At 42.8% G+C, this 67,005-nt stretch overlaps 2 protein-coding genes and 1 long non-coding RNA gene across 3 annotated transcripts; all 3 read left to right on the plus strand.

The window, feature by feature from the left end:
• Positions 1-27,568: 27,568 nt before the first annotated feature.
• Positions 27,569-48,486, plus strand: LOC311096307 (uncharacterized protein; the record flags this gene model as incomplete). Its single annotated transcript, XM_084135373.1, has 8 exons — positions 27,569-27,608; positions 28,906-29,097; positions 29,681-29,836; positions 46,459-46,650; positions 47,328-47,537; positions 47,729-47,826; positions 47,975-48,025; positions 48,268-48,486. Exons 1-8 carry the CDS (start codon positions 27,599-27,601, stop codon positions 48,484-48,486), a joined length of 1,128 nt encoding a protein of 375 aa, XP_083991499.1. The 5' UTR covers positions 27,569-27,598.
• Positions 30,271-36,041, plus strand: LOC311096258 (serine/threonine-protein kinase pim-2-like; the record flags this gene model as incomplete). Its single annotated transcript, XM_084135325.1, has 8 exons — positions 30,271-30,451; positions 31,408-31,473; positions 34,168-34,262; positions 34,410-34,460; positions 34,702-35,080; positions 35,179-35,358; positions 35,494-35,681; positions 35,853-36,041. 7 exons carry the CDS (start codon positions 30,271-30,273, stop codon positions 35,631-35,633), a joined length of 1,092 nt encoding a protein of 363 aa, XP_083991451.1. The 3' UTR covers positions 35,634-35,681; positions 35,853-36,041.
• Positions 48,487-49,008: 522 nt separating the features above from the next.
• On the plus strand, positions 49,009-54,600 carry LOC311096370. Its single transcript, XR_014609016.1, has 3 exons — positions 49,009-51,898; positions 52,465-52,529; positions 52,743-54,600. It is a non-coding gene; the product is annotated as an uncharacterized lncRNA (long non-coding RNA).
• Positions 54,601-67,005: the final 12,405 nt, after the last annotated feature.

Raw genomic sequence — 67,005 nt, forward strand, 5'->3', positions numbered from 1 at the left:
TCAGGCTCCTTCCCCGCCAGAGAGGTGACATTCCATGTCCCTAGAGCTAGATTCCGCGTCCAGGGATCGGGTTGTCTAGGCCCCCGCCTTCGACTGCCGCCCGATCCACTTAGCACCGGCCCCTTACGGTCCCTCCTGCAGGTGGTGGGTCCACGGGAGGGTGGCCCCACGTCACTCCTTCGGGCTGAGCCCGGCCGGACCCCATGGGGGGAGGCCCGACCACCAGGCGCTCGCATACGAGCCCCAACCCCGGGCCTGGCTCCAGGGTGGGGCCCCGGCTGCGCCATACCGGGCGACGTCACGGTCCTCCTTTTTTTGGGCATCATAAGGGGTTTTGAACCGCTCTTAGTCTGACCCGTCGCCTAGGACCTGTTTGCCTTGGGAGACCCTACCAGGGGCATATAGCCCCAGACAACATAGCTCCTAGGTTCATTCGGGTACTCAAACCCCTCCACCACGGTAAGGCGGCAGTTCAAGGGGGGCAAATTCCAAATCCTAAATCCCTAAATGCCCAATCCTAAATCCTAAATGACCAAATGCCCAATCCTAAATACAAAATGCCCTATCCTAAATACCAAATGCCCAATCCTAAATACCAAATGCCCAATCCTAAATACCAAATTCATTTTCTACTTAGACTTTTAGTTTTCGACTTAGACTTTTAGTTTCAAATTTAGACTTTTAGTTTTCGTTTAAGACTTTTAGTTTTAGACTTTTAGTTTTAAATCTGACCCAATAATCCCTCCATAGACTGACAGTCCCTCCGAGTCGGAATAAACCAATACCCCGGAGTAGCCTATGACTAGTTACGCCAACAGTTCCCTGAACTGACTGAGACATGTTGTTGAGAGAAGTGACGAGCACGAGCAGCTGATACTGCGCATGCGTGTAGGCTACTACTAAACACAAGAACTTTTTTTACAAAAAAGAACTGAGAACTGAATCTGAATAGCCTACAATCAAAAGAGACTCACGCAATTGACACTTTTCATACGCTCTGATTTCGTGGCAAGCCCTGATTTCTTGGCAAGAGGAAGGACATTATGTTGTCGGAGGATACACAAAGAGTCTTTGGTGATTCACTACTTCCACATTTTCTCTCACATTCTCATGTTTTATTTTATATTATATTTTACATAATTTATTTTAACTTAATATATTTTTATTGTTTAATAAAGACATATTAAACCTTTTTTTTTTTTTTTTTTTTTTTGACAACAATAAATTGTTCCATAAAGAGATTGCTTGTTTGGGAATATTCAGACACACATAATATTTACACATATACCACAGTTAGAAAATGAAACATTTAAGAATTTATATATATATATATATATACAAATAAAATACAAAAATTAACAAATGACACTTAAATGTAGGTTTTTCTTCTTCTTTTTCTTCAGTTTTAGTAGATAAAGACCAACTATTAAAATTAACTTACCATATTTTTCTTCATTTCCATAGGTAAATATCGGTTCTCTTACGAGAGGTTCTCTCGTATTGCGTAAGCTGTGCTTACGCAGCGGGAAAAGCCTTCTTTTCTCGAGATACTGAAACCAAAAATTATCCTTAATTTCATATATTGTCAACGCAGTGCAGCTGCAGGCAGCTGAGCTAGAGCGGCATACTGCGCGCTCATTGGCTGCCGCGCGGCAACTGCTTAAGCCTACCAGTGAGCCTGGCGTGACGTCACGCCCAATGAGGGCGCGCGCGACCTCGCGCGTCACAGCCCGCCAGAATGGGCGGCGTCAGAGCGTATATAAGGAAGGCTCGTAGGCTATATTCTCTGATTTCTGTCTTTTCAGCGAAGCACTCGCATCGCTGATCTCTGAGAGGAAACCGTCGCCGTGGCCTTCTTGGATCAAGCTAACGAGCCAGCTTAGGACAGCCTGAGGAAGCCGGACGATCTCTTCGCCGCCTTCAGCCTGCCGTGCCAGCTCAGCTATCCGGCGATACATATCCTTCATTGATAAGCTCTTTTTGTGTGTGTTTGCCTTTTCTCCGCAGCACTCTAAAAGAGCACGAGGCGTTGTTGCAAATGCCTCGCACCACGTGCGGCTCATGCCGCTCGCCGCTCAGCGACAGAGACCGCCATCTCCTCTGCGCTCTCTGCCTGGGACGGGACCATGCAGCCGTCGCGTTTTCCTCGGGCGGCTGCGAATTCTGCGAAGAGCTGCAGATGTCGACCCTGCGGGCTCGACTCGCCCTCTTCACAGACACCGCTCCTGCCGTTGCTGGGCCGCGTAAGAAGAAACGCCGCTCACAACGCCCACCGGAGCCTGAGACACGAGCCAAGGCCTCGCCGGAGCCTCTCCCGCGAGCCTCGCTCTCTCCCTCTCCGCCCCCGCTCCCCGACGCGCAGCCGACGGCTCTCGCCCTCGATGCCGTCGACACAGCGGATGAAGCGGATGACAACGATCGACTGGACACGTGCTCTTTGATGGCGTCGGACAGCGAGGTGTGGTCCGGCTCCGCCCGATCCGCCTCCTCCACCAGAGCTTCCAGCAGGGCTCCCGCCGGGGTGGAGGCCGAGCTTCTCCGCCTCCTCACTATGGCAGTCGAGCGCCTGGGCCTCGAGTGGTCACCGCCAGAGGTACCCCCGCCTAACAGGCTCGATGGATGCTTCCTGACCTCCGGTCGCCAGGCCCCAGCGTCCAGACCAGCGCCGTTTCTGCCTGAGCTTCACGACGAGCTTGCTAAATCGTGGAACGCTCCAGTTTCGGCCAGACTCCGTTCTCCAGCCTCTTCGACTCTCTCCCGCGTGGACGGAGCCACGGAGAAGGGGTATGACCGGATTCCACCGGTCGAACAGGCGGTTGCAGCGCATCTTTGCCCCCCATCCAAGAGATGGCGCTCAAAGACTGCCCTCCCGTCTAAAGCCTGCAGGACTACTTCGGCGTTCGCCAGCCGCGCCTTCTCCGCCGCTGGGCAAGCCGCCTCAGCCCTGCACACAATGGCGGTCCTTCAAGTTCTCCAAGCGGACCTCCTCCGCCAGCTCGACGAGGGAGAACTGGACAGATCGGCCTTAACCGACCTGCGCAGTGCGACGGACCTTTCCCTTCGCACGACGAAGACAGCGGCCCAAGCTATCGGACGATCCATGGCTTCGATGACCGTCATTGAGCGCCACCTTTGGTTAACGCTAGCCGACATGGGGGAACAAGAGCGGTCCGTCTTCCTGAACGCCCCGCTCTCGTCTACTGGTCTCTTCGGCCCTGCAGTGAGTGGCCTCGTGGACCGTTTTTCTGAGGTACAGAAAGCGTCACAGGCCATGAACCTCTTCCTGCCCCGCCGCTCGAGCTCCGCTGCAGGCCGCTCTAACCAGCCTCCTGCACGCAGCTCCGCACAACGGCCATCTCGACCCCCAGCCTCCCAGCAGCGCCAGCGCGGCCGCCCTAGGTCCCGCTCCACCAGCCAGCACAAGCCGCCGCCCCTGCGTGGGCCTCGGCCTAAGGTAACGCTGAAGCCCGAGCCTGCAAAGTCCTCCTAGCATCCGCCGGGAGGAAAAGACGGTCGAGTCCCGCTGCGGCCGGACCACCGTCAAAGCTAAAATGTATCCCTCTGCCAGTCCCCTTATCAAAGGCTACTGCAGTAGTGCCCACAGCAGCCAACGAGCCAGTTTTTCAACTCTCTCGCCTGCACACAAACGCCGTTTTTACGGCGACCCAGATAAATCGAATAAAGAGTGTAATATCTGGTCAGTCGGCTCACGCCGTCAGTGTTATGAGTGTAGTAAGCTTGCCCACTTCCCAGTGCTCATCACTACACACAAGCACAAATCCCCCTGTGTACCCCACAGAGTGCACTCACATAAAGCGCGCTACGGCCGCTCGAGTGATAACTGTAGGTCACGTGCCCACACTTCAGCGCTCACACCTACACAGTGCTCGCTCTGTCTCACACGTTTGGGGACCAGAACATTCTGCCACTGGCCGCGTGTTAATAAAGAGCCCTGTGCCCGCTACACAGCACGCACACTCTCATGTAAACACGCACGAGCCAGCCACCGGCTGTGTGTTAATAAAGAGCCCTGTGCCCGCTACACAGCGTGCACACTCTCATGTAAACACGTACGAGTCAGCCACCGGCTGTGTGATAATAAAGAGCTCTGTGCCCGCTTTACAGCACGCGCACTCTCCGATAAACATGCGCGAGCCCGCCCCGCTTCCGCGCCGCGAGCCGTCACACACAACGCTCTCTCACAGCGCCGTTCAGCCGGCTGCCGCCATCAGCGAACCCCCGTTCCCCCTCACTGCCACTGCGCGACTCGCGCTTACACCGCCACAGATCCCCCGTCCCGCGCTGTGCGGCGGGCGAGACTCAGAGGCGATTCGACCCCTAGCTATGAGTGCGAATGCATGGAAAGCTATTCAGGGAGTGTCGAAGTGGGTACTGAACACAGTGATAAAGGGCTATTCGCTTCAATTCGCTCGCCGCCCTCCGCGCTATCGCGCTCGGGCCGAGACTATAGTGAGAGCGGATGCAGCGCATCTGCTTCACACAGAAATAGCGAATTTGCTGCACAAAGGGGCGATAGAACGGGTTCTCCCTCCGGGTTCCGAGGCAGGCGTATACAGCCGCTATTTCCTCGTACCCAAGAAGGGCGGAGCACTCAGACCTATATTGGATCTGAGATATTTGAACAAAACGCTTATGAAACGGCCGTTCAAAATGCTCACAACCAGTCAAATCCTCGCGCAGATTCGCCCGGGGGACTGGTTCATATCTCTCGACCTGAAAGACGCGTACTTTCAGATTCAGATTATACCCCGTCACAGGCCATTCTTGAGATTCGCCTTCGACGGCCAGGTATATCAGTACACCGTCCTGCCGTTCGGCCTATCCCTGGCACCCCGAACATTTACGAAGTGCATGGATGCGGCTCTCGCACCCCTGAGATCGAGGGGAATGCGAATCCTGAACTATCTGGACGATTGGCTCATTATAGCGCACTCAGCGGAGGAACTAGTTTCCCACAGAGAAGCGCTTCTCGGTCACCTGCAAAGCTTGGGTCTTTCCGTGAACTGGGACAAGAGCTCTTTAGCCCCCAGCCAGTCTATCACTTTTCTGGGTATAGATCTGGACTCGGCGGCGATGACGGCCAGACTGTCCGCACAGCGCGCGCGCTGTGTTCGACACCTCGCCGCCTCCTTTCAGGAGGGAAAAGTTTTTCCATTGAAAACTTTTCAGAGGATGCTGGGCCACATGGCATCAGCAGCAGCTGTCCTGCAGTTGGGTTTACTCCGAATGCGTCCGCTTCAACGCTGGCAAAAAACGGAAATGCCCCGCAAAGCATGGATTTCAGGCCGTGCTCCAATCAGAGTGACTCAGCGCTGTGTTACAGCCCTGCAGCCCTGGCTGGCGGCCGAATGGTATCAGCGGGGAGTGTCGATGGGAACCATCGCACACCGCAAAGTGATCTCGACAGACGCGTCCAACATGGGTTGGGGAGCGACTCACGAAGGCAGTCCGATTTGCGGCCCGTGGTCGAATACGGAGAAAGACCTTCACATAAACTGTCTAGAGATGCTGGCGGTCGAGAAAGCGCTGAAGCACTTTCTACCGCTTCTACGGGGACACCATGTGCTAGTTCGCTCGGACAACATGTCAGTGGTGTCGTACGTGAACCGCCAGGGCGGAATCAAATCCAGAACCCTGTGCGCGCTCGCAGAGCGCCTCCTATCCTGGGCTCAAGGCCCGTTGCGCTCCCTAAGGGCAGCTCATGTACCCGGTCGTTTGAACGACGGCCCGGACAGACTGTCCAGGGACAACGTTCCCCCAGGGGAATGGTCTCTACACCGCCAGACGATACAGACGCTTTGGCGTCGTTTCGGCGAAGCGAAGATCGACCTTTTCGCCACGAGCGAGAACGCTCAGTGCCAGAGGTTTTTCTCGAAACAGGAGGACGCGCTGGCCCAGACCTGGCCCACCGCTCCGCTGTACGCGTTCCCACCGATCTCGATGCTACCTCAAGTGCTAGCGAGGATCAGGGAGGCGAACTGCGCAGTGCTCCTCATAGCCCCGCGCTGGGTAAACCAACCATGGTTCCCCGAGCTAATGAGACTGGCAGACACAGCCCCATGGCCGATTCCGGTGAGGAGAGATCTCCTCTCTCAAGCCCGAGGCTCGATTCTGCATCCCCATCCAGAGCACTGGTCTCTGCATGCGTGGATAATCAACGATTACTCGTTGGCCTGCCAGAAGGGGTAATTAACACGATCACGCAGTCCAGAGCCCCCTCGACGAGGCGGCTCTATGCGTCTAAATGGTCAGTGTTTAACAAGTGGTGTGTGAATATGGGTTCTAATGCTCGGACCTGTGGAGTTCCACAGGTATTGAAATTTCTCCAAGAGATGTTGGACGCGGGCAGGTCCCCCTCCACGCTCAAGGTTTATGTCGCGGCCATAGCAGCGTTCGCTGAGTCGGCGCGCGGTCGTGCACTGGGCAGAAATGAACTCATTACCCGCTTTCTACGCGGGGCCAGGAGAATGAACCCTCCGCGGCCCCCGTCGGTTCCTATTTGGGACCTGTCTCTGGTCCTGGAGTCCTTAAAAGCGCATCCCTTTGAGCCTTTGGACTCTGTGGAGTTGAAATACTTAACGCTTAAGACCGTTTTTCTGCTAGCTCTGGCTTCAGTTAAACGTGTGGGAGATTTACATGCGCTGTCCATCAGCGCGTCGTGCCTCGAGTTTGGACCTAACGACTCGTTAGCCATTCTCAAACCGAAGCACGGCTATGTCCCCAAAGTGTTAGGCACTCCCTTCAGGACTCAGGTCGTTACCCTATCGGCCCTGCCGTCCTCCAGCAGTGAGGAAGGGGTTAACCGCCTTTGCCCGGTCAGGGCGTTAAGGTGTTATGTGACGCGCTCTGCAGCCTTCAGGTTCTCAGAGCAGCTTTTCGTTTCGTTTGGCGGGCGCACCAAGGGTCGCGCCGCTTCGAAACAGACACTATCCAGATGGATAGTAGACGCGATTGCAGCAGCTTATGCGTCCAAAGACCTGCAATGTCCGTTAGGCATACGGGCTCATTCCACCAGAGGCATGGCCTCATCGTGGGCATGGTCCAGTGGGATTTCCATTGACGACATTTGTAGGGCGGCGGGCTGGGCGTCCCCCTCCACATTTGTTAGGTTTTATAACCTGGAAGTTCCCGCTATGCAGGCTAAACTTCTGTCAGTCTAGTCGTGTTTCATGTCCTGCCCAAGGGTCAGGCTGTATTACCGATTAGCTTGTCTGTTGAGCTGCACGCTCAGGGTATCAGTTACATGAACCGGTAGTGCCGTTCTGTGTTTTTTCCCTATGTGTGCTTATGAACATGCGCTGGCCCGCACCGCTGGCCACCTGTTTTGATCACCTCTATGTTTTTTCTATGAGTCATATGTGATTGTTAGGCTCGCACGGCGTGGACAAAGGGTTCCCGCTGCGTAAGCACAGCTTACTCAATACGAGAGAACCTCTCGTAAGAGAACGATACTTGGTTACTCACGTAACCTCGGTTCTCTCTAGAGAGGGAACGAGTATTGCGTTCCCTGACCGTGCTGAGCCTATCGCTCGTGTCGCTTCAGTCGACAGAAAACAGAGAATATAGCCTACGAGCCTTCCTTATATACGCTCTGACGCCGCCCATTCTGGCGGGCTGTGACGCGCGAGGTCGCGCGCGCCCTCATTGGGCGTGACGTCACGCCAGGCTCACTGGTAGGCTTAAGCAGTTGCCGCGCGGCAGCCAATGAGCGCGCAGTATGCCGCTCTAGCTCAGCTGCCTGCAGCTGCACTGCGTTGACAATATATGAAATTAAGGATAATTTTTGGTTTCAGTATCTCGAGAAAAGAAGGCTTTTCCCGCTGCGTAAGCACAGCTTACGCAATACTCGTTCCCTCTCTAGAGAGAACCGAGGTTACGTGAGTAACCAAGTATCGTTTTCAGACATTTCTGAGTGTCAGTATAATATATTTGTTTGTTTGTTTGTTTGTTTTATGAACATTTAATGCATTATAGATTTATGAACTTCAAGGTTGAACCAATCAAATCAAGGTTGAACCACTGTCACATGGACTATTTTGCACTGGGGTTACTCTCTATGGCTCTGGGTTGGTCCAGAGCCGTAGATCGTAACCCCAGTGACGGGTAGGTTTAGGGGCGGGGTTGGGGTAGGTCATCACATGTGGTCCGGATAACCATATAGTAATTGTATTTAATTGCCAAAATATTTTAGTTTGTCTTGTATTTTTTTATTATATCAGATAACATTATAATCTGTCATATGGTCCTGTTACAGTGTGTCACACCCATGTTGTCACATTTCACTTTCATTCTTTCGGGGGAAATAAAGAAAAAAGTATACACTGTATTTATGGAACAAAACAAACATAATTGTACTAGACATGTGTGAAATTAATGTGGGGAATTAATGTAGGTTGTGCCCCGCTCTCCCACTACTTCTAAAATGTTTCATTTTCTAATGATGGTATGTGTACATATTATGTGTCTGAATATTCCCAAACACTATGACAATTATAGAAGTTCATTATTGTCACATTTAAAATAAATAAATAAATATAAAATGTATTATGTAAAATATAGTATTACTAACATATTATGAAGATGCAGAAGATCACTTCCTTTCTTTTAAGAGTTCTTTTGAACAATTAGTGCTGTTGTGTGAAGGACTGAAGGCAAACCAAATCTCAGACTAAATCACACCAAATACAGAACTTACAGCTTGCAGGAGTAAAACCAACTTGTCACATTCACAATGTTCTAATATTCTGTGTGAAATAGCATAAATTCATATAAACATGTTGTTTTTTTTCAAAATGTCTGCATCTATTTGCACTGCTGTTACGCCTGTCTGTTTAACCCTGCTGGCTCTGCTACACAGTGCAGACGTTAGTTGGGCAACAGGTGTACCTATTCAATCCCTAATTAACTCACCATAGGTGTTAGTATAAAGACCTGTGACTTGGAGTGAGAGCTCTCTCACAATCTTTCTTTTGTATCTTTGCTTTCCCATATTTATTTTTAGTGCCAGATATTGTTTTAGTAACCACACGCGTGTGTTTTTCCCCTAGATGTCGGTTTCTTTTGATTGTTTAATACTTGTTTTGCTTGGTTTGTAAATAAAAGCATTTGTTGTTTGCCTCTTTTATGTTGCGGTATATGAGCCAGCCGTAACAACTGCACTAACGCTCATTTGTTTTATTTGCAGATGAACAATGTGGTATTCTTTATAGAAAAAATTATTTGACTATTTCAAGTGACATAAATGAGAAATTATACAAACCGGAAACAAAAAAGCCAAATGTAAAACTCGCATTTCTTTCTGATTTAGGCAACGTCATAGACATGATCAACACATTTGACAGACCAGGAAATACCTACGCTGGAGCTGGAACATATGCAGACGCTTTTAAAAACCAACCAGGAAAGAGGATTCCCAAGGTTGGATTCTATTCAGAAACTGGAGTTGGACGAGCTGTATACGGTGTATTTGAAGTCGAAACCAAAGGGCCCAGCACTTCGACTAGTGCTAAAGCCAGTGAGGATGAAGTCGGAGCAATGGCTCGGGCAGAATTAGGCAGCGTATCGGCTAAAGCCGGTCCACTTGGTGTGAAACTGGGACTTGGAGTCGATACGGGAGCATCTGTTGGTGATAATGGGGTGGAGGCCAAATTTCATGGGAACTGGATTCTCAATTGGTTCAAAAAACAGTGTATCTGTTCTGGGTTCAGAAGCGTCTTTGTCTTGTGCAGTCATGAAGATATGAATTAACTTTTAATATTTTGAACATCTGCATAATTATATACAGAACCACAAAAACAGAAACCTGAAAAAATAAAACGTAAAAAAAGCAGAATAGTGTTGATGATGAGCTATAAATCCACAGTATTAAACTTTAACAATATGGAAACATAAAATGTTTTTTTTTTTTACATTTTAAAATTCTACAACTGTTGAGACTTTTGTTTTCATTTCTGAATAAATGTTTGTATGTGGTTATGCAGGTATGATACTGCTTTTCTCTGTACTGTCATTGTCATGTGTAGAACTGTTATAACGTGTCCACAGAACTTTCTAGAGACATCAATGTTTCCATTTATGCAAAACTGAAAAATAAAAACTTTTGAAGCGTTCTTTTGTGTAAATATTCTAGCAAATGTTTTTGTCTTTCCATGATATTGCTCAAGATGGTGAACTGTGATTTTGTTTCAATCAATTAATTATTTCATCATTATGGCAAAAGATATAAAGAGGTAAAAAAGTTCAATAACCCTTGATAAGTGATTCTTCTGTGGTATGAACCATGAACTAATAGCCTAAATGGGGCAGACATTAGTAAAAAAAAAGCACAAATAAACTAACACATCAATTATATAAGAATAAGTCTGTCTCAAGGAAATGTTTTGGGGTTCTTATAGAGAAAAATTTAATTCAAATAGATGAATATAGAAAATTGAAGATGGAGACTGTAGTCTAGTTGCTCAGTGTATTGCTTATGACCAAGTAAAGGTCACATTGCTTACTTATTTTTTTAGGTTTATTATTTGAAGATATATTTTATATTTAGAATTTATATCACACCAGATATTTACAATAGATAGTTTTAAATGTTACATTTAAAATGTTTAGATTTACATTTACATTTAAATGTTCCACTAATGGCTGACAAGTGCCTCAAAAACATTCAAAACCTTGTAAATAATAGTAGTACTAGTAATATTAATAATAATAGCGGCCTTTGCACTTTCAATGTTTGGGCCCAAATGATATAGCAGCAAAAAAACTGATTTCATCAAACTGAACTTCAGTCATTCCAAAATAAAAGTCACAGAAGAGCAGCGTCGACTCTCTGCGTCATTTGAAAAGAAACAGTTAATCAAAAAATGAATATGGTGTCATCATTTCTTAACGTCATGTTGCCCCAAGCCATATGCTGGTAGTTTATATGAATATTAAACATAGAAAACAGTCTTTCTGAAATCTCAACTATTTCTGTATTAATAATCTTTTACATTGTAATCCTTTTAATTTTAATATTTGGCATGTTTGTGTGTTGCTGTACGTGCGTCCCTGTGTGTTTAATAAGCAGAGTTTACGCGCGTTGTGGACCCGCCTATAGGCGCACATTACTAACGTGCTAATTAAATAACCAAAAAAATATATTGCGCCATTGACTTTAGACCAGGCTTCAGTTGGTCAATGGCTCAGTCTATTTCTGTTGCCTCAAAATAGCAACGCGCCAACACACCTCGTTTTCAGACCAGCAGCCCATGGGCGCAAATGCATTTGCTATTTAAACAACAGCAGGACGTGAAAATGATAACTGCATCGGGCTGAAACTAGCAAAAAACACTTGTGCCGCACTTGCCGCTGCATTGTGCCGGGTGTAAGATAGGGCCCATAATCTTTATCAAGACATGACCAAAACACTCTCTCTGTCTCCTCCTTCTGGTGCTGTTGCCGATTTATTTCTTACTCATCTTAAATAACAGCATTTCTTTTTTTCATTTAAATTTTTCAACATGAAAATCTAAATCCAACTTTCCAAGTTTCAATTAAAGCCTGTAGACTTTTAAAGGACTTGGGTCGTTTTTTGCAGGGAAAATCAAAAGCATGTGACGTTTATGCCCAAGAGCATCTCTTCTGTTCAATGACACATGAAACCAACAAATGCTTATACAATGTTCAGGATAAAAGAGCCGTTCTGTACTGTAATGTCAATGTGTCATGCAAAGAAAGCCAGAAAGTCTATATAGGCTCAACTTTATAATCAGACGATCATAACAGTGTAATTTTAATGAGCTTATCTGTCGACATGATGCCGGTGAATCTCAAATCTGCTGTAAACACACACATCACTATGATCAGATGCTTTCTGAACTGATGCTTTCTCATTTCTGTGTGTTATACATATTTGGGTCAATGACGTGACGCCTAAATTTTCTGTCCGATTGCATTTTTTCAGGCAAAAATATTTGTAGTAGTACCTCTCCCATGTATGTACTCACTTTAACTTTTCAAAAACCTTTACTTATTTGTTATTTTTTTTGTTATTTAAAGTGTCAAAACATCATGTGGTGCGACCGTCCGACCATAACTTCTGTTTTGAAAACATCTTTGAAATTACTCTGAATTTATTCAAATTTATATTCTGCACTATTTGGCATGATTTCCAAAATGTTTTGTAATCCTTTAAAAAAATTCAAAGCATTTGCATTTATATTTCCATCATAATATACAAACAAACTTTGTCCGATGATGTCCATTTTATGAAATATCATGTGGTGCGACCATCAAGGAACTACCATTTTGGGACTTATATGTTGAAAACTATTCAAACACAGGAAGTTACATCATAAACCAATTTACCAAGGACCCATGGAAGCAGCAAGCAGGTTTGTAATTCTCTCAAATTGGAAAAAAAATAAACCTTTGTAATGGTTGGTATGTAGTTGCCAAATTTGGATGTCATGTGGTATTAAAGTTATTTCTACAAATATATATTTTTATTATAAATTTCATAGTGAGTTTTTTGGCAAGCTAGCTTGTTTTGTTTAGGTGGCCAATTCTGTGCCTGTAAATGATGGCTGAATTTGAAAATATTATGTGGTGCGACCAAATATCATGTGGTGCGACCACTGCAGACTGTTTTCAATGATAGATATATGTCCTAGATTGGCAGTTTTATGCTTTTATATTCAATTGACCGTTTATATAAAAAAAGTACTTTTACTTTAGTATAATTTGGAATAGATTTTTATGCAATTTTGGATTTTTTTTATATATTTCAGACAGTTTATGTTTACTCTGTACAATATGAGAAAAATGGGGGGAAAAAATTAGAGCATGTAATTTCAGTTTAGTAATACTGCATTTATTTGTAGTGTATTTATTATTGCCTATTTATTTATTTAAAACTATTTTAATCTATTTTACCAGATGCCACTGCCAAGCGAAAAAATTCTGACCCTGCAGCAAGAGCAGAGTACCTTGATAGGAGAAGAGTGAAATATTATTACAGTTTAAAATATCTGTTTTCTATGTGAATATATAGTAAACTGTAATTTATTCCTGTGATCAAAGCTGAATTTTCAGCATCATTACTCCAGTCTTCAGTGTCACATGATCCTTCAGAAATCATTCTAATATGTAACCCTAGTAGTGGAGCGGCTAAGTGCTTATGTTTGGCAGAATCGTTCAGTTTATGATACAAGCGTGAAAATTGGCATGAGCAATCTCCATGGGTCACTTGACAAGAAATTGTCCGAGCCACTTGAAATTTCAAGATGGCGGCCATTTTTCAAGATGGCCGACACCTTAGTGGAGCAGTTAAGTGATATAGTGGTTTATTTGGTGATACAAGCATGAAAATTGGCATGAGCAGTCTCTGTGGGTCACTTGACAATAAGCCACCTACAGCTACTTGAAATTTCAAGATGGCGGCCATTTTTCAAGATGGCCACCACCTTAGTGGAGCAATTAGGCTTAAGAAATCATTTAGTTGGTGATAAGCATGAAAATTGCCATGAGCTGTCTCAAAGGGTCATTTGACAAGAAACCGCCCACAGCCACTTGAAATTTCAAGATTACCACCACCTAAATGGAGCAGTTAAGCGGTATAATTGTTTAGTTAGTAACATAAGCATGCAAATTGGTATGAGCAGTTAGCCTGACTACGTCAGACTTCCTACTTCCGCTCAATTTCATTTCGCTTCTGTAGTCAGTCTGAGATAGCAGCTTATCTTTCAGTTTTCCATCGGCCTTCGGACGGCCGGGCCAATTAACGAACAGAGGGCGGGCTGAGAGCCGTGACGTAGGCGCTGATTGTACCGTGGATGCGTAGATTTACTTCACATAATCTGCAAAAGTCGTTCACAGCCATGTTCACTACGGTATTTCGCTCGATGGTTTTGTTTTCGCATCATACATGTGTTTACAGTGGAAGTTAGATGCGGCTGAGCATGCGCATAACACACGCCATAACCAAACGTCATGTGATTGGCTTACGGGTAACCAATGATTTTAAACTTCAGACAAGCGCCCCCCAGCGAGAGAGAAAACACTTCTCTATTATGCCATTCCAGACTCTGTCTACGAAGCAAAGTGAAGTAGCAGAGTTTGGTATTACCAGGCTAATGAGCAGTCTCTAAGGCAGTAATCTCAAACTCAATTCCTGGAGGGCCACAGCTCTGCACAGTTTAGCTCCAACCAGCTCCATCCAGCTCCAACCAGCTCCAACTCACACCTGCAAGGAAGTTTCTAGTAATCCTGAAGACCTTGATTAGCTGGATCAGGTGTGTTTGATTAGGGTTGGAACAAAACTGTGCAGAGCTGTGGCCCTCCAGGAATTGAGTTTGAGATCACTGCTCTAAGGGTTGCTTGACAAGAAAACGCCTCGGTTACGACTGTAACCTCGGTTCCCTGAAGAGGGAACGAGCGTTGCGTCGAGAATGACGCTATGGGGAACGCTTTGCGTGATGACGTCTTGAAGCACATGTAAAATCAGTCCAATGGTGTAGCGGGACGTCAGAGGCGGGTGACGTCACGTACCAGGAAGCTATAAAAGCCGGCCCGAAACAGAAAACGAAAGCTTCGTAAAAGTCTGAAGTCGAGCTGACAGGCATGAAGGAGATATGGCAAGGCGACGCAACGCTCGTTCCCTCTTCAGGGAACCGAGGTTACAGTCGTAACCGAGGCGTTCCCTTTCAAGGGAACTCCCGTTGCGTCGAGAATGACGCTATGGGGAACGTCTATACCAACGCCTCCATAGCTACGAATGTCTGTCCTGTGTGTAATCTAATAGAGCAGCACTAGGATGACAAAACATGAGACCCTGGAGCAGAGTCTAGATCCAAAGAGTAAAACCTGACGAAAGTGTGCGGTGAGGACCAGCCTGCCGCATCACAGACATCCTGTAGTGAAACTCCTGAAATAAGGGCCTTAGAGGCCGCCATACTCCTTGTAGAGTGCGACCGGACAGCCAAAGGAGAAGGCTGCCCAGCCGCCTCATAAGCAAGTGAGATAGCCTCGACCACCCACTTGCTCATTCTTTGCTTAGACACCGGCCCTCCCTTGTTAGGGGAGCCAAAGCAAACAAACAACTGATCACTTCTGCGCCACAGGGCAGCTCTGTGGACGTAGGCGTCTAACGCCCGAACTGGGCAAAGCAAATTATTAGCCTCCTGGTCCGCATTCTGGAAGGGAGGAGGACAGAAGGCCTGCAGAATAATAGGTCTGGCCACATTAGTGGGGACCTTGGGGACATAACCCGGTCTGGGATGGAGAAAAGCTTTCACCATACCCGGAGCAAACTCTAAGCAGGACGGAGCAACCGACAATGCTTGAATATCCCCAATTCTCTTAAGAGAAGAAATGGCAAGAAGGAAAATAGCTTTCAAAGTCAGAAACTTTTCCGAAACCTCCTCAATGGGCTCAAAGGGGGCCAGGGACAGGCCTTGTAGAGCAATGGACAAGTCCCATGGCGGCACCCTAGAGCGGACTGCAGGCCTCAGCCTCCAAGTGCCACGAAGGAAACGAGATACCAGAGGGTCCTTCCCCACAGACATTCCACCCAAAGGAATGTGGTAAGCACCTATGGCCGCCACATAGACCTTTAAAGTGGACGGGGTCAGACCTGCAGTGAACCGGTCCTGCAGGAACTCCAGCACTGTACCAATTGGGCAGTGGACTGGGTCCAACCGACGGTCACTACACCAAGAAGTGAATACTCTCCACTTCAGGGCATAAAGTTTCCTCGTGGAGGGAGCTCTGGACTGTAGAATGGTCTCAACAACCTCAGTTGAGAGACCTGACTCTATGAGCTGGGCCCCCTCAGAGGCCAAGCCCACAGGTTCCACAGTTCTGGGCGGGGGTGAAATATTGAGCCCCCTGCCTGGGACAGAAGGTCTCTCCTGACGGGTAACTCCAGAGGATGCCCGTCGAGGAGGGAGACCAGATCGGGAAACCATACTCTGCCCGGCCAACGCGGGGCTATTAGAAGCAGGCAAACCCGGTCCCTGCGAACTCTCTCCAGAACTCCCGGGAGCAGAGCAACTGGGGGAAAGGCGTACAGACGTAGCCTCGGCCACGTCTGAACCATAGCATCCAGTCCCAGAGGAGCTGGATGCGTGAGGGAGAACCAAAGTGGACAGTGAGACGTCTCTCGAGACGCAAACAAATCCACTTGTGCTTGGCCGTACTCCCTCCATATCAGCTCCACCACCTCGGGGTGGAGCCTCCATTCCCCGGGCCTCGGCCCCTGCCTCGACAGAGTGTCTGCTCCTATATTCTGAACCCCGGGGATGTAGGCTGCTCTGAGTGACAGCAATTTCCCCTGGGACCACAAGAGGATATGGCGTGCCAGATTTGATAATGGGCGCGAGCGCAAACCCCCTTGGTGGTTGATGTAGGCGACTACCGACGTGTTGTCCGTATGCACTAACACATGGTGTCCCCTGAGGTCTGTGACAAAGCTCCTCAGAGCCCGGAAGACAGCTAACATCTCTAGGCGATTGATATGCCAGGAACGATGATGGTCTTCCCACAGACCTTGAGCTGAGCGACCCTCCAGGATCGCTCCCCAACCCGTGAGGGAAGCATCCGTCGTTAGCAGTCTGCGACGACAAGGAGCTCCCAACACTGGGCCCTGGGACAGGAACCAAGGTTTCTTCCACATAACCAAGGCACGTAGGCATCGCCGCGTGACCTTGATTGTGCGAAATGGGTTGCCCCTCGGGGAAAACCCCCTGGTCCTGAGCCACCACTGCAGGGGCCTCATGTGCAGCAGTCCAAAAGGTATCACGTTGGAAGCTGCTGCCATGAGACCCAACAGTCTCTGGAACTGTTTGACAGTGAGTAGCTGGCCTTTACACTTTTCACAGCTGCAAGGATGGACTCTATACGTGGCGGTGACAGGCGCGCCTGCATCGACACTGAGTCCCAAACCACGCCTAGGAAAGTGGTTCTCTGGAGTGGAGAAAGCACACTCTTCTTGGCGTTCAGCCGTAACCCCAGCTCTTTCATGTGGGCGAGAACAACATCTCGATGTTGAACCGCCAACTGATGCGACTGAGCTAAAATCAACCAATCGTCGATGTAGTTCATGATGCGAATCCCCTGAAGGCGCAGAGGCGCCAGAGCTGCATCCATACATTTCGTGAAAGTGCGGGGTGATAAAGCTAGGCCGAATGGAAGAACACGATATTGGTATGCTTTGCCCCCGAAAGCAAACCTCAGGAACTTCCAATGACACGGACGGATGGAAATATGGAAATATGCGTCCTTGAGATCTATCGTGACAAACCAGTCCTCGGACCTGATCTGTGGCACGATCTGTCTCAATGTCAACATTTTGAACTTGAGCTGCATGACTGACTCGTTCAGAACTCGAAGATCCAAAATGGGACGCAATCCCCCGTCCTTTTTTGGAACTATGAAGTACCGGCTGTAAAACCCGGTTTCCCTGTCGGAGGGAGGTACATATTCTATGGCCCCTTTCTCTAACAGAGTGTTTACTTCCTGTTCCATAACCAGAACCTGCTCCGGGCCCACCACTGTGGGTAGGACCCCCATAAACCGAGGTGGGCGTTTCTTGAATTGTATCTGATACCCTTTTCCTACGGTCTGCAGGACCCAACGAGAAACATTTGACAGTAGCTTCCACGCTGTCAAAGATTCTACTAGAGGTACCAGCCTCTCGAGACTGGTTTCTGGATTTTGTTGTTGTTGAGCAGTCAATTCGACGCCCTGTAACGGCGCACCGGCAGGGAGCGACCGAACAGACTGCTCTAACACCCTCCTCGGAGGGGGCGGGCATCCCGAGGCCACTACGTTTCCGGGTGGTCCTTGAGATATGTGCTCGCCGGAGACCGCTGCGCCCTGTAACACCGATGGCGGCAGGGTTGGCAGAACGGTCCCCTGAGGGTACCGAAGAGAGACGGGCACCGTAAAAAGAGGTGTTAACCGCTCTGCTTCGGGGGGGACTACCCTCATTAATCCTGAGCCCTCGGACGTCAGGATTTCTTCCCAGCAGCCTTCTTGGCGGTAATAACGGTCCGCAGATCCGTTCTACCCCTCGAAGACTGCTGGGTTTGAGCGCGCCCTCCGTGTCCCCGAGATTTTTGTGGGGGAGCACGGGAGGACACGCTCTGCTTCTGAGTGGCACGATGCTCAGCACCCTTTTTAGAGGAGTGAGGCTGCTCCCGCTCAGCAGCCTCATAGAAAGAACGGCGGGGAAGAAGCTTTTGAAGAGCAGATGCTTGTTTAGCGGCTTCTTGTGATTTTGCAACCGCAATATTTACTGCATCCCCAAATAACCCGGCAGTGGAAACCGGAGCGTCTAACAGAACATGCTTTTCTTTGTCCTTAATATCGCTCAGGTTGAGCCACAGATGCCTCTCAGTAGCCACCAGGGCTGCCATAGACCGCCCGATAGATTTAGCGGTCTCCTTGGTGGCTCTGAGAGAAACATCCGTGGCTCTGCGCAGTTCAGCCACAGTGTCGGGACCGATTCCCCCGCCCTCCTCTAAATCCCCCAATAATTCTGCCTGATAGGCTTGTAAAATAGACATCGTATGCAGACACGCTGCAGCTTGACCAGCGGCTGCATACGACTTATTAATCAGGGAAGATGTCAACTTTACTGGCTTTGAGGGAAGTGTAGGAGCCTTCAGGGAAGATGCCGTTGCTGGAGAGAGATAGCCCGCGAGCGTCTCTTCCACCTTCGGCATCTCCCCATAACCATGCTCTTTATATTGTGAAATAGTGGAATATAGAGAGGTGTGTGGTGTGTAAACTCTGTAAGAGACTGGTCTCCCCCACGATCTCGACACCTCGGTGTGGAGATCGGGGAAAAACGGCAGGCTCCTACGCTGGGGCTGAGCACGAGATGGCAGGAAGCGTTCGTCGAGTTTGCTTTTTGAACGAACGTCCTGCCTATCCTCTGGCCACTCAATAGACAATCTGTCAACTGCTCTCGTGATCACATCGAGCAGTTCTTCAAAAGCATGAGACTGAGGTGGCGAATCCTCAGACTCAGCATCAATACTTACAACATCCAACTCCTCAGAGCTGGATAGTTGCAGTATTGGTGCCTCTATCGGGGGGGAAGAAACCGCAGCGCGTGCTTCCACACCCTGATGAGAGGCACTGGATCTGTCAGTAAGAGGCTGAGATAAGGCAGAGCCCGTCTCAACATCCACTGACAGATCCATTTGCGAACCCCAGGTCTGAGATCGCCGCCGAGCCTCAGCCGCGGCGGGACCCGAGCCCTGGGGAACGTGGTCGGGATTGAACCGAGCCAACCGGGATCGGAGCGTCCGCAATGGAAGCGCACAGCAATGCACACAGTCACCACCCTCGAGTGCTGACTGGGCATGCTCCTCTCCCAAACAAACAACACAAAGAGTGTGTGTGTCACCTCCCGTTAAATAACGCGGGCAGGGATGGACACACACTCGATACTGCTGCTTGCTCGCCATATCTGAATAAATATATATATATATAGACAGACAACACCAAATAACAAGGACAGATTTCAACACAGAGCGCGACTGAAGACTCAGAAAGCTTTCGTTTTCTGTTTCGGGCCGGCTTTTATAGCTTCCTGGTACGTGACGTCACCCGCCTCTGACGTCCCGCTACACCATTGGACTGATTTTACATGTGCTTCAAGACGTCATCACGCAAAGCGTTCCCCATAGCGTCATTCTCGACGCAACGGGAGTTCCCTTGAAAGGGAACACTCTCAGCCACTTGAAGAGAAGACAAGATGGATCCCTATACATGAGGTGGTTTCAGCTATAGGACCAGAGAAAACACGTGGTATCCTCTTCTTCCATGCCTTCAGTGGTTGTGACATTGTGTCCATGGCAAATCAAAGAAGTCTGCCTGGAAAACATGGGACATGTGTGATGGATAGATGCACTTTTATGATGGATAGATGCACTTTTATGATGGATAGATGCACTTTTATGATGGATAGATGCACTTTTATGATGGATAAATGCACTTTTATGATGGATAAATGGACTTTTATGATGGATAGACACTTTTATGATGGATAGATGCACTTTTATGATGGATAGATGCACTTTTATGATGGATAGAGGCACTTTGATGAAAAAAATACCCATTGACTGTCATTATAAAGCTTGGAAGAGCCAGGACACTTTTTAATATAACTCTGATTGTATTCTTCTGAAAGAAGAAAGTCATATACACCTAGGATGACGTCAGGGTGAGTAAATCATGGGCTAATTTTCATTTTTGGGTGAACTATCCCTAGGACCATAGACATAAAATACAAATAGGACTACCAAATTGCCTATCACAGTTTTTGGCAAGTAAATCACATGATGTGAACAGATTGACCCTGTTCATATTTCTGGGTTTCTCAGAAGTGGAAGGCATCATAGTTGGGTTACCTTCTATAGCAGTGAATGAAAGACTACATTTAATATATGTTTTGTGTTCCAATTTGCTCAAATAGCAAAAGAAAAACGCCACAACAGCGTTTTCACAACTTTCAAAAAGAGTAAAAAAATAGATAATGGCAGTCGGAAGAGAGAAAGTTGTCAACTTTGTCACAGCTGCGCTATTAGAAACACCCTCACAGCAGCGTTAACTAGTTTTTGTGTAATATAATACAAATATAGTGTTATATGCGTAATTATCTTTTATTATGATGGTATGTGGCAACATGTACGTTAAAATCGCATCTTCTGCACTAAACAATGATATTGCAATATTCTAGACTCTTACATGTATCTAATGCCACACTTACACTACAGAAGACTGTAAAAAAAAAATATTTTTGTATTTTCAAATTACAAATTACTTGTATTTTAATTAAATACTTTTTTCACAGCAGTATTTTGTATTTTATTTAAATACATTTGATGAGTAAGTATTTGTTATTTGTAATTAAATACTTTTTGATGTATTTGTGCCCATCTCTGGTTAAAGGTTGTCAGAAGAACTGCTCCTGTGCAAAGAGGGCAATTCCATGCTACATAGGATGCCGTTGCCAGGGGTTGGCAACCAAATGTAGTAGGACACAGCATGCTGAAACACTAGAGAGCAGCGACAGCAGCAGTGACTCCGAAAACAGCTAAGCAAATTGTATAAACATTATTACAGAAATTAGTTATCACCTGAATTGTAATCTGATTGTCTGTTTCATTAATCTTTTTTTTTTTTTTTTTTTTGGTACAAATTGATACTTAATGTAACAGTTTTAATCAGTAAATACTTTTAAACCTACTCCACACATGACTCCTGTGTGTTTTAGTCTTTCAACATTTAGTTGTCAGTACCTTTGTCTCACACTCCAAACACCTGGATTGAACAGTAACCAGCCTAACCCAAAATCCTCAAATCCTGTTTTTAATTTCGATAGAATAAATAAAGCTATACCCCACTTCTGAAAGAATATTAGAAATGCTAGACATTGCAATACAAATAATAGATATTGCATAAATATGCAAACGATATACTGTACATACAGAAACAGAGCAGTATACAATTAACATCAGTTAATGGCAAACTTCTTTCTTGGATCTTGTTTGAATTGACAGGCTATTATAGGCTTGAAATTGAATTCCCTCTAAATGTGTTATGGGCCATGAGGACTGTCTGGTTAGTGAAAATGATCAAAATATGATTTCATCTAGTAAAAGTTAACTTCACATGGTAATTTGTTTATTTTAACAACAACAAAGGGAAAAGAATGCTACCGATTACAAATGGAATGTTCAAATTTTTATTTTTTTTGCCTACCTATGAATTAAGAGGCATTGTTAACTCTTACATTCTAATTACATGTACAATCAAGGCATCGGATGAAAGCTTATCTTCCACTCTTTTGAAAGGTGTGCTCAGTTTGTTTCTAGCATAAAGTATCAGGGAGATATGCCTCAGGATCCATGAATATAATTAAACCTTTTTAGCATGTTTGGGTGATTCCGGGGAATCAGAATTTGAGGTAGCATTGTTTTGACCCTAATTACAAGTTTCCAGCAGCTTGTTGACCGGGTTGTCCACCCAGGTTGTGATCCTCAGACATCATAGATTTCATTTTTATATGACAACTTTTTACAGCAGCCCATGTCTGCTAAACCCCCTTTGCCCCCTGGGTAATATGAGGGCGAGTAAATTATTACATTTATTATTTTCCAAAAAAGCAGCAGCTGTGGCGTCACAGGCAGCGCGAGTTCCTTATGACGTCACTGTGTTGTTCAGGTCAGCCGCGATTATCAGAATCAGGTCAACAGAGTCTACACAGCTCATTGAGATTCAGAATACGGTGTCATTTAATATATATACAATATAAATTGAGTTACTTTGACGGAATCTTCAGTTCAGGTGATCATAACAGTAACGTTAGTCCAGTAGAGTCACTAGCGGACGAAGAGTATAAACGCAGTCTGTAAACAACTGGGCAGATCTGACATCATGTCAGCAAACTGCCCACTGGACCGGAGAGTCCCTTTGAAGGACCACCCAACAGGTACTGAGCTAATACACATCATTCAGAACTGACACATACTTAAGTAAGGCCGGGGTAATGTATATCGAGGCGGTTGTTATAGCGAATAACAACCCCGACAGGCTGAACGGGACCCCGACGCGAAGCGGCCTGAAGGGGTTGTAATTTGCCTGAATTCGCAAATTTCCATTGTTAGCACATGTTTCCATGTGAAAGAGGTTCTGTCTTTATAATGGAATGTAGCAAAGGGTTCGGGGCCTTTCTGTACTTCAGATTAGCCTGAAGAGTAAGACTCTCAGCTTCATGTATAACATTGGGTTCGCATCTCTTCTCTTTATTCCAGAGCATTTGATGTTTTGTATTGATTACCTTTGAATTGATTATGAAGTTGGCATGATACATTTACCTGACATAATAAATTGTTACATTTGATTATTCTGACTGACTTTGACATTATTTTCATTAAAGAGTTAAAAGGAATAGTCAAACATTCGCTCACATTTAATGATGCACAGATATCATTGAAACCTTTTCATTTATGGAGTCAGATGAAATAACGAGAAAATACAAATGATAAATTTGCCTCGAGAAAAGACAGTAACACGAAGAGACCTTCCGCGCTGGTCGGATGCCGGACTTTGGGCCGACCGAGCGCGAGCCTACAGTTACAATCGCAAAATATCCTTTAATCTGCCAGGAAAAACTGTGACTCAAATTGTGACACAACAAAGAAATAGCTCTAAGATAATACAAGTCAGGACTTTAAAGTCATGCTCAGTTAAATATACAAAATTATGCTGTCCTTCAACATTTTTTAAAGATTTTTTGCATCTGCACAAATTTGTTAGATCGGAAATCCAACATGGTGGCCATATGCAACTAGCTCATTTCTCTAGTGTTCTTGGAACATGAACTAGTGAATCATTGAGCTGTAATCTGTGCTAATAAAACAGACGTTTCTAATCAATATTTGTTGTTTGCAGAAAAACAGGCAAAAGAGAAGAACATCTTCGAGAGAGGATGGAAGGCTATGAGAAAGTCCACCCAAGCCAAAACCACATCCAGCGTAGAGCCGCCAGCCGGCACAGATGGTGAGTCTCCAGTTTTATCCACCCTGATTCATGGCCATTTCAGCCTGATGTTTCTGGTGTTAGTCTTCATTTTTCCTTCTCTACTCCTGTTGGCTGCTCAAATATGCAGTAAAGAAAAAATTAAACACACAAAAAAACATATTTATATAGTGAAGTCTGATATTTGAGAAACATCACTAACTTGGTCAATTTTAAAAAAAAACATCTGTACTGTAAATGTGTCTTATGGTGTGACATAACAAAACAACTAAGAACATTTTCAATAAATACGAGACAAGCTTTGTTGTCATCCTTTCAAAACTGCTGAAAATCACACCATTTTAAGATGAGTGAAGATTGAAATCAAAAGATTGAAGTCTTTTAAGAATCTTTAAATGGATATTTTTATTTCTATTTTATACATTTCTGTGCTATATTTTATTTTTTAAATTTGGTCATATTTACATATTTGTATATTTATAGTAGGCATAATTGGTCCAGGAATCAGACATTGTGTATGTTCAATGAACCATGACTCTGCGCCAATTTTCTCTTCATGTTCAGTAAAGTGTGTTTTAGTATTATTTTAAGTGATGTATCATTTTCTTTATACAACTATTAAAGATCATTCTCTGGTTTCTCCGGCTCTCTGCACTGGCGCCTGCTCAAACTCGCTAGATCGGAAATCCAACATGGTGGCCATATGCAATTAGCTCATTTCTCTAGTGTTATTGGAACATGAACTAGTGAATCATTGAGCTGTAATCTGTGCTAATAAAACAGACGTTTCTAATCAATATTTGTTGTTTGCAGAAAAACAGGCAAAAGAGAAGAACATCTTCAAGAGAGGATGGAAGGCTATGAGAAAGTCCACCCAAGCCAAAACCAAAGTGCGTCCTTTTGTGGCTGAGCAGGAATCACAGGTTCATCCAGACACATCCAGCGTAGAGCCGCCAGCCGGCACAGATGGTGAGTCTCCAGTTATTATAACCACCCTGATTCATGGCCATTTCAGCCTGATGTTTCTGGTGTTAGTCTTCATTTTTCCTTCTCTACTCCTGTTGGCTGCTCAAATATGCAGTAAAAAAAAAAATTTAAACACAAAAAAACATATTTATGGTAAATGGTAAATAGACTGCATTTATATAGCGCTTTCACAGACCTATGGCCACCAAAGCGCTTTACTTGTAGCCTCACGTTCACCCATTCACTCACTCATTCATACACTGACGGCGGTGTCAGCCATGCAAGGCGCCATCCAGCTCGTCGGGAGCAGCTTTTTATGTAGTGAAGTCTCATTACGTCTGTCTCCTGCACGCGAAACAGGAGGAGAGAAGGAGAAGCAAGTTGGTAAATGTCAGTTCAATTCTAAGTTCATTCTTTATGTGCGTAGTAGTGTGCGATGTGTATTGTCCATTGTGATATTGTAATTGTTTTAACGATGTGCGAGGCACTGCGAGCTGACATCGTTTTTTTTCTCTCGTGCTTTCACTGCGTGATGTGTGCAGTTATAGGTATGTTCCCAAATGAGTTTTTGTCTTATATTTATATCATATTATGTTGTTAGTTATCATAGGCCTACAATATCACATCAGCAAGAGTTCCGTTTTCCGTGCACAATTGCAAATGTGATATTTTATGTAACAGTTAAGTTAACAATAAATGAACATTGTGAGTTACATTTTATAAACAATATTGTCAGTATTGTTTGTTTTCCCTTTATTTCACCGACGAGAATTTCAAAATGAAACCAGCAGTCTCAATGCAACAGACAGCGATGATTTTTTGACTGAAATCCACGTTTTGAACCAATCAATTTAAAGTCCCTGTAAAGTCAAAATTAAGTATGTGTTCTGAGTTTGTCACACCACAGAAAAATGTGTTATTAGCCAACCAGCCAAATTTGAATGATAAAAAAAGCCGGCAAGTACATAAAATAAGCTATCACAATCTTGATAAAATGAGCATTAGTCTCTGCTCTCAAACGCTGGGGGCGTGTCTGCTGGCTGCGCTGAAACCACGCCCACTCGCGGGAAAGCTGCCGTCGCCACACTCAACTGTCACCGCTACAGACGGAATGGATGCTCCTAGCAGCTTACAAAGCCATACATGTTCGAGCCTGGACTACCTACTATAATTATAACATAAGCACACAAGGCAACTTACACTCATTGGTGGTCGACGGGAGGATGAAGGCCGAGACGGGAGATAGTCGGTTCGGCCCCATTTACCAGTAACAGCGGATTATCAGTGAATCCCAGTTGTCTCCGACGGAAGTTTATAAAACTATCCCGTGTAAAATGATCACTACAGAAGCGGGTTTTGGCGGTGATCCTCAGCTGTCCATCAAGGTGGCTCTTCACAAAATTAATCCACCTCTTCTTGATGTGATTGTTTTTCGGAAATTTAAATAAGGACACCGATCTGTTTTGTACGTGATCGCATCCAGGTAATACGCATTTCCGTGACGAAGGCATAGCTAGCTAGCAAACTGTAGGCTGTACTAGTACTGACAGTAACTCGCGATCGGCAAACTGATGTGAATGTGCTATATTGTTAGGGGAGGGGCCAGCGTCAGGGGCTCCAGTGCGTCATCGAGTAGGGGCGTGTCCAGGAGCTCAGGGGCTTCAGTGCGTCATCGAGCCCCCGTTTTAGCCCCGCCCAAAAAATCCGGAACACAGCAATGGTGAAAAACTGTTTAACGGTCTAACTCCACAATTCAGTACTTCACAGTTCACAGTCTTTGTAATATGTTTTAGCAATACATTTCTAACATTTATAATGTGTTTAGAATTTTTTTTTAGAATTGCCTTTACAGGGACTTTAATGATTCAATGATCAATCGCTTGCTTCTTTCCTGAATGAATCAACTGTTTGAACAAATCGGTTGAATGAATGAATCCCTCAACTCACTTATTAAGACAGCGACTTACCGCTACCTACTGGCAGTTTTAGTTTCACATTTAAAGTACCCTTTAATTAGAACGTTAAAATTAGAAATCAGTTCATATTTAAATATTGAATAAAACAACAACAACAACAACAATCTCAAATTTGTATTTATGCAATTGTTAATGCAGTGTAAATATGAAGAGTTCAGATGCAAAAGCCTCTAAGTGCCATCTGAAATTTTCTTCTAGAATGATCATTTTTATCAAGCTCGTATATTTAAGTTGAGTAATTTCACTTAACTGGCAATTAATAGGTAATTTTCATTGCCAGTTAAGTTAAATATACAAGCTTGATAAAAATGATCATTCTAGAAGAAAATTTCAGATGGCACTTAGAGGCTTTTGCATCTGAACTCTTCATATATTAATGCCAGATCTGAAGCCGCTTCTTTGTCACCTCTGAACTGCAAACATGGATTTTGATTTAATGATTTAATTTGACTGTTAACATTGGTATTGTGTTATTATTCTAATAGAATTTAATTGGAATGTTATAATTTGACATAAAAGGTGATGCATACATCTACAAACGTCCATATATAGGTGAAAATGCCCCTGGAAATAAATTTGAGGTGGCAAATATTAGCCCTTAATAAAAAATGTAAATTTCTGTCACTGCTGTGAACTGACCACTGCATAGAATATGAAAAATATGAATATCTTCGTCAGTCAGCTGTCAACAACAGGCCTAAACCAGCCATGGCACCAAGCACAAAAACTCAATCAGTAAAATATTATCTAATTATTATCAACAAAACGTTGAAATTATCGAGACATATTTTGTCAATATTGCACACTCCTAATGCACGGTATTAATTTCAATTTTTTTCGGGTTTTAAAAAGCCTTAAATTTGAATTTAAAAAGTGTGCAGAAACCCTGTAAACTGTACTGTAAATGTGTCTTATGGTTAGGGTTGGGCATCGAGAACCGGTTCCAACTGGGAAGCGTTTAAAAAAATAACGATGCCATTGGAATTGTTTAGAAAATTTGTTTTCGATTCCGATCATCGGTTCCAAACGCGCAAGTTTCGGTTTCCATAGTGGCCACTGGATTTCCGGAAGTACTTGCCGCGCCCGCTTGTTCTGTTGCAGCCATGGAGCACGGTAAGCGGCGCTCAAAAGTGTGGCTTTATTTCACCTTAAAAAAGCCTGGGTCGGCAGAGTGCAACACATGTGACAAACTTATTTCTTGCACGGGCGGATGCACTACAAATATGACTTAACACCTGCGCCTGCATGGTGTACAAAATTAACAAGGAATGTAGCGTGTTCGACATGTGTCCACTGTCTCTGAGCGCTGGTCCACTATCTCGTCCTCCTCGGGCAACCCTGCGCGACCAACGTTAGTAACGTTGCCAGGAGTGCAAAATAATTAATCTGTAACGTTTGTTATTTTGAATAGAAATCATCACTCATAAAGCAGTCATTCATGTCTTTTCCGGTTTATTTGTGTTCATATACATGCAATATACAGCATCCGCCAGGGCTCTTAATCCAATGGTGCGCATATTTGGAGAAAATATTTGTTTGTAAAATATTTCGTCATACAGAATAAGATTTATATTCTATTTCCACTGCATTATGCGATCTGAAGAGCTCAAAACAGCGAACACATCGAGCTCTGTCTCTGCTCTTCCTGATCTTACAGTCTATGTTCCTGATTCGCGTCAGTTTATGATATCAGCGCCCTCTCATTCGCTGTACAGCTGTCAATCATCTCACGTGGACCAACGCGATTTGGGGTATTTTCATATAAATAGAAAATGTTTATAGTATACATGCTAAGCAAGGTAGCTATTAGCTGCATATAAAATGCTAAATATAACATATTTCAACATCTTTTTTTGACTTAAACCATTTTAAACCACGACCGGAATATGATACAAATACTCGATGGTGTTTTAAAGTGAGCTTTAATGCATTGAGTTAGTTTATACATGTCCAGAGAGTCCAGACCAGGGTGCAAGTTCTGCATATATAAATCTGTTTTTTGGTCTGGTGCAGAGGCATTCCTAATTTTCTCCCACATGGGCTGCAGCTCTCAAAACTAAAACTAAATAAAAATAAAATTGTCCTCTGTGAAATGAGCCTGTGACAGGTTTTGACTCCACCCCTCAAAGAATCGGAATCGAGAATCGAAAAGAACCGAAATCGAAAGGAAGAATCGGAATCGGAATCAGAATCGTTCAAATCAAAACGATGCCCAACCCTACTTATGGTGTGACATAACAAAAAACTAAGAACATTTTCAATAAATACGAGACAAGCTTTGTTGTCATCCTTTCAAAACTGCTGAAAATCACACCATTTTAAGATGAGTGAAGATTATATGTCCCTTATTGTAATACTCAACTGTTCTTTAAGATATTTTGAGATAAAAACACATCTTCTTTTATGCCAGGTCTCTCCAAGATGGAGCAAACGCCGTACACAAATCCTGTGGATCATGAGACGATGATGTGCCTGCCAGGACAGGTCTGTGAAGATCTGTGTGTGCCTGGTCCATCCAAGATTAAGAAAACACAGCATGCAGATCCTGTCGATCCTGAGCGGCCGCCTGTGCCAGAGCCCTCCAGTTGTGATCTGGGTGACAGTGAGTCATTGTTACCTTTGTTTCATGATTTTTCTGCCGTCTGTTATTTTCTACTTTTCTACTAGGCTATAATTCTGATCCTCTGACATCACGTAAAGTAACTTCTTGTAGCTGATTTGCAGCAGATCAGAAATCAAAAGATTGAAGTCTTTTAAGATTCTTTAAATGGATATTTTTATTTCTATTTTATACATTTCTGTGCTATATTTTATTTTTTAAATTTGGTCATATTTACATATTTGTATATTTACAGTAGGCATAATTGGTCCGGGAATCAGACATTGTGTATGTTCAATGAACCATGACTCTGCGCCAATTTTCTCTTCATGTTCAGTAAAGTGTGTTTTAGTATTATTTTAAGTGATGTATCATTTTCTTTATACAACTATTAAAGATCATTCTCTGGTTTCTCCGGCTCTCTGCACTGGCGCCTGCTCAAACTCGCTAGATCGGAAATCCAACATGGTGGCCATATGCAACTAGCTCATTTCTCTAGTGTTATTGGAACATGAACTAGTGAATCATTGAGCTGTAATCTGTGCTAATAAAACAGACGTTTCTAATCAATATTTGTTGTTTGCAGAAAAACAGGCAAAAGAGAAGAACATCTTCAAGAGAGGATGGGAGGCTATGAGAAAGTCCACCCAAGCCAAAACCAAAGTGCATCCTCTTGTGGCTGAGCAGGAATCACAGGTTCATCCAGACACATCCAGCGTAGAGCCGCCAGCCGGCACAGATGGTGAGTCTCCAGTTATTATAACCACCCTGATTCATGGCCATTTCAGCCTGATGTTTCTGGTGTTAGTCTTCATTTTTCCTTCTCTACTCCTGTTGGCTGCTCAAATATGCAGTAAAAAAAAAAAATCAACACAAAAAAACATATTTATATAGTGAAGTCTGATATTTGAGAAAAATCACTAACTTGGTCAATTTTAAAAAAAACATTTTTACTAAACTGTACTGTAAATGTGTCTTATGGTGTGACATAACAAAACAACTAAGAACATTTTCAATAAATACGAGACAAGCTTTGTTGTCATCCTTTCAAAACTGCTGAAAATTACAACATTTTAAGATGAGTGAAGATTATATGTCCCTTATTGCAATACTCAACTGTTCTTTAAGATATTTTGAGAAAAAAACACATCTTCTTTTATGCCAGGTCTCTCCAAGATGGAGCAAACGCCGTACACAAATCCTGTGGATCATGAGACGATGATGTGCCTGCCAGGACAGGTCTGTGAAGATCTGTGTGTGCCTGGTCCATCCAAGATTAAGAAAACACAGCATGCAGATCCTGTCGATCCTGAGCGGCCGCCTGTGCCAGTGCCCTCCAGTTGTGATCTGGGTGACAGTGAGTCATTATTACCTTTGTTTCATGATTTTTCTGCCATCTGTTATTTTCTACTTTTCTTCTAGGCTATAATTCTGATCCTCTGACATCACGTAAAGTAACTTCTTGTAGCTGATTTGCAGCAGATCAGAAATCAAAAGATTGAATTCTTTTCTATTTTATACATTTCTGTGCTATATTTTATTTTTTAAATTTGGTTATATTTACATATTTGTATATTTACAGTAGGTCCAGGAATCAGACATTGTGTATGTTCAATGAACCATGAGTCCGTGCTAATTTTCTCTTCATGTTCAGTAAAGTGTGTTTTAGTATTATTTTAAGCGATGTATCATTTTCTTTATACAACTATTAAAGATCATTCTCCGGTTTCATCAAATAATGAATTACCAGAAAAGAATTCAATTTCACCATTTATTTCTCTTGAATTGTCAAAAACATGCAAAATTGTCAAAATGGCTGCCATGCCAAGTATTACAGAGTCAGTTATGTCATAAATAAGACATTGCTATGCATTTAATAAATGTCAGTGTTTAATAATAAATATATATATATTTAGATATGGCCCATATGATCTTTATGATTTTTATGATCACATGTGCCAGAGTTGGCCAAATGAAGCCTGGAAATGTATGTTTTCTTTTTAATAAAAGATCAGATAAAATAAGAAAAATAACTTAATCGTTACCAGGCTCCACCCTCGTAATCGTGATAATAGTGAAATAAAATGACTATTAATATTGTGAAATAATATGTTGGGACATTTATGCAGGCATTAAGCAGAAGTCAGGTGGATAGCATGAACAATTCCCATTACTTTAGATTTGTAACATTACAGATAAGATTTGAATAGTAAAATGTAAGTTATGTCATTATATCATTGCTTAATTTGACGTCAGAAATGGGTCTAATAGTTGTTTTCATTTGTTTTTTCTTCATTTCTTTTGTTCCTCCAGCAGATCCTGTTCCTGAACCATCATCGTCATCTGCTCCATCTCATCCTGGCTTCAAGCCAAATAAAGGTGAATCATTATTTCTCCAACATTATTTTAAACAGTATTATCTTGTTTTCCACTCAAAATAAGGCTTGTTTTTACAGAATATTAAAATTGTTTCCCCCATTATAATATTAATTTCTCGACCAGCGCTGACATTTTTTAAATAAAACAATGGAGCTAGCAACAGACTCTCTACTGACTATAAGTAAATTTTACTTATAAAAGTGTAAATGTTGCAATGTTATTTATAGACTTATGTCTTAAAGGGACCAAAATAAAGTGAAATCAAAGTAACAATTTGATGTGACCACTGACATTGATATTTAATATCAGGGCTCGCAAAATTTCAAAATCGCTGGTAGCCCTTCGGGCAGGCACTCTTCAGATTTTGGTAGCCCGAAATGAATTTTACTAGCCCATATAAAAAGACTACAATTTTTAATGTAGAATATTGGTTAGGAGTCAAAACAATGAATCAAAAACTTTTTCAAAACACGAATATCAACAAATATGCATCTGGTTCTAACTGAACTGACCAGTATGGAACATGAATCAGTCTGTGTCTGTGGCTCAGCCAGCCCCCAATGAGGGTATGATAAAAAAAAAAAGTAACTCTTTAGTTTAGGGTCTAATACTCACTATTAACTTGTTTAATTTACATGCAGATGGCAGGGTTTTGTCATTACTGAGGTCCCGAATGTGAGGCAGGTTAGTTAGGGGGGTTCGGGGGAACCCCCGAGAAAATTTAGATTTCTCTGATCTACATATGTGCATTTTAAGATATTTTGAAGGCCTAAAAATTTGGATAACAATAGCTTTAAAACCATGTAAGTGGGCAGCTGATTATTTTTCTCTCCTCATCAGCATCACACTCCTATTCTCTTTGTTTTTCTCTTGCTCTGTCTCTTCCCCTACTAAAGCTGAGCTTTGACTGATATAGTCTTTTCATTTTTGTCTGTCAGTGAAGAAAGTAAACAAAGGGTCAACTGATAGGTTGATTTATGAATCATTTTCAAAATGCATTAATTTACTGAAAGCTACTAGGAAAGCTAACGTTAGGTAGCCTAACTAAGTTTATTAAATTCATTCACAATATGTACACATTCATTATTGATCTTATTCCTAATACAGGGCCATAGACAGGGCTTTATAATCAAAGAGGTCCTACATTTAAGGTTATTAGGGGGTTCAAATTTTTTATTTCTCTGATGTCCATTTAAAGACGTTTTAAGGCCAAAAAAGGATAAGAAATAACTTTAAAACCATGTCAGCAGGCAGTAGATGATACCTGCTCTCACTTCTTATCCATCACTCTTTCTTTTTCTCTCTTGCCCTGTCTCTTCCCCACCTAAAGCTGAACTTTTTTAATTTACTGAAGGCTACAGATTGTATTATATTCATTCTCAACATGTACACATTCATTATTAATATTGTGCCTATGATGAAAACGGCTTTGTTAATGCTAATGTCACCTCACAATGACAGTAAACTAATTATTAGTCACATTACATAGGCCTATTTTCAGTTCAAAATGGCGAAATTCGACAAAAGTATATTCATTTGCCTGATTATTTTTGTCATTCGTTTCACATTTATGACCTAAAAAAGCTGTCAAATATGAAATGTTTAGTTTAGCTACTTACATCTTATCTCGCACTTGACCGTAAACTGAAGCGTCGAGTCGCTCTGCTCAAATTCGCGCTCAGCAGCTTCTTGTGAACATAAAGCCCGCCTACTTTGATTTGATTGGTCATCTCAAATATTCTGACATTGACGAGCACCACAGACCATATAAATGAGACAGGAAGACACTTTTATAGCATACAAAAACAGGTGGGGAAGGGAGGAGTGGTGGGCGGAAGCAGGAAGGAGGAGGTGGTCATCACCCGCCTTAGATTAGGACACACGGAGCTTAACAGCACGTTACAAAGAATTGGGAAACATCCTACAGGGAAATGTAGATCATGTGAACAATCTGAGTCTGTACAGCACGTTCTTATGGAATGTAAGGAATATGAGAGAGAGAGGAGAGAACTAAGAGCCGCACTGCAAAAGGAAAGTGTTAGTTTCACAGTAGGAAACATGTTGCAAAGATCGGGAAACATTAGGAGGCATGTATATAAATACTTGAGGGAAACAGGGTTAATGTATAGGATTTAAGGTTTTTTTTTTTTTCTCCTCTGTCATCGAATGTACCACACTCCAGTCCGGTAAGTGGCGGCAATGCACCTATAAGCTGGTGCCAGCCGCCAATCAAATCTAAAAGAAGAAGAAGAAGCACCACAGACCAATGAGTGACAGATGAACACACACACACTGTCCTCTGTTTCTGACGTGCGCTCTGCTCGGCGCCGCTGCGGATTGAAGATGAAGAACGCGCTGAATCTGATTATAACAAGACTGAAGCAAACACTATTTCAGATAGCCCGGCGGGCAGGCCGGTTATGCATTTTGGTAGCCCGACTGGAAAACACAATAGCCCCGGGACGTCGGGCAGGCGATTTTGCGAGCCCTGAATATTATAAAAAATAAATAAAACAAAAATAGTTTTTGATTTCTGAAATATTCCATCCTCAGGCCGTTATATATTAAACGTTATACGTTTTTTAACATGTCTGGTCACATTTACTGCTGTTCGACCAGCACTGATACTTTTTGAATAAAACAATGAATCTAACAAGCTAATAATTGTCTCATATTTTTCTGTTTGTTTTTCAGAGTTCTTTGAGTGTCTCTATAACGTGAAAAAGTTGATTGGATCCGGAGGATTTGGCAGCGTGTTCCTGGGAAGACGCAAATTTGATGGCAAAAAGGTAAATTTTACTGAATTGTACAAACATTTTGCTTTTGCATGCATCAAAACACATTTATAACAATATACAGATGGTTTAATACTTAGTACAAGGCCAGGTGCATGAATACTGTTACTGTTATTGAAACTGGGTCTTTTTTCTGTGCAGGTTGCCATCAAGCGGATAAGCAAGGTTGACAACAAACACTATCTTAATATTGTAAGTTGGCCAAAACCTGAATGTGTATTGAGTTGTTTAAGTGCAGATTACTGTAGTTAATACACCCGTAGGAAGCATTAGGTATAAATGTGATCAACAAATAAGCCGAGAGGCACCAAATAACTTTGACCTGACAAGGCTCTTTTGAACTCATCTAAAAGATCAAAGAATAGTACATTTCAAAATTATGTTTTCTTCAGATTTTTACCCAGCTAAACTTCTGTCTGCTTTTTCTCTCTAGCCTGGGCATCCCGAACCTCTCGTTACAGAAGTGGCGCTGATGCTGACAATGTGCCGAGTACCCATAAGCCCCTTCGTCATACAACTGTACGAGTGGTTTGAACATCCTAGTGAATTCACTCTGATTATGGAGTATCCGGGACACTGCGAGACCTTGAGTGACACAATGGATCGTCGAGATTGGTGTGACTCGTTTTCATGGAACATCATGACGCAGGCTGTGTATGCAGTGAAAGACTGCATCGATCATGGTGTTTTCTACAGTGACATTCATATGAAGAATTTCCTGTATAACGAAGACAACGGAGGGCTCAAGCTGATAGACTTTGGCTGCGGACAGCTATTTAGTAGTGAAGGCTACGACAGCAACACATTCATGGGTGAGCATTTTGGGAGTGTGGAAACCTGAAGACTTACTAATTATTTGATGATGCTTTAAAACAAAAAACTCAACAATGTGCAAATGTCTTTCTTACAGGAGCTCTGGGATACTGCCCACCTGAAGTCTTTACAGAATCTCGATTCCACGCCGTCCCAGCAAATGTCTGGTCTCTAGGAGTGTTGCTGTACGAGTTGTCGAACAAATGGATTCCTTTTCTTAGTAGAGCGGACACGGAACAAGCCAAAGTTACATTTAAGAACCCAGACTTATCCGAAAGTGAGTGAATAATGATGATTAACATTGATAAACACACATAAAGCAAACGATTTGTACAGAGCCATCGCTGTTTTCAAAAATGCCAGGTCACATGGTCATGACTAACCAGCTCTCTCCTTATTAAAATGTGTACAGACTGCAAGGATCTGATTAGACGGTGTCTAGCCCGGGATCCAACTGAACGCCCCAGCGTAGAGCAGATGTTAGAACATGAATGGTTTGATCGTCTACCAGACCTGAGCTTGTCTACGGAGAGCCTTGACACTTCCTATTAGCCCCATTGTATCGATCTTGGTTGTAGTTCCACCGGAGCTCCACTGGAGGTGATCGCGGGCGAGTGCAGAATGAATGAGAGTCTATGGGGCTAGACGGCTAAATTTGTCTCTTTCACCCGATTGCTGTTGAGAAATCTCAGATTTGATTGTAGGTTTTGCAAGTTCAACATGGGTTATAGGTCGAAAGTTGAATACTTATGTCCTTTCGATTTCTTACAGGCTGAGTTTTTGTTGCCCATAACACGCTAGCATTCTGCTAATGAACGCTGATTGGTCACTGGAATGGCTTTATGCAACCATGTGGTAGCACTTCTGTTTCAAACGGCTCATTACTGCACCATGGGACTGAAAACTGTGCCAACCCCACTGTCGTGCACCGGTGTGCTTCAATCATGGCACCGACCAAGGACACAGGTAAGTTTGTCAGATGCAAGTTGTGTGTTTAAAGTTTGTAAGTGCACACTGTTGGAACACTGATTCTTCACTATTCTGCACAGTGCATCCATCCCCCTCTACACCTCATCCATATTAATTGTTCACATGGTAATATAACATGTGTGTATGGAAGTAAAATAAATGTCAAATGTTTTTTAAACAAAAAAGCTTGTTGAATTGAACTACTTGAAAAAAATATGCATTGCATTTTCATGGGCTGAAATTCAACATGGTTGTATATTTAAGCTGTGAATATTTCAATTTAAAACATTTCACAGACGTTTTCATTAATAAAAATTCAACAATCCATATTCACCTTTCAGATTTCACTTCCAAAATATTCATTCTGTTTAAAAATACAACCTATAATATTTGACATGCAATTTTCGGTCCATTTTATTTTGCTTTACAAAGGCATGACGCACACCTTTTATATTTTTGATATTTAATCAAATAAACTGTCAAATCATGTGTAAATATTGCTATTTTTCAGTAGGTCTACCGTATGTTCTCATATTTATTTTAATATCAACTAGGCCTATCTAAAAAGTTTGCATCATGCCTGACACCTACATGAACTATTTACAGTTGGTTTTATGACTGTAAGTCATTCTCTTCAAGCTAGAAGTTAGAAATCTGTTGAAGCAGGGTGTCAGGTTTAGAGATTAATCAGACAGGTGATTAGAATAAACAGTAGTTTATTTGGAACAGAAGCATGGAACCATCAGATGTATAACAGTTGATATTGGCAATGTGGAATTAAATAATGGACATAGCTGGAGAAATAACAGAATGTCTTTTGCAGATGGAGGTAGACCAGGCTGGAGAACGGAAGATGAAGGAGATCAGCGGTGATGGCAGATGGTAAACAGGAACACAGACTGAAGATGAGTATCGCAGGTAAGTAGAACAGAGATGGTACCGTGTTGGTCGATGATATATCCCAGGAACTGAACAGAGGTGGTGTGGAACTCGCACTTCTCCAGTCTGAGGTAAAGTGAGCTCGAAGTTTCTCAAGGACCTGCGTGATGTGGTGTTTATGTTCAGAGAGGTCTCAGGTATGCTTGGGCGATATGCTCCATTTTCATATCGTCTTATCGTCAGCCTGTGAGATCGGCGATACACGATATTACTGTGAGGGGGGCGGGGCTTACTTATTTGATTATTAACTTGCTTATTTACTCATCAATTTGCTTGTTTTATTACTTCATTTTAAATATGAGAATTTTTTTCTATTTTGCTAGCAAAGGTGGAGTGTTTATTAATAGGCTAAATCAGGTTATTTCCCGGTATAGTGAGGTAAAAAAAGATCCTAATCATTCTTGTATCTGACTCAGAGTATTTCAACATGTCAGCGGGAAATTTACGGACACACATTATCCTCTCATGCTGTTACAGATGCAGCATTTTGCCTGTAGGCTACTTCTGCACGAGATGAGAACACGTTTTAATTTCTTGGGTCAAAAAAAAGTGTTGGAGTCTGCGATATGTGTGCTCTCTCTGTCTGGATGCACTTCACTTATGCGCACCGCACTTCAATAAGCCCAAATAACGCGGGTTTTAAATGCCGTGAGAAATCAGAGGCAAAAATCTAAAAGTCGATCGGTTATACTTAAACCTATGGCTTGACTCTGATAAAGGAAAACGGGTCAATGCGTTTACATGACCACATGCATTGTCTGTTTATTCAGCATAATCGAGTTAATAACGTGCATGTAAACGCGCTCATTCCCTGAAAATGAAATCAGAAACGGACTGAGCTTTCACTGCATTAACGGCGCGTTCTCTCAGAGACGACGGTGGATATAACGGTACAGCAACTATCAATTTACTGGCTTAATATTTCTCTTGTTGACTTACATTATTGACAGTGAAAAAATCTGAAGAATATTTCTTGTTCTTAAAAGTGAAGCGTTTGTTTACCTCAGGGTTTGTAAAATAGCCCACGTGCACGCGCACTAAAAAACGAGATTTTGATTTCTGCCCCGTCTTGACGTCAAGACGGGGCAGGATATACCATATATGGACACCGCAGACCTATGCTGCAGGAAGCCCTGCCCCTCTCCCCCTCATGGGGCAATATCAGGCGAAGTTGGCATCGAAGCTCGGGAAAAGCGCCATTCCAACAATCAGAGACTTGCCTGCAATTGAAACGGTAAGACTGTGTTTTTATTGCTCTACTGCAGTGGTTCTCAATCCTGGTCCTGGGGACCCACAACTCTGCACATTTTATATGTCTCCTTTATCAGACACACCCAGTTCAGTTCAGAGCTCTTTCCTAACGAGATGATGATCTGAATCAGGTGTGTTAAATGAGGGAGATATACAAACTGTGCAGAGCTGTGGGTCCCCAGGACCAGGATTGAGAACGTCTCCGGTTACTTTCGTAACCTCGGTTCCCTGAAAGGCAAGGAACGAGACATTACGGATGTCGTATATGGGAACTCCTCTCATCCTTCACTTCCGCTGAAATCTTATAGGCTAACGCCAGCAGAGCTGGCCAATTGACGCAAATATGCAAATACTGAAACACCGTTGCAGTTATAATGCAAGTGCAGCGTCAATTCCCTTCAGAATCGAACAAACGCTAAATCAATAGCGAACACGGCGGCGAGCGTAATGTCTCGTTCCTTGCCTTTCAGGGAACCGAGGTTACGAAAGTAACCGGAGACGTTCCCTATCAAGGCTACGGAACTCGACATTACGGATGTCGTATATGGGAACTGTATAGAATCCCGCCGTGGCAGCAAACCACTGAAACAGACCCAATACAAACCTCGCCCCCAGAATGTAAGCGCCTGATAGGCCGAGATTGACCAATAGTGAACCTCTAACCTCCGATAGGTCCAAAGGGACCAATCACAAGCTCACAAACACTACCGGAATTTGCATATCCCGAGCAGTATAAATGGGGGAAGGTTGCACTGCAGACCAACAGGGCAACAACAACAGAGAAGCCAATGCATAGCGGTGACAATAGTTTTACAACACACAATAGCACACAGAACAACTCATGAGCAAAGCGCAGAGCAGCTCTCTAATGCTGTGTAAGCGATCAACTCACCGAAAGCACTCGAGACGCTACAGAGGGCAAATCCAACTTGTAAAATCTGGCAAACGTGTTCTGAGAAGACCAGCCAGCCGCAAGACATAAATCCTGAATAGACATACCTTTAGTCCAAGCCCACGAGGAGGCAATCGCCCTAGTCGAATGAGCCTTGATGTTCAGGGGACATTCCTGTCCCAGACAATCATAAGCCAAAACAATAGCGTCCACAATCCAGTGAGCAAGCCTCTGTTTTGAGACCCCCCGTCCCTTGTTGCATCCACCAAAGCACACAAACAGCTGGTCCGATTGTCGAAACGCGGCCGAGCGAGAAATGTATTCTCGGAGCGCTCTGACTGGGCAAATAGCACTCTGAGCATCCGAACCTTGAGAGGTTGATGGCTCAGCGGACAGGGCAGGCAGAGAAACGATCTGCGCTCTGAACGGGGTATTGAGCGACTTAGGAACATAACCCGGCCTCGGTCTGAGAGTAACATTACAGTTTCCCGGTCCAAAGCGAATACAATCTTCACTTACAGAGAAAGCCTGTAAATCCCCAACCCGCTTCGCCGAGGCGAGAGCGAGAAGCAGAGCCGTTTTAGCCGATAGCTCTTTAATGGCAATCGAGGCAAGGGGCTCGAAAGGCGGTCGTGACAAAGCTTCCAAGACCAAAGCTAAATCCCACGGCGGCACAGAAGGCGGCCGTGCAGGGCACAATCTCCTAGCTCCTTTAAGGAACCGTGTCACCGACGCATGTCTACCGATAGACTGTCCGTCAACGGGGGTGAAACACGGCAATAGCAGCCACATACACCTTCAGAGTGGATGGTAGGCTCCCCTCATCCATCCTATACTGAAGGAAGCGTAGAATATCCGACACAGAACAGTCCGCTGGGTCTATACCGACATCCTGACACCATTTAGAGAACACACCCCACTTCAGAGCATACAGACGCCTGGTGGACGGAGCTCGCGCCTCTGCGATGGTATTCAAAACTCGCGAGTGCAGCGCGTCCCGCCCGCTCAGCGACCCTGCAGCGGCCACACATGGAGGCTCCACAGCTCGGGGCTGGGATGCCAAATCGTTCCGCCCGCCTGAGACAGAAGGTCCTTCCTGAGCGGAATCTCCCATGGCTGCCCTGCTAGTAACTCTACCAAATCCGCGAACCAGGGCTGATTCGGCCAGTTCGGGGCTATTAGAGTCACCGCCGCCTTCTCCTCCCTGATTTTGCACAACACCATGGGCAAAATTTTCATCGGAGGAAAAGCATAGAGACAGACTCTCGGCCATCGTGCAGTCAGCGCGTCCACCTCCCGGGGGGAACGGGACAGCGAGAAGAACATCTGACAGTGCGTGTTCTCGCTCGTCGCAAAGAGGTCGACCCCCGCCCTGCCGAAACGATTCCATATCAGCTGAACCGTCCCGGGGTGAAGCCTCCACTCCCCTTGGGGAATCCCGTTTCTCGAGAGCATATCCGCCCCGCGATTTAGAACACCGGGGATGTGCGCCGCTCTCACCGAGAGGAAAAACCGGTCCGCCCATAGCAGAAGGGATTCCACCTGCCTGAATAGGGCTTTGGAATGTACACCGCCTTGGCGATTTATGTAAGAGACCACAGAAGTGTTGTCGGTCCGGATCAACACATGCTGGTGCTCCAGTTGAGACCGGAAGGCTTTTAGAGCTAGAGCGACCGCTTCTAGTTCCAAGCGATTTATGTGCCACTCCATCTGCTTCTCTGACCACCGACCCGAGGCGGGCTTGCCCAAGCAGATCGCTCCCCATCCGGTGGATGAAGCGTCCGTCAGGACCTCCACTCGCAGCGTCACTAAGCCCATAGGGACACCTGAGCTGAAGAGATCTGGGTTCCTCCATGGGACCAGGGCGCGGGCGCATCCGCTTGTGGCCAGAATACCACGCACTCGGGGGAATGCGCATTTTCAACCAGAGTTGAAGCGGTCTCATATGCAGCAGCCCCAGATGACACACCGACGAAGCCGCTGCCATCCGTCCCAGTAGCCTCTGAAACTCTTTCAGTGGGACGAGCCTGCCCGGTCTGAAGAGACCGAGAGAAGAACTCAGAGCCTCCGCTCACTCGGGGGAGAGGCGCGCTCTCATTCTCACCGAATCCAAGCACACTCCCAGGAATGTTGTAGTCTGGCTCGGTGTGAGCACACTTTTTTGGACGTTCACCCTCAAACCGAGCATCTCTAAGTGTCGAAGGAGGGCATTCACATGGCTGATCAGCGTTTCTCTCGACTGAGCGAGAACTAGCCAGTCGTCCAGATAGTTCAAGACGCGCATTCCGCTCGATCTGAGGGGTGAAAGTGCCGCGTCTATGCATTTCGAAAACGTTCGGGGGGCTAGGGCCAGTCCAAACGGAAGTACCGTATATTGGTACGCCGAATCCTCGAACGCAAACCTCAGGAATCGTCTGTGACGCTTCACTATCTGAATATGAAAGTAAGCGTCCTTTAAATCCACTGAAGCGAACCAATCCCCGGGGCGAATTTGCGCCAGGATTTGCTTCAGTGTTGTCATCCTGAAGGCGCGCTTGTGAAGCGCTCTGTTGACCGGTCTCAGATCCAGAATGGGGCGGAGACCCCCTCCCTTCTTCGGCACAACGAAGTAGCGGCTGTAGAACCCGCTTTTTTTCTTTTCGAGCAAGTTGCACACTTCTTGCCTCAGCACATGAGCGTTTTGGGGCAAAGTTAATGACTGAATTACGCCGCGGAAGCGGGGTGGTCTGCGTTTGAACTGAAGTGTGTACCCGTGCCGAATTATATTCAACACCCACGGTGAAATGCCCGGAATAGCTTCCCACGCTGCCTGAAAACGACTGAGCGTGGGCTGATCTAAACCTGCGGTCATGGCCACTATGTGAGTGCTGGGGGTAGTTATTAACCGTGACTCTGCGCTGCTCGAAGGCAGGGCGGGTAACACAGTGTGTGGTGCAAGAGGAGAAAAAAGCTCTGTTTGTGAAGTAGTGATTTGCTTTATTTTTGAAACAACATTGACAACATTTGCATTCACAAAACAACTGCACGCGTCGCTCATGGAACTCTGAGGGACCAAGTGCACTAGAGCGTGCCGCTTGGGCGCGGGGCCGACCTGGCGCTTTCTCCTCCTCTTGCCCGAGCGGTCAGGACGACTGCTTGGGCCTCGCAGGCGACGCGGTGGGCTTTCTGCGCGGGCTCCTCTGCGTCCTCCTGTTACCCGCCCTTTGCCACTGACCGCTGCGGCCTCTACGGGCGTCCTGTCCCGAGCGGGGCGCTGCCTGTCTTCCGGCCGCAGCCTGGGGTTGGCGGCCTGAGGCTGAGGACGAACGGGAGCGCGGCTGTGGCGGCGGCGGCGCCCTTCGTGGAATGACGTGGCTCATAGCCTTGGCCTTTTTCTGCGTCTCTGAATAACGCTCGGTGACTTTCTCCATAGCGTCACCGAACAGGCCTGCAGGGGAAATGGGCGCATTCAGGAGCGTCTTCCTGTCGGCTTCCTGCACGTCGGACAGGGTGAGCCACAGATGTCTGTGGAGGACCACGAGGAAGCCCATAGAACGGCCGATCGCCTGGGCCGAGCGCTTCGTGGCCAGGAGCGCGAGGTCCGTGGCCGAACGGAGATCCCGGATGGCGTCAGCGTCAATAGAGGCGGCGCCATCCAGAGACTTCAACTGCAGCACTTGGAGAAGGGCCATGGCATGCAGCGCGGATACCGCCTCCCCCGCGGCACCGAAGGCCTTGTTAGCCTGGTGGGCCGTAAATCTGCAGGCTCGGGACGGCAGGGTGCGGTCCGAGCCCAGAGCGGGAGCCGACGGGCAGAGGTGAGCAGCGACGGTCTCCTCGACGGGGGGGGATGCTGAGGTAGCCGTGGTCCCCCGCCTCGTCCACGGGGGCAAACATGGCCTGGGTGGAAGTGAGGGTGCGCGCCGATTGCGGGGCCGCCCACGACTTCACCACGTGCTCGTGCACGTCGGGAAAAAACGGTGTTCCTCTTTTCGAAGCGGCCTGACGGCGGCTCGATTGGAGGAACCACGAATCCAGTTTGCTCTTTGATGGTTCCTCAGGAGCTTTCCAATCGAGGTCGAGCTCCTCGACGGCCTTCGAGAGGATACGAAAGAGCTCGTCCTGTAGGTCCGCCGGGGCGTCCAGCCCCGCGGCCGCCAGCGGTGCGGCCTGCTCCGCACCCCAGTCGATCTCGGAGGCCGACAACGACATGGAGTCGTCCTCCCCACTCTCCCCGAAGGAAACGAAGTCAGAGACGTCGCGCGGGGGTTGAAAGGTGGGGTCGGGGAAGCTCACCGGGGAGCGGACCTCGACTTTGCGGTTGGGGGGGGCTACCAGCGGCTCAGAGGCGGCGGTAGGCCCAATCCCCGCTGCTGCGCGAGCTTCCTCCCTCCTGGCTCTGAGGGCTCGAAGGGGCATGTCCGCGCAGAGGTCGCAGGACCCTTCGTCCCCGAGGGCTGACTCAGCATGGGCCAGCCCCAAGCACGCGATGCAGAACAGGTGCTTGTCATTGGGGGCGATGGGGGCCGAGCATAGGTTGCAAGTAGCTGCCATCGGATGCAGGAGACAGTGTGAGTATCTCCGGCGCAACTTCAACGACGGCGAATATAATCCAGTAGTTGTAATATCAGCTTTCTAGCACACGATTTAAGTGTGAAGAGAGAGATTCTGAAGGGAATTGATGCTGCACTTGCATTATAACTGCAACGGTGTTTCAGTATTTGCATATTTGCGTCAATTGGCCAGCTCTGCTGGCGTTAGCCTATAAGATTTCAGCGGAAGTGAAGGATGAGAGGAGTTCCCATATACGACATCCGTAATGTCGAGTTCCGTAGCCTTGATAGGGAACCACTGCTCTACTGTGTGTAACAAACAGCAGCTAACTGCTAATGCGGCTATTGTATGCTATTGCGTCTGTCACTAGACAAATAAACGAAAGACTCGAGGTGAAGTAATTATTTATGTTCCCTGTAAACGATTTTTGACTGCATTATAATGATTTCTTAATTCAGAATATGATCAAGATTGCGTAGGTGGATGTGTTCGGGGAATTTGCCAGTTAATAGTAACATTTAAAGCGAACATTTAAATACGAAATGACTCGAAAAAAGATTTGTTCATTTTAATGAACGAGATCGAACAAGAGAGTCAAAAGACACTGGTGGCTGGTGTTGCCAGATTGGGTGTTTTTCCGCTACATATTAAGGCCGGTTTACGGTGGGTTTTAGGTGGGTTTTCGCCTGGAAGGCTTTATAGAAATCTGGCATCCTACTGAATGAAGTTAAACTGAGAGAGCGTGGCGTTCACAGACACCAGAATGAACGAGTTCACAGTAACGTTCATCAGGCAGTAATGCGGTACGTTCAGTTCACGTTCGCCCAAAATATGAACGAGTTCATGAACTATCGTTCAATGAACGCGCACTTTTCTTTACAGTCTTTAATTTCAGCCGAGTTAAATTCGACAGCTTTGGACATCTCTGCAATCATGATGCTGTTGTTTCGCATTTGATTCACCAATGCTTCTAACTTTTCGTCTTGTGAATCGAAGCGAGCAGTTAGGGAAGTAACGGCTTGCAGCAGAGTAGCATTGGTGATGTCCTCTTCTTGAGATTTTAGCTTTTTCGACATATGTACTTTAGTTGGTGTAAAGTGAGAGGAATCGCGACGTTTCTCTGATGAATCAGTCTTTGTTTCCATCTCTGAATCTGCCGTGGTTTGAGCCATGCGATGATCCGGAGGAATAACAATCTTGGGATGAGTCGTTTGGTGAGATTTTCGCATTTTGTAGGTCAGCAACAATAGCACAAAACTTTAAAGATACTCTGGGTAGGTGTAATTGAGAAACAAGCTATTTTCATAATAGAAAACGGGAGAAAACTAAGCCGCTTAGTGAGAGCGCATGTGTTCAGCCCGCCATCTTGCCGGAACCACACACTGCTAGTACCTCTGTCTTGTCTGGATTTAATAAAAGAAAATTACGCGTCATCCAATCTTTTATATCTTTAACACACTCTGTCAATTTGGATAATTTAGCGTTTTCATCTGGCCGTGATGAAATATAGAGTGTCATCAGCATAACAATGGAAACTAATTCCATGTTTTCTTATAATATTTCCAAGTGGCAGCATATATATTGAGAATAATAGAGGGCCTAACACAGATCCCTGCGGCACTCCATAGTTTACTGGAGTTATGATCGATTTTTCTCCATTTAAATAAACAAAATGGTAGCGGTCAGATAAATACAATCTAAACCAGCTTAATGCTTGTCCTTGAACACCAGTATAATTTTGTAGTCGATCTAAGAGTATTGTATGATCTATAGTGTCGGACGCAGCACTAAGATCAAGTAAAACTAGTATTGAGATACAGCCTTGGTCAGAAGCTAAGAGTAAATCATTTGTGATTTTAACGAGCGCAGTTTCAGTGCTATGATGCGGCCTGAACCCAGACTGAAACTTTTCATAGGTGTCATTTTCTTGTAAGAAAGAGCCCAGTTGAGCGGACACAACTTTTTCTAGTATTTTAGACATAAAAGGTAGATTTGAAATGGGTCTATAATTTGCTAGATTATGTGGATCTAATTGTGGTTTCTTAATGAGAGGTTTTATAACTGCCAGTTTAAATGTTTTTGGAACATAACCTAAAGATAAAGACGAGTTAATAATATTGAGGAGAGGCTCTTCCACTACAGGTAACACTTCTTTCAATAGTTTAGTTGGTATAGGATCTAGTAAACATGTTGTTGTTTTAGATGAAGTGATACGTTTATTTAACTCTTTTTGTTCTATAGTTGTAAAGCACTGTAATTGTTCTTGCGGGGTGATAATTAAGGCTGAATTATAAGGCGCGATTGAGGATTGAACGTTTACAATTGTGGTTCTGATGTTTTCTATTTTCTAAAAATGTGAATATCTTCGTCAGTCAGCTGTCAACAACAGGCCTAAACCAGCCATGGCACCAAGCACAAAAACTCAATCAGTAAAATATTATCTAATTATTATCAACAAAACTTTGAAATTATCGAGACATATTTTGTCAATATTGCGCACTCCTAATGCATGGTATTAATTTTGATTTTTTTCGGGTTTTACAAAGCCTTCAATTTGAATTTAAATAGTGTGCGGAAACCCTGTAAACTGTACTGTAAATGTGTCTTATGGTGTGACATAACAAAAAACTAAGAACATTTTCAATAAATACGAGACAAGCTTTGTTGTCATCCTTTCAAAACTGCTGAAAATCACACCATTTTTAGATGAGTGAAGATTATATGTCCCTTATTGCAATACTCAACTGTTCTTTAAGATATTTTGAGATAAAAACACATCTTCTTTTATGCCAGGTCTCTCCAAGATGGAGCAAACGGCGTACACAAATCCTGTGGATCATGAGACGATGATGTGCCTGCCAGGACAGGTCTGTGAAGATCTGTGTGTGCCTGGTCCATCCAAGATTAAGAAAACACAGCATGCAGATCCTGTCGATCCTGAAATGCCGCCTGTGCCAGTGCCCTCCAGTTGTGATCTGGGTGACCGTGAGTCATTATTACCTTTGTTTCATGATTTTTCTGCCATCTGTTATTTTCTACTTTTCTACTAGGCTATAATTCTGATCCTCTGACATCACGTAAAGTAACTTCTTGTAGCTGATTTGCAGCAGATCAGAAATCAAAAGATTGAAGTCTTTTAAGATTCTATAAATGAATATTTTTATTTCTATTTTATACATTTCTGTGCTATATTTTATTTTTTAAATGTGGTTATATTTACATATTTGTATATTTATAGTAGGCATATTTGGTCCGGGAATCAGACATTGTGTATGTTCAATGAACCATGACTCCGCGCCAGTTTTCTCTTCATGTTCAGTAAAGTGTTTTAGTATACTGTAAAGTGTGTTTTTCCAGCGCTGACATTTTTTAAATAAAACAATGGATCTAGCAACAGACACTCTACTGACTATAAGTCATTTTTCAAATACATGTAAACTTATTCTAACCCTAACAGTCTACTAATACTCTACTAATACTCTTATGAGAGTTAGTAGACATGTCGGTGCAATGTTACTTATAGACATAGAATGTCTTAAAGGGACCAAAATAAAGTGAAACCAAAGTGACAATTTGATGTTACCACTGACATTGATAATTAATATTATAAAAAATAAATAAAACAAAAACAGTTTTTGATGTCTGAAATGTTCCATCCTCAGGTCGCTCCAGATCCTGGAGAACTGTTTCCACAGATTCTTCTCCGTGCATCATGTCATCTTCATCTTGGTCCTCGTCTAGTTCGGGCAGCCTCGACGGGTTTCTGTGTCCTCCGCTGCCGCGTCAAGTTCCTGTTGAGCCAACAGAGACATCAACTGGCCGAACTGCTCAGGGTGCCGTGGAGGCTTCTTCAGGGAACAAGCGCTCAATAGGTGAGACTGAAATAAGGCTGGGCAGTGCAAAGTCTACAGATAGAGATTTTGCTATTTCATACATAACTGAGTCAAGTTTTTAACATGTCTGGTCACATTTACTGCTGCTCGACCAGCACTGATATTTTTAAAATAAAACAATGAATCTAGCAAGCTAATAATTGTCTCATATTTTTCTGTTTGTTTTTCAGAGTTCTTTGAGTCTCTCTATAACGTGAAAAAGTTAAAGATTGGATCCGGAGGATTTGGCAGCGTGTTCCTGGGAAGACGCAAATTTGATGGCAAAAAGGTAAATTTTACTGAATTGTACAAACATTTTGCTCTTGCATGCATCAAAACACATTTAAAACAATATACAGATGGTTTAATACTTAGTACAAGGCCAGGTGCATGAATACTGTTACTGTTATTGAAACTGGGTCTTTTTTTTATTGCAGGTTGCCATCAAGCGGATGAGCAAGGTTGACAACAAACACTATCTTAATATTGTAAGTTGGCCAAAACCTGAATGTGTATTGAGTTGTTTAAGTGCAGATTACTGTAGTTAATACACCCGTAGGAAGCATTAGGTATAAATGTGATCAACAAATAAGCCGAGAGGCACCAAATAACTTTGAGCTGAAAAGGCTCTTTTGAACTCATCTAAAAAGATCAAAGAATAGTACATTTCAAAATGATGTTTTCTTCAGATTTTTACCCAGCTAAACTTCTGTCTGCTTTTTCTCTCTAGCCTGGGCATCCCGAACCTCTCGTTACAGAAGTGGCTCTGATGCTGATGATGTGCCGAGTACCCATAAGCCCCTTCGTCATACAACTGTACGAGTGGTTTGAACATCCTAGTGAATTCACTCTGATTATGGAGTATCCCGAACCCTGCGAGACCTTGAAGGACACAATATCTCATCGCCATTGGCGATGGAACATCATGACGCAGGATGGAACATCATGACGCAGGCTGTGTATGCAGTGAAAGCCTGCATCGATCATGGTGTTTTCTACAGTGACATTCATTCGGGGAATTTCCTGTTTAACGAAGACAACAGAGGGCTCAAGCTGATAGACTTTGGCTGCGGACAGCTATTTAGTAGTGAAAGCTACGACAGCAACACATACGGGGGTGAGCAATTTGGGAGTGAAGGTAGTGACTTACTAATTATTTGATGATGCTTTATAAAAAAAACTCAACAATGTGCAAATGTCTTTCTTACAGGAGTTCTGGAATACTGCCCACCTGAAGTCTTTACAGAAACTCGATTCCACGCCGTCCCAGCAAACGTCTGGTCTCTAGGAGTGTTGCTGTACGAGTTGTCAAACAAATGTTTTCCTTTCAATAGTGTAACGGAAATCGAACAAGCCAAAGGTACATTTAAGAACCCCGACTTATCCGAATGTGAGTGAATAATGATAACATTGTGAATGAATAATAACACTGATAAACACACGCTTAAAGCAAACGATTTGTACAGAAAGTTAAAGGTTGTAGTGTGTCAGAATTTTATATATAGCTCAACATATAGTGAGATCCATCGCTGTTTTCAAAAATGCCAGGTCACATGGTCATGACTCATGACTAACCAACTCTCTCCTTATTAAAATGTGTACAGACTGCAAGGATCTGATTAGACGGTGTCTAGACCTGGATCCAACTAAACGCCCCAGCTTAGATCAGATGTTAGACCATGAATGGTTTGATTATGATCTAAACCTAGAGTCGAGAATGTGAGGAGATTCACTCGATCAGTTTCAGGTGTGAGGAAGTGTAACAGGCTGAGTTGGATTATTATTTTTTGTCTTAAATTTTGGATTATTTGTAGTGAGATTTTCAAATTTGTGTTCATTGTAATGTTCTTGTTATAGTCAAAGCAGTGTACTGCGTCTTCCGGTTATTGCGTTCACCGGTTGTTGCAATACACAAATACGCACAAAATTCACAAATGCACACACAAAATTTAAAAAGCACAGAAGATTCACAAATGCATACAAAATTCATTAATACACACACAAGACTGTGTGGCCTCCAACGCTATGCGCCCTTTCCATTTAGGTGCCAATCGCCAAAACTATTGGCGATTCTATTCGAAGCAGACAGACTGGCTAAACCGACCGTCTGCTAGCTGTCTCACGTCACCAAGGTCAGATAAATCCCATCACATAGAGCCTCTTTCACCTAGATATCATCATATAGAGACTGTATCTGTTCCCCGAATTAGGACATACAAAAAACTCCTAAACCAATTCAAGGGTACAAATGTAATTATTTATCTAGTGTAAATGATAAATCACGTTTAACATTTGTGCTGGCTACTTTATACAGGCCACCAGGGCACCATAAAGCTCAATTGGAGATGCTTCCAGAGGTCATAGATCCTCTTCTTAATATCATTCATCTTTGTCACTGGGATATGTACTGAAAACTTTTAAGCTGGCTATGATTAAACCGCTTGTTAAAAAAATGCAACTTGATCCTACAGAATTAGTCAATTAGAGGCCGATCTCTAATCTACCTTTTCTGTCAAAGATACTAGAAAAAGCAGTATCTTCACAACTATGTTCCTTTTTAGAAAGAAATGATGCTGTGAGGATTTCCACTTTCCAGTCAGGATTTAGACCGTACCATAGTACTGAGACAGCTCTCATTAGAGTCACAAACGATTTGCTCCTATCATCCGATCGTGGTTGTATCTCTCTATTAGTGTTACTCGATCTTAGTGCTGCATTTGATACTTTTGACCACAACATTCTTTTAAATAGACTCGAAAATTATGTTGGCATTAGTGGAATTGCATTAGCATGGTTTAAATCATACTTATCTGACCGTTATCAGTTTGTAGCAGTTCAGTAGCTTAGTCGGTATAGGGTCTAACATGCATGTTGTCGGTTTAGATGATTTAACGAGTTTAGTAAATTCTTCCTCGCCTATAGCAACGAACGAATCAAATTTTTCCTCAGGGAGACTACAATGCACTACCTGATGCGATACGGTAGTAGACGGTTGCATAGTTATAATTTTCTCCCTGATATTATCAATCTTATAAGCGAAGAAGTTAATAAAGTCATTGCTGCTGTGTTGCTTGGAAACTTCTGGGCTTGAAGCTTTCTTTTTCGTTAGTTTAGCCACCGTTTCAAATAAATACCTAGGGTTATGTTTATTTTCTTCTAATAGGGTTGAAAAATAAGCAGATCTAGCAGCTTTTAAAGCCTCTGTAAGTAATCGAGCTCTCCTTCCATGAAATCCGAAATACCTCTAGTTTTGTTTTCTTCCAGTTGCGCTCCATTTTTCTGGCTGCTCTCTTAAGGGCCCGAGTGTACTCGTTGTACCACGGCGTTGGACTATTTTCTTTAATCTTCTTTAAGCGCAACGGAGCAACTGTGTCTAAAGTGCTGGAAAAGAGAGAGTTAAAAGTTTCTGTTGCAATATCAAGTTCTTCTAAGCTATCTGGGATGCTGAGATGATGAAACTGATTAGGAAGATTATTGATAAAGCAATCTTTAGTGGCAGAAGTGATTGGTCTAACATATTTGAAACACGGAGTCGGCTTTGCAGCCTTGGCTAAATGTAATTTACACAAGACTAGATAATGATCTGAGACGTCATCGCTCTGCTGCAGAATTTCAACGGCATCAACATCTATTCCATGTGATAATATTAGATCTAGAGTATGATTACGACAATGAGTAGGTCCTGACACGTGTTGTCTAACTCCAATTGAGTTTACAATGTCTTTAAATGCCAATCCCAATGCATCTTTTTCATTATCGATGTGTAATAATGCTGTGAAGCTGCTTTGATACAATCTGTATTGTGAAAAGCGCTATATAAATAAAGTTGACTTGACTTGACGTGTATATTAAAATCACCAACAATTAGTACTTTATCTGCAGTCAATATTAATTCTGATAAAAAGTCAGCATATTCTTTGATAAAGTCTTTATGGTGCCCTGATGGCCTGTATACAGTAGCCAGCACAAATCTCAAACGTGATTTATCGTTTATACTATATATTTTTACATTAAGCATCAACACTTTAAAAGAATTATATTTAAATTTATTTCTTAGTGGTTTTGAAAATATCTATCTATATATAGATTAGGTCAGCCGGACCAGGAACACTTCCCATAAATCCTGATGTACTCGTTACATCATAAGAAGAATGGCGTCTACGCTAATATTAGTCTCTCTGTTTATACCGAGGTTTACCGCAGTCCGCCGTATCCAGGCCGTATCCAGATCATCTGACGAAGGACCAGCGCCTGGATGTGACAACGCAGTCCTGAAGTGTCAACCAGTCTCTCCGAAGTGAGGTGGACCCCGGCCGTATCCAGATCAGATGGTGGATCTACTCCTGGACCACGTCACCAAGGTCAGATAAATCCCATCACATAGAGCCGCTTTCACCTAGATATCATCATATAGAGACTGTGTCAGAATTCAGGTTCTGTTCTGTCGCGACCCCAAAGCAACACAGAGAGCGACAGTATAAAAAAGGTGTGTACATGGTGTCAATGGAAGTGTTTTAAAGTTGTTGTTTCTGCACTAGGATGAGGCCTTCATCTTCATCTCGGAAGATCTTGGAGAATTGTGTTGATTGTTTTTTTTTTTCATTGTCAATAGAAATACTTAAGCATCCATTATTTGCAATTTTTTTCCTGTGTATAGCATAGCATGGCGCTAGCATAAATGTATGCTAAATTTAAATTTAAATTTAGGAATATGAGAAGACACTAACGAGGGTGCAGGCCAACTTTGATGCCATAAAAGAGTCCACAGTCAAACTCCAGGAGGACTTTGCTGCCTTGAGAACATACAAGACCAGACTCTGTTCTCTGGAGAGATCCAGAGCTAGTCAAAACTAGTTTTCTTTCAGTACAGCTTTAGGTTCTATATCGTCTTGATCTGGTTGAATTGTCTTGGTATCTCATGTAACAGGTGGCCTTCATATGGTCCATCCTAAAGAAGAGCCCATCACTGCACCTGTGGCCACACAAGAACAGGTGTATATATATATTCTTAATGTACAGGACTAAATATATTTTGTTTTGAAATAGTACATGTATAGGATCTATGATCTACAGTTTTAAAAAAAAAGCATATAAAAAGCTTATTGTTTTTATCTTAACTTCTAGATTGTATTTCTAGTTTTGCTATTGAGAAAAAACTTAAGAACCAATCTCAAATGTCCAACCATATGTTTATGTAATGAACAGGCAAAGTTTGAGATGGAGAGACATGATGATCTGGCCACCATCCAGCGTCTAGAGTGGGAGAGCCAGCTCGTTCTAGAAACCTTGGAGCACATGATGCCCCTGGTGCTAAGGGACTTTAACTACAGCAACCTGGACTAGCTGCGTTACGTGGGAGCTGTATGGAGCTTGAAGAGTCTCAAAGATAAATGCACACACTCATTCACATATGCACACACAGGATACAAAATGCATACAAAATTCAGAAATGCACACAAAATTCATCCCTTACTTTTAAGCACTCATTGTTAATCATATGATTACAGACTATAATCTAGATGTGCTGTGTTTGACAGAAACCTGGCTAAAACCAAACGATTACATTACTTTAAATGAGTCCACCGCGCAAGATTACTGTTATAAACATGAACCTCGTCTGAAAGGCAAAGGGGGAGGAGTTGCTGTAAGTTATTAGCCTGGGTGCCAGCCCGAACCCCGCCCACAACATTTTTTGGTCAGGAAGTTCGGTCTGGACTCGATCCGTTGAGGAGTAATTATGCTCGGCTGCCAGAAGGCCGAGCCAATCAAATTGCCAGGGCGGGCTTTAATCGATGATGGACAGATGATCTGCGGTTACGTAATCACCCACGTCATCAAAGAGCGCTCGATTTGAATTAGTTTACAACAAAGATGACTGCCGCTGGAGAATTGAGATTTCACGAGTTCACACTTACAAATAAGTCAGATAGAATAAATGCGTATATGACGTGCTGTCCGAGGAGAGGGCTGTGGGCTCGGCAACTATTTAACATATTAAACATCACATAGTTACAGGCTAACTTCAGCGCGCATGACACAGTAATATATTTGCATTTACTACAAATGATGGCCGTGAAAGAGACTTAGCATAGGCTACTATTAAACAGTAGCGATAATGTTACGCGCACCAGAATTAAATAATATATTAAGAAGTAATGTTAGGCTAAACAGCGTAGCTTTAAAGAAACATATTAAGAAACAGCGTGACTTACAGATTCAGTTAACATCCAGAGAGTGTTTGATAATTGTTTATTTTTAAACCAAAACCTTTTAAAAATGATATATTTAACGATATCTTTAGCATTTCTCATCCAAACAACGTCAAACTTGGCACTGCACTTACTCGTGCCCGTAGCGAGACACCTGTCAAGTTTGAAATCCATCGGACTAACGGTTCGAGAGATATGTGGTTAACAGACACACAGACAGACAGACGTTCCTGTAATTTATAGATAGATAAGCAATTATCTCTGTGGTTAAAACATTAAAACACAGCATACCAGAGGAAAAGTGTTCAAAAACATTGCATCCACAACAAATATTTCTATTGACTGAATTTGAATATAAAAATGTTGTAACTTCTCAGTAATGATTTCATGTTTAAGTGCTTACCTCCATTATTTTGAATGGCATATTTAATCTAAATGTTTATATCAGAAGTAAAACATAGTTTAAATCATTATTTTATTTATTTAAACTGTTATTTGCGTCAGTTTCACTAAACGGCCCAACGCGCTCGCTGGCGCTGACATTTAAGAAGGGATGGATATTTGCTTCAAGTGACAGGCTTGGTGAGTGAAATTATATTTGTATTATCTTTCTGTATATGTTTAATTTTCTTTAGATTTTCTGTCTAAAAGTGACCAAAAAGACACTTAACTCCAGCTCACCATCGGTGTCGCCAATTCCCTTTGTCTCCAGAATGTGCGTACGCACGGCTCAAAGTTTGCTTAAAGGTGCGCACATTCTCTCGTCAAGTTTGTTTTTTATAGATCGCAACCTTTGCGTGGGAACTGGCGTACGTACGTTTCCAGCCCCGTTTTGTGCGTACGCATGCTTTATAAATGAGACCCCAGGTCTCTACTACATCACCACATTCTAAATAGAACACATAACCAAAGGACACATGAAAATATTGTTTTGATCCTCCATGTCGAGCGGAAGAGGCATTTTTAAGGACCGAGTCATCATCTGATCACCCAATTACCGCTGGCAGGTTGTTATCAAATCAGCGATAATCTGAAACTCAAAGAAAAACATATAAAGACACAAAGACAAATACACATAACGTAACACCAATTCACAAAGTTAACGGAATGCATAGCTGATATAAATATGATTATTGGACAAAAAACGTCCTCACGTAATAACCTAGAATACTGTCTAACACTTGATGGCTGCTCTGTTAAGTCTTCGTCGTCGGTTAGGAACCTGGGTGTGCTCTTTGATACCAATCTTTCATTTGAAAGTCACGTGTCTAGTATCTGCAAAACCGCATTTTTCCATCTTAAAAATATATCTAAATTACGTCATATGCTCTCATTGACAAATGCGGAACAATTAGTTCATGCATTCATGACCTCAAGGCTAGATTATTGTAATGCTCTACTGGGTGGTTGCCCTGCACGCTTCATAAACAAACTACAGCTGGTCCAAAACGCAGCAGCTCGAGTTCTTACCAGAACCAGGAAGTATGTCCATATTAGCCCGGTTCTGTCAACACTGCACTGGCTCCCTATTAAACATGTATAAATGTTAAAATATTGCTGATCACTTACAAAGCACTAAATGGTTTAGCTCCGCAGTACTTGAGCGAGCTCTTAACGCATTACAGTCCTTCACGTCTATTGCGATCTCAAAATTCCGGCCAGTTGATAATGCCTAGAATATCAAAGTCGACTGCTGGCGGGAGATCCTTCTCCTATTTAGCACCAAAACTTTGGAACAGTCTTCCTAACATTGTCCGGGAAGCAGACACACTCTGTCAGTTCAAAGCTAGATTAAAGACACATCTCTTTGACCTAGCATACTCATAACACATTATAGACTTCTATAATTCAATGATTAGGCTGCATAGATTAGGCCAGCCGGAACCGAGAACACTTCCCATAAATCCTGATGTACTCGTTACATCATAAGAAGAATGGCATCTACGCTAATATTAGTCTCTCTGTTTATACCGAGGTTTACCGCAGTCCACCGGATCCGGGCCGTATCCAGATCAGATGACGACAACGCAGTGCTGAAGTGTCAACCAGTCTCTCCGTTTCCTGAAGTGAGGTGGAGCCCGGCCGTATCCAGATCAGATGGTGGATCTACTCCTGGACCTAACCATGACGCATCCTGAAGTGCCAGCCTCATCCGCCCTGTGAAGGCCTCATCGAATTTGAATAAATTAATTTATCTTTAAAATGTGTACAATTTTCTTCCGGGGGGGCATCTACCACTTCTTTGTTACTGCAGGACTTGTGGAGAGATCTTCGCAGTCCATTTCATTACCTTTTTATATTAAAGGGTTGTTGTTGATAATTTAGTAGTAAAAGCTGTAACAGGTTTTAAGATTGTTATGACAGCATTTAACATTTAATGAGCTCATTAGTTTAATTTACTATTAATATAAAGATATAATACCTTTTTTAATGTCTGCCACCTGGAGGCAAAAAAATTGTTTGGTAATAAAAGTAACAAGTAGCAAAGGTTATGACAAAATACAAATTTCTTTAACTGAATTGTTACGATGGCATTTATGAAATAAACTATTTGCAAGTACAATTTTGAAAGTTTTTATTGATAGACATTTCATTTTGTGTCATTTAAAGTACAATACAAGATTAGCACCAGTTCAGCATATTATGTTGAAATACTGCTCTATCAAATTTAGTCAAATCAGTGAAGAATTGTCATCACTGTTCAGAACTGTAATAGTAATACTCTTAAAGGTCCCGTATTATGCCCCTTTTCACAAGATGTAAAATAAGTCTCTGATGTCCCCAGAGTGTGTATGTGAAGATTCAGCTCAAAATACCCAACAGATCATTTTTTACAGCACGTTTAAATTGTCATTTTTTGAGGCTCAGAAAAACGCGCTGTTTTAGTGTGTGCCCTTTAAATGCAAATGAGCTGCTGCTGGACGGCCTAGGGGGCGGAGCTTCATGAGCTCGCGCTCAGTCTCTCAGGACAATTTCATCTCACGGAATGATGATAATATCAGAAACTCTCAGTAACTGTGTTCATTTCGAGTCGGACAATAATGCCTACAGAGTCAGAGTGCTGTATAGAGATGAAACAGGTATAGTTTAGTAGTTTAATTACGGTTATTATAACGTATTTGTCATCTGCTTGTATGTATCCATTATTTATTAATAGCCTACAAGTCTGCTGTCTGAATGATGATCAAACATATACTGATGAGTTTAATAAAGTTTATTGTACATCACACAAAAGATGAAGCGTCAGTTTTACTTCAGAAAATCACCGTAAGAGCTGAGTAAACACAGTAAGTTATTAGAAGTGTGCAAGTACATAAACGAATTTCGGTAGAGATGAGGGAGCATTCCTGTGGGCGGAGGTTAGTCAAAAAACGGTTCTAGTGACGTCATTAAAGAAGGAAGTAGAGGGATGTAGTCCAAACGGGCCGTTCGATGTAGTCAACTTCTGTTAAATAAAATATCTCGCTTGGCATTGAACTTTGAGCTTTATAATTTTTACAGATATTATTTATGCTCTAACAGCAACATTACACACTAACTAAAGTTTGAAACATGGGATCACGAAGAACGGGACCTTTAACAGACTTGTGAAAAAATATACGAGTCCAAACTGAAATGAAAGCTTACATTAAAGCCAAGGATTCCACTAAAATTACTAGTGGTTGCATCTGCCAGCCACATACTCACGGCAGATTACATAAAGGTCTGTAATGTATGGACTAATCTAACTCTGGGGTATACCAGAGCCCGTCTATGGAGAGCCTGCCCACTCCCTATTAAGTCCTATTGTACCGAATTGTGGTTGTAGTTCCACCAGAGTTCCACTGGGGGCGATCGCCCATGAGTGCAGAATGAATGGGAGTCTATGGGGCTAGACGGCTAAATTTGTCTCTTTCACACGATTGCCGTTGAGAAATCTCAGATTTGATTGTAGGTTTTGCAAGTTCAACATGGGTTATAGGTCGAAAGTTGAATGAACGAGTACTTATGTCCTTTCGACTTCTTACAGGTTAAGTTGTTGTTGCCCATAACACGCTAGCATTCTGCTAATGAACGCTGATTGGTCAGTGAAGGACTGATTACGACCAGAGATCCCGCTTGATGGCATCGTGGCATCCGAACCGGGACCAGAAACAAACAAAACAAAACCTCTTCTAGCACGTGTGTTTCCCTGTGTCAGCTGTGTTGTGTGTTTCCCTGTGTCAGCTGTGTTGTCGATGCCTCGAGTGAAAAGAAAGTGCAGAGCGCGAAAGCACCAAAGTGACTGAAGGATTGCCATAAAGCAGTGTCTCTGGTCGTACGATGTGTATGACGTCATTGACACTTTAAAAGACTTTTTAAAGCAAATAAGTGACTCTAAAAAATCTAACACCCAGCAATGTGTAATTTCTTTGCATCTTCTTTCGAATACAATATTCAAATTACTAGACAAAAAATTATATCCTGAGAAAAGTGGATTTTGATGGCGGTAGCGCCATAGACCTCCATTCATTCTGCACTCGTCCTGTGAGCGCCCTCATGTGGAATCAGAGTGGAACTGCAACCAGTTCAGAAGCCGGAAGTGTACTGAGAGTGAAACTTCTCGCCATATTAGACATTCTCTGGGGATACCAGGGGGGCAGCATTTCATATTATTTTGAAGTTTCCCCGGGCGACGCCATTGGCTAGCAGACCATCACCTGCTGTTAGCATCCCATTGACTCCCATTCATTTTGGCGTCACTTTGACAGCGAATAACTTTACATCCGAGGCGTTTAAAGACTCCATTTGTCCATTATTTATTTCTAAAGAAACACGAAAATGTATAAAAGGCTCCATTACCTTGTATCTTACGTTATGGCCCCGTAGAAGCAGTTTTTGTAAAAATAGGCTAACGATTGCGTCATAACCACGCGACTCTCTGTCGCACAGTAGAGAAATTACCGTATGGACAGGAGGAGAAGCTCGCGTGCAATCGGGGGGACGTAGAGGCCAAATGGCAAAGTAATTAATCAGAATACTAAGCAAAAGTTTCTCCTGCTCCTAGCTCACGGACAGCTCCTACTCACACTCTCCATCTCTAAGCTTCGGAAGGGAATGATTGAAATTTCGCTTGGCACAGCTACTAGAAGACAGACGGGTTGCTCACGTCACATCTACGTCGTCAAGCTCAGTTTGAGTCTGCGCAGTACGCTCGACCCCCAGGAAGTTAGTGCTTCCAGAGAATGTCTAATAGGAAGAGAATTGGCACTCTCTGCTTACTTCCGGTTTCTGGACTGGCTGCAGTAACACGTCTCTGTCCATGCGGGGGCGCTCGCAGGCGAGTGCAGAATGAATGGAGGTCTATGGCGAAAAACCCTCAAAATCCACTTTTCTCAGGATATAATTTTTTCTCTAGTAATTTGAATGTTGTATTCGAAAGGAGATGCAAAGAAATTACACATTGCTGAGTGTTAGATTTTTTAGAGTCACTTATTTGGTTTAAAAAGTCTTTTAAAATATCAATGACGTCAGAATGCTGACGTCATTAGCAGAATGCTAGCGTGTTATGGGCAACAACAACTCAACCTGTAAGAAATCGAAAAGAAATAAGTACTCGTTCATTCAACTTTCGACCTATAACCCATGTTGAACTTGCAAAACCTACAATAAAATCTGAGATTTCTCAACGGCAATCGGGTGAAAGAGACACATTTAGCCATCTAGCCCCATAGACTCCCATTCAGTCTGCACTCCCCCGCGATCACCTCCAGTGGAATTCTAATGGAACTGCAACCAAGATCGATACAATGGGGCTAATAGGAAGTGCCAAGGCTCTCCGTAGACGGGCTCTGGTGCTTCTAAGGCCCTGTCCCAAATGGCACACTCCGGACTTGTGGACTTCCTCAGAGTCCACACTTTGGTGACGTCATGTAGTGCAGACCTGTAGGGTCCTTGGCGCGAGTCCACGAAGGGCGCATTGAGAGGTATTTTGGGACAGACTTGATCGTCACGCCGGAAATAACGGTCTGGTTGTTGTTGGACAGGAGAATCACATTTTTGCGCTCCGACGTCTTATCTCTGTCAACTACACAGCCTAATTTTACAGTTCTATATTTTGATATTATGCATGCCATCTAGATGGGCATTAGACAATACATCATGCTTATTTAAATTATGTGTACAGTTGTACATAATAATACATAATGTTCCATTTGAACTAAGATTACAATTTTAACACATAATGAAAATGTGCATGAGTTTCAGATGAATTTACAGGTTTCAATATTCATACTGTGTAAATATATGACTCGGTAAAGCCCTGACATTCGGTTCTATTTATTTAATAAATCATAATGCGATCGTATTATTCAACGCGCTATTATTATGTTTGAGACATCAACCACTGCTCGATGACCATAATGTTTGTAAACTGTAGGTTACAAGTACAACAGGTAAAATGTACATCTAGGTCATAAAAACCGTAATATTTTCTTGAGTGAAATCTCCTCCCATCCGTTGTCTGATTGGCCTTTCGCAAGGATTCCTGGGTAGTTGAAGTGCGTGAAGCCTGCTTCTATGCGGGCTTCGCGGAAGACCGCTTCAAGGGTACAAAGAGGGCGCTGCTGAGCACACTTCAGAGCGGTAAAATGCTGAATGGGACGGCCTACGGACTCGTAGACTCTGCGCCATTTGGGACAGGGCCTAATTGACTTCACTTGTCTGTGTTGAATCCATAGACAGTATATAAACTGGACACAGCAACCCCATTGGATTCAACGGAGACAAGTGAAGTTGCTGAATAACAAGTGACAAGTGAAAAGCTGAATAAATAAGCTTTCCGTATGGTTTGTTAGGATAGGACAATATTAGGAAATCTGGAATCTGAGGGTGCAAATCTGGTAGGCAATTTGGTTTACCAGCCCCTTTTAAGAGAGTTAAAATACCAGATGGGATGGCATCCATAACAATTGCAAACTCTCTTGGGGTGATTGGAATGCCAAAAGTGTGAAGGAATTCAGAATAATTCAGCAATAATCCATTATCATTTAATAGCTGGGATACTAGAATTATGTTATTATTGAACCAAGTATTATAAAATAAGGATTTATTCTTAAATTTAATAAACTGATTATTCCAAATGAAGCACCTATGTGGGGAGAAATTATGTTTGTAGATTAATGACCATGCTAAGAGCATTTGTTTATGGAATTTAGATAAAATTAAGGGGATTTTTTCAATTTTATAATCACATAAAAGTAAAAAATTTAGACCACCAATCTTCGAGAAAATATAATTAGGTATAAAATTCCATGTAGATGTGGGATTTTTTAGAAAATGCTTTATCCAATTTATTTTAAAAGTATAATTAAGGGTTGTAAAATCAAGAAAGTTTAGACCACCACGTTCAACAGTGTTCATAATAACAGATTTTTTCACATAATGCGTCTTGTTTTTAAAAATAAAAATAAAAAGCCTGATAAAACTCTGCAGAAAGGCCATCAACACCCGGAGATTTGTTAGTTTTACAATGTTCAATTGCAAATGTAATTTCCTGCAAGGTTATATGGTCATCGCAGAGTTTCCTATCATCTTGAGAGATTGGAGTGACGATAAGAGAGTTCAAGAATGTAGTGGTTGATTGATGGCAATATTTGGACTTGTATAAATTTCTATAGAAGTCCGCACAGAAAACAGCTATGCTCTTTGAATCATCAGTCACAGTATCGTTAATATTAAGTTGCTGGATTAAATTAAATTTCCCATGATATCTTTCTAAGCCGAAAAAATAGGCAGAGTTCTGCTCCCCTTCTTCAATCCACCTTTTTCTTGACCTTATAAAGGCACCTTTTGCTTTGTTGGAGTAAATCTCATTTAGTTTAAGTTGTTCCGAAATTAAAGTTAGTCGTTCCTCTTCTAATATATCTGCAGGGTCCTTCTGGTACAAGGAAATTATTTTAGAGACCACTCTTTCTTCCTCCAATTTACGATTTTTGGATAAGATACTACCATAATTCCTCAAGTATTAGCCAGCTTTAAATTTCAGAAGTTCCCAATTGCTACCAAAAGCATCCTCAGACTTTGCTTTATTCCAAAATTTCAATATTAGATTTTTTATTTCTGATTTAACCTCATCGTGTTGAAGAAGCGAACTGTTTAGTTTCCAGTAAGCATTCCTTCATCTAGTGGAGGGGGCAGAGTGCAAAGGAATAAAGATGAAGACTGCATTATGATCTGTTAATGGGGTTGTGATGATATTAACTGATATTTTATCAATATTCAAATGATCAGAGACTAACCAATAGTCCAATCGTGAACGTCTGGTGGCACTTCTATTACTCCAAGTAAAAGCATTTATGTTAGGATTATTAAATCTCCATACATCTATCAAGTTAAACTTTTGCATAAATAATGTTAAGTTATCATTTACTGCAGAGGAAACACGTGGAGGCCAACAGTCAATATTGTGATCCAGAATCATGTTAAAATCCCCCCCTATTACTATACCTGAATTTGGAAAGTTATTAAGGGTATTTTGTATATGCTTTTCTAATGTTTCAAGCATTATGTCGTTCTCATGGTTAGAATTATAGCCATATGTGACCTGATCCAGCAAAATGAGTCACAGTGACCCAAATTTCAAAATTGAGATTTTGGTATTAATGGAAAGAGGAGACCATAAGCTTCAAATGATATCCAAGTCAAAGTCATACCTTGAATGGTTGTAAAGATATACACATTTGAATTATGGTCGTCTGTCCTCTTTTTCCAATTGAAAACCTGAGAAAATCGCTTTTAAAGTTTTTTGCCCGTTTTTTGTTGATATCTTTCAAAATCCATTGCATTTAAAGGGATAAACTATTTATTGTACAGCTTAATTTGACCAAAGACATTAATATATGCTATTAAACCAGACTGAAGCTCAAATTATTTTAAAGTTTTTATTTTAATAAATAATTTAAAAGGCACTTTTACAAACATTTACTAAAATCAGAAAGATTGAACAGAGGTGCTACAGTTTTCCTTGAGAGGGTGTGTGTCTCTCTCTCTCTCTCTCTCTCTGTGTGTGTGTGTGTGTGTGTGTGTGTGTGTGTGTGTCTGTGTGTGTGTGTGTATGTCTGTGTGTGTGTGTGTGTGTGAGAGAGAGAGAGAGAGAGAGAGAGAGAGAGAGAGAGAGAGAGAGAGAGAGTGAGAGAGGCAGAGAGACAAGGAAACAGAGAACAAAATAATGTTAGCCTATGCAATATCTTTGTGTAGGCTAGTTGACAATAACAGTGTAACACATTCATAACGGAGATACCAACAGTTAAATATTGGGTTAAAATAAATCAAACACATTGTAATGGATTCTCCTTGCAGATAAATACACTCACAGAATAATTGCACTCACTCACATCCATACACGATAAATACCACAGGGCTGTCACTGCTGTCGCTGTCATCAGAGGATGACACGTCTCCAGATCCAAAACAATCACTGACTAGCCTTAGATACTCTTGATGACCCGCAGCAGAGCTTAGGTTAGAAGCCTCTAGTGAGTTCAACGCTTTTGGCGACTTTTTGGCGACTTTGCTCTCTTTTGACAGCGACATTTCTCAAATTAATAATATTTAATCTTTCTGAGGAGATCTGCTAGCTTGTTTACACATAGCGCTACGAGTCTGACAGGAGGATGGCTGGACCAATCGCGTGCCGGTCAGTCGAAACGGGGCTTCCCATTGACAAATGATCAGCGTTTGTGTACATTTCTAAGCTTTTTGATTGGTTCTATACAACGTGAAACACCATATTTGGAGAGCAGAGACGTTTGAGGGGATTCCCGGGGAATGCTCAGACATAACGAGAGGAGTTGAGAAAAGCAATATTCATTTTCAGCGAATTTAGTAAAACTTTGTAAACTTTATTAGTCATTTAAATACCTTTACTCAATTATCTGGACCACGAAACTTTAGGAGATTATTTTTGAATGTCTGTTCTTTGAAATTTAGCAAAAAAAAAATTTTTTTTTTCAAATTATTATTTCATTGTTTTTCCACATAATCGGCCCATATCTTAAAATGGAACGTTGCGACTTCCGACTCATTTCGCCAGATCGGGTCACATATATATTAATAACTATCAAAGTAAAATTTTCAATGGTTAATACTTGAAAAATAAAATGACCTGATGCATCACTGACAGATAAAAGAATAGTCCCTGGAAAATTATATTTTAGAGTCGCAACCCCAGCAGAATGTTCAGACCCATGAGCCTGCCACAGATCATTTCCCCATTGGGATCTCCATAATCGACCATTGTCCGGAACTGAGTGTGACTCTTGAATGAAACAGAAATCAGATTTGTGCTGCTTGACAAACAAAAATAACGCCTTGCGCTTAACAATATTCCTTATCCCCCTGGCATTGAGAGTAATGATAGATAAAGACGTATTAACAACAACGGATAGAACAATGTAATAAGTAAAGTTTGGATGAAATTAGATTTTTTAACCTTACTGAAAGGAGCTGCACCAATTAACTTAAATACAGGGTGCATAGCGAAACTTAGTGAAACAGTGAAAACTAAGGAGATACCTGGTTCTCAGTCGACAGCTTAACACATACCAGTTATTAGCACTTAATAGACATAAATACTAGTCTATAGAACATTGCAAATAATTGAACAGGATGTAATAGAAGCTGTCTTGTAAACATACACGTGTCATTAAAGTGCTCATCAACCCATATAAAAATAATAAAAAAATATAGTGTTTCTCAGAACAAATAGAAACATATACACAGAAAACGCAATTAGGAAATAATAGCTTAACTCGGCTTAAGGCACATGTTGACAGGTGTGACGTTTACCACTTTCAAGTCTCTGGAAACAGTTCAGCCCCGTTAGCAAAGGCTCGAGCTCCCACGAAGTAAGCAGCTTTCCCTTGTTCACGCGCTTTAGCCACCAGTGGCCACAGTTGCATCCTTCGCTCTCTGACTGCTGGGGACAGGTCTTCGGCAAAACGTAGCTTGTTGTCTTGCAGGAAGGTGGACTTCTTTGCAGCCTTCCAGACAGCGTCGCGGTAAATACGAGCAGCAAACTGTAGAATTATCCCTCGAGGCTTGGTGGCACCTTTCTTTAATTGGCCAAAATAAAGGCAAATAAAACCAATCCTGCTTATTCTACAGTCTTCAACCCACAATTTACTCCTTTGTATGAGAGCAAACCTAAAAGCATCAGATCCTTTGCTATTCGTATTAAAACACATTTGGAGAACTTAAATACAAATTTGAACATTTTAAATCAAATACAATTCAATTCTATATCTCCCTGGAAATTAAAGAAGCCTAATATCAATTTGGATTTGGCTCATCAGAGGAAAGGAGTGACCCATCCAAATGTATATAGACAGCAATATTTGGACATAAGAAACCAATTCCCTTTTCACGTAGGCCTACCTATATTCACAGATGGTTCGAAGGTGGAAAATAGTGTAACGGCAGCAATGGTGACTGGACATCAACGCTATGGAATTCGTATTCCAAAACAGTGCTCAATTTTTTCTGCTGAAGCACGTGCTTTACTTTTAGCTTTGGAGCATATTGAAAATGCACAACAAAAAAAATCTATAATTTTTAGACTCGAAATCTTGTCTTCAAGCATTGGACACTTTAAAAACTGATCATCCTTTAGTGGACTGCATCTTAACAAAAGTGGATTATCTACAAAATCAGTTCTTCAGTATTATCTTTTGTTGGGTTCCAGGACATGTTGGACTTTCAGGAAATGAACGAGCTGATGCAGCTGCTAAGGACGCTCTTAATCAGGAAGTTAACGAATGTCAAATTCCTCCTTCAGATATGAGACCGATTATTAATCGATATATTTTAAATAAGTGGCAAGAAGAGTGGAATATGTACAAGAATAATAAATTGTATGGAACTAATCCGGAAATTACAAACAGACTTTTTATCAATTTTAAAACTAGACTTGATCAAGTTGTCTACACTAGATGTCGTGTGGGTCACACAAGTTTGACCCATGGTTTTTTGCTTAAAGGTGAAGATCCAACTCTATGCATGTTTTGTAAAATTCCCTTGTCTGTTAAACATATATTATTGGATTGTCCTGGACTTATTACAAGCAGAATGCTTTTTTACAAAGTTGCTTCACTTAAGGACATATTTAATGAGATTATGCCTGAAAAGGTTTTGGAATTTTTATCATGTGTTAATTTAAAAAATCTCATATAATATGACTTGCTGTGTTTAATTGTTTTGTTTTTTATTGTATTTATATGATATTTGTATTTTTGTAATTGTATTTTTGCCATGAAAATAGCTTTGAGTGCTGACATGGCATTAAATAAAACAATCTGAATCTGAATCTTTAATTGGCCAAGACGGTGCACTGAGTCAATAACATCAGGGAGTTTGGCCTTGTGCTCCTGCAGGATGGACTGACAGATGTGCATAACCTCTTGGCGGACGTTCTGGTCTTTGTTTTCAGCCAAACCGTAGAGTCGCAGGTTCCACCGTCGCGAATAGTTTTCCAGCTCAGTAATTCGTTGCTCCAGTAGGCTCGTCTTTTTCTCCGCCACGTTGACTCGGTCATCAATGTGTGTCACTTTACCTTTCACTTCACGAATCTCAGCGCAGGCAAAATCAACAGTCTTCTTTAGCCCCTCAATCTTCAGTGTATTGTTGGAAATCATTCTCTCCACACTCTTTTCCAGAGAGTCGATTCTCGTGTTGAAAATGACAGAGATTCTCTGCACAATATCTTCACTGTCTAGATCCACGGAGCGCTGCGGCTTCATTTTTTTGGTGCAGGAGGTTTGGAGGGAGTTGTGGAAGGAGTTATGGGGAGAGAGGGGAAATCTGGGTCCCCGAGGGAGAACACTGGGGCATCCGCCATACGGTAGTCGTGTAGGTTGTTCACAAGCGGATTGTCCGTCGGTACCTGCATTGACATATGGGGAGAGAGTTGTGGAAGGCCTATACTAAACATAAATATATAAACATATAGCAACAAAGACAACATTTCTGGCCATACAGAGAAAAATAATGCATCAGTCGCAACTACTTTTATTTGTGTAAACTCACAATAACAAGAAAACTTTGTGCTTTTGTAAAATAAAATAAAACAATCAGGCGCGCTTTCATGAATTATGAATTGGAGCGCGTCTCAAAAATAAACAGACACACAGCATATAGGCTACTAGCCTCACATACATGAGACATATATCTATATAAAGCTTGAAATGTCCACTTTTAAACAATACATTTACTATAGTTGACATTATTTCATTAGTAATAAGTAT

Source organism: Abramis brama (assembly GCF_963993115.1).
Source record: "Abramis brama genome assembly, chromosome: 14".
NCBI classification, from domain to species: domain Eukaryota; kingdom Metazoa; phylum Chordata; class Actinopteri; order Cypriniformes; family Leuciscidae; genus Abramis; species Abramis brama.